We start from the raw sequence: 72,089 nt of genomic DNA, 5'->3' as shown, positions 1-72,089 counted from the left end.
CGAGTATAAAGCAGCCCTCAGCACTCTCGCTTCGACGGTGCGTCGAGCTGCGCCATCGCCTGGTAGGTGATTTAGCGGAGCCGTTCCCCCCGGGGGGACCAGCACTGTTAGTCATTGAACCAACCCCTGCGGGTTGATGAAGCAGATCGCAGCCCCCCCCGTGAGGTCCCTGGGTGCTTGGTTAGCATTTCAAACCATCACGGTGGCTGGGAGTGTGGTCCGTCTCGGCATTCGATCCAGTTCGCCAGACCTCCGCCGGACTTCGGGCATCCTCTTACCTCAGCAGAGGTAGGGATGTTCCCGTGCTCCAGGCCGGGGCTGCCACCCCTCTGGCGAAGGCGATCGAACCGTCCCCTCGGCCGAGATGTCCAGTGGCTTCTAAAGCCGCACTTCATCTTCCGCAAAACCAGGGGTCGCTGCATACCTTGAGCAGCACCTTGCAAGGGTGCCGTTCAGGAGGCGCAGAAGCGCGTCCTGGTGTCTGTCAGACGCCAGGAGTGGTTCATGACAACTGACCGCATACTCTTATGTACAGTTTCCCTCGGCACTGTCGAGGGGCTGGCATGTCAGCCGGGAAAAAGAGAGCAGCTCTCCCTGGCGCGGAGCTCCCCTTTTTCCTGGTAGAGAACTCAACACTGTCTCCATGACGGCGTGCTCGCTCACGAGCACGCACAGTCAGTGCTGAGCTGCTTGAACTTTCAGGCAGCAGCCAGCGGTCCCCTGAAATCAGTTTCAGAGGCTCCTGGGCATGGTGTCCTCGGGGGTGGCCTGTTCCCCTCGGGTTGACGCACATGGGACCGCGACAGCACTGACTACAGAGACGAGTTCCCTGGAGAGCGTGGCGCACTGGCAGTAGGCGTATCGTCATTACGCCTGCTGCCGTCGCATCCTAGCCCCGAGCAGGTCTTGAGGCCGGTCGTGGTAACGACAGACGCCTCCCTACGGGGTGCGGTGTGCAGCGGGCGCGCAGTGTCGGGTCGCTGGACGCGCCCCCGCCTGCATTGGCAGATCACTGCCTTCAAGTTGCTAGTTGTCCTGCTTGCACTGATGAGGCTCCGGCCTCTCGTGCAGAGCCAGCATACTGGCCCGGACAGCACGACCGGCGTAGCGTACTAAACCTCAGGGTGGTATTCGCTCGCTGCAGTCACCGCAACTCGCCCAAACGCCTCCTCCCGTGGAGACAGCAGGTGGCAAAGCCCCTGCAGGTCACATGCCCACCGGGTGTACTGAACCAGACAGCCAAGCGCTCTCTCGTCAGTTGACGCCTCGTGGGAAGTGACGACTCCACCCCTGGTGGAGACAGCAGGTGGCAAAGCCCCTGCAGGTCACACGCCCACTGGGTGCCCTGAACCAGACAGCCAAGCGCTTTCTCGTCAGTTGACACCTCGTGGGAAGTGACGACTCCACCACTGCGGGCCGGCTTGGGTGTGGTTTGGGCGGGCACAGGTAGACCTGTTGCCTCCCTGAACACCACCCAGTGCCGCTGGGCACTCCCTGGTCGAGGCCCCCCCTCGACACGGAGGCCCTAGCGCGCAGCTGGCCGCGGGACAAGGGGAACTACGCTTCCCCCCAGTGAGCTTCATTGCGCAGGTCCTGTGCAAGGTCTGGGAAGGGAGTATCAAGTGCTGCTAGTTGCGCCTTACGGGCCCAACTACACTTGGTCCTCGGAGCTAATACTACTGACGACAACTCCCCCTGGCCAAATCCCCTGGCGAAGGGCCTACTCGCAGGGGATGGACACGTTGTAGCATTCGAGCCGGACCTCTGGGTCTGGCTCCTGGATGGGACGAGGAGTTCCTGGATGATCTACCCCCCACAGTGGTGGAGACTGTCACTCAGGCAAGGGCCATGCCCACAAGGCTGGATGCCTTTAAGTGGCGCCCCTTCTCGTCCTGGTGCTCTTCGAGGAGAAGACCCGCGGAATTGCTCGCTCAGGAACGTGCTGTCCTATTGCAGGAGAGGCTGGGGAGTAATCTCCCCTTCCACATTGGAGCGTGGGTACCCGCTGTCGCGGTTATCACGTACAAGTTGCTGGTGAGCCTCTGGGGCGGCATGACCTGATTATTAGGTTCCTCTAGGGCGCGAGGGGCTAAGGCCTCGTCCGCACCCCGTACCCTCTTGGGACCTTAAGGTGGACCTTAGGGGTCCCCCTTTTTCGGGCACTGAGGAGAGCCCCCTTCCTCGTTCTGCGAGGGGGGTTGGCTCTCCTGCTGGGGCTCGAGTCCATCCAGAGGGTGAGGCACCTGCAAGCATTCCGTGTCCACCGATTGCCAAAATTCAGGCCCGGTGACTCTCACGTGATCCTGAGACTGCGGCCGACTTACGTGCCCAAAGTTCCGCCGCCCCCTTTGGGAACTAGGTGGTGAACTTGCAGGCGCTCCCACACCGGGAGAAAGACCCAACCTGTACGTGGGGTGTCCAGTAAGCGCATTGCGCCTCTACTCGAACCACACGGAGGGCTTCAAGGCCCTGAGCAGCTCTTGTCTGTTATGGAGGTCAGCAACGGGAGTGCTGTCTCCGAGGAGAGTTGTCGCGCTGGTTCGCACACGCCGTCACTACGGCGTGCGGATCCTAGCCCGTGCCCATTTGAGTGACGGTACACTCCGCTCGGGGTGTGGCCTCCTCGTGGGCATCGGCTCAGTGCGCCTCTCTGGCAGACATCTGTAGAGTTGCGGGTTGGGCTACGCTATACCTCGCAGAGGCTTGCAACCTCCGTGGGGAGTCGGCAGCTCGAGTCTTGCCAACAGGTGAGACCAGCAGTCGTAGGGCGTACGTCTGCGCATAGCGCCATTCCCCTTCTTAGGTGGATCAGTGCGCTATGGGCTGCCTCCCTTCTTTCCTCAAGGGTGAAGAATAGGCAGTCCGTCCATCCATCAATAAGCACTCAGGGCGGCGGGCTCGGCGGAGCAGCCCTGCCGCCTATGGCCGGGTACCAAGCTGAGTTATTACATATAGCTCTAACCGGACCTAGTGCCCCACACGTAGTAACCCCCCACTAGGGTGGTTCCGTCTGAGATGTCGTCATGAGATCCTCCCCCAGGTGGACATCCACCTTGCGGCATTCCGCACATACCTCCCATGAGTTCTCCCCTATTTGGTGAGACCATGTTGGTGTCTCCACTGTATTCCACCCTATGGTGGGAAGAGGTCTCCGTAGCGCACGTCCACATTGAGGGAATAGCGCTTACCCAGTAGCCCTACGATACCGGACGGCTTCTCGTTTAGAGAACAAGGCCTCCGTCTGTGGTGGCCGAGGGCAGGGGCTACTCATCTTTGCCAAAAGCCATGGGAGCCCCTGCCTGCCCACTGGAAGGTTACAATTTCGCAAGAGCGCTTACGTCTGACTCGCCTAGGCCGGTCAACGTCGCTTCGCTGGAGATTGTGACGCAGCTAGTGCCGTGGCGTTTTCAATAGGAACCCCATCTGTCGGCTTCGACACAACGTCGAGAGACCGACAGAAAGGGAACGTCTCAGTTACGTATGTAACCTCTGTTCCCTGATGGAGGGAACAAGACGTTGTGTCCTTCATGCCACGACAATAGCCGTCCGCTGCAGCAGTCACGAGATGCTCTCAGGCTCCTCAGCACAAAAGGTGAATGAATGAGCACGCTGGCTCCCCTTTTATACCCGGATATCCGGGGCGGAGCCCGGCATGCAAATTTCATTCGCCAATTTCATTGGCCTTTTCAAAATAGTCAGAGATGATTGGTTCTCAAGGGCGAACCACATCTGTCGCCTTCGACACACCGTCTTGTTCCCTCCATCAGGGAACAGAGGTTACATACGTAACCGAGACGTTTTGTTGATACACCGCCACTGTCAACTACATCAAATTTACACAAGAACAAGAGTGAAACAGCAAAACATAAACAGCAAAAATACTCGACAGTCACTTGTGATTATTAAAAAAAGTGAGTTTATAACAAAATGATAATTTGATCAGTAACTCACAGTAGTGTCTGTAGTTGACTGTGTGGATCCTTCAGTAGATCAGAGAGCAGCTTCACTCCTGAATCTTCTGGATTATTATATCTCAGATCCAGTTGTGTCAGATGTGAGGGGTTTGATCTCAGAGCTGAAGTCAGAGCAACACAACCTTCAGATCCAATACTGCAACCAGACAGACTGAAGAGAGAAGAAAATAAATGAAATAATGACAATAACATTTAGACAATAATTAATAGCAGAATTACTTAATATAGTTAATTATACTTTATTAAATATATTATTCATCAATGTAGCAAATGATGTCCCTTTTTACAAGATACAAGTAATAAATTAAATGATTGTAAATCACAATAATATCATGAATAGTTTAATATATTGAAGTTAGTTATTAAAATGATCTCAGTTTGGTGATATTTCTGTATGAATCTGAATCAACAGAGAGTCTGTAATGGAAATTTTCTAGTCTAGCTTCTTGATGTGTCTATCTTTATGTTTATGAAGTTTTTATCTATGTTTTCTTTTCTATGTTATCATGTTTTTCTCTATACGCGTGATACCACTCTGCCTTTGCCCTCGAGCAGAGGCCAAGATGTTCTGTTTGGAATAACGGGCATCACTTCTCGTAAACCGGCTCGGGATTCTGGCTAGGGGGCAAAGGGAGGGGGTTTCACGTTTTAATATATAAACTCTGGGTGTAGGAGGAAAGAGCGCCTTTGCTCTGCACCAGCTTATTGCTTATGATGCAGATTAAACGACAATAAAATACTTTGCAAACTACCTGATGTCTCTGTATGTTGCGTTTGTCAAAATTGACTCACCTTGATTAAGGGATAAGAAAATTCCACAACAAGTCATTGACTGACAGTCACTGTTGAGTCTCTTACATATAAAGATGATTCTGATAAACTTATGAAGACCTTCATTTACATAATACATACACATGTTTAACTTTATTGCTTTAAGGATTTTCTTACTGTAATGTCTTCAGTTTACAGTTTGTATTCTTCAGTCCATCAGAGAGCAGCTTCACTCCTGAATCCTTCAGTTTATTGAGACTCAGGTTCAGTTCTGTCAGACTTGAGGAGTTTGATGTGAGAACTGACGCCAGTGATGAACAACTTTTCTCTGTCAGATTACAGAAACTCAGACTGAAAGAGAAATAACAAAACAAAAGTGTGCTAAAGCTTTAGTAATAAACTCATAATCAAAACAAGTTGATCTCATTTCAATGAAAGCTTGACAACTTTTATGAGTGACAGTGAACTTCAGTAAAACATGATGTGTGTGTCCAGAAACACAAGAACAGTATGTCATGTTAACTTCATGTATAAGTAGAGAAACCTTCTGTATAATACAATTACATTTATTAATTGGGGAATTGTTTTTATCCAGAGAGATTTACACATGAGATTAATACAAGAAGAATGAGTTTATCCAAGAGAAAACATAATACAAGTAAAGTGACTACATCAAATTTACACAAGAACAAAGTGAAACAGCAAAAATAATCGACAGTCACTTGAATTAAACAAAACTATAATTTGATCAGCAACTCACAGTAGTTTCTGTAGTTGACAGTGTGGATCCTTCAGTAGATCAGAGAGCAGCTTCACTCCTGAATCTTCTGGATTATTTCTGCTCAGATCCAGTTGTGTCAGATGTGAGGGGTTTGATCTCAGAGCTGAAGTCAGAGCAACACAACCTTCAGATCCAATACTGCAGAACGACAGACTGAAGAGAGAAGAAAATAAATGAAATAATGACAATAACATTTAGACAATAATTAATAGCACAATTATTTAATATAGTTAATTATACTTTATTAAATATATTATTCATCAATGTATCAAATTATGTCCCTTTTTACAAGATACAAGTAATAAATTAAATGATTGTAAATCACAATAATATCATGAATAGTTTAATATATTGAAGTTAGTTATTAAAATGATCTCAGTTTGGTGATAATTCTGTATGAATCTGAATCAACAGAGAGTCATTGACTGACAGTCACTGTTGAGTCTCTTACATATAAAGATGATTCTGATAAACTTATGAAGACCTTCATTTACATAATACACACACATGTTTAACTTTATTGCTTTAAGGATTTTCTTACTTTAATGTCTTCAGTTTACAGTTTGTATTCTTCAGTCCATCAGAGAGCAGCTTCACTCCTGAATCCTGCAGATTATTGAGACTCAGGTTCAGTTCTGTCAGACTTGAGGAGTTTGATCTGAGAACTGACGCCAGTGATGAACAACTTTTCTCTGTCAGATTACAGTCACTCAGACTGAAAGAAAAATAACAAGATAACAGTGAAGATATAAACACATCAAGAGATAATGTTTAAACAATGAGAATCATCTGCACAAGACCTGAAGCAACATCTGCACCTGATAGAGAATCACTGCAAGAACTGAACCCTGACAGACGATTATAAATAAAAAACAAATGAATGAACATCAGAAAAAAGCCACAAGAGAGCAGCTCTCACTCTATAGATGCAGTGAACAATTCCATCATGTTTTATTGTGTCTCTGTAGGACATTAACTACAGTAATGTGGACTGTTAGATGTTCAGGTGAAACTGCAGGTAAATGACTCACTGAGCTGTTCTGGATGCTTTGATCACTGGCAGAAGCCTCAGAAGACCTTCATCTGATCGATCATATTTCCTCAGATTAAACTCATCCAGCTTCTCTTCTGAGTTCAGTAACACAAACACCAGAGCCGACCACTGAGCAGGAGAGAGACGGACTCCAGTAAGACTAGACTCATCTCCTCTGTTCACATATGTTTGTACTTCCTGCACTAGAGAATGATCATTGAGTTCATTCAGACAGTGAAACAGATTGATGGATTTCTGTGGAGAGAGATTCTCTCTGATCTTCATCTTAATGTACTCGACTATTTCCTGTTTACTGTCAGAGCTTCTTCCTGTCTGTGTCATCAGATCTCGTAAGATTGTCTGACTGGACTCCAGTGAGAGACCCAGAAGAAATCTGAGGTAAAGATCCAGGTGTCCGTTCTCACTCTGTAAGGCCTTGTCCACTTCACTCTTCAGTAAATCACTCATGTTTGATCTCAATCTGCTGAAGTTTTCTGATGTTTGCTGAAGAAATGACAGAAACTTGAATAAAGCAGCGAGAAACTCCTGAACGCTCAGATGCACAAAGCTGAACACCTTCCCCAGGTTCAGTCCAAACTCCTCTCTGAAGATCTGAGTACAAACTCCTGAGTACACTGACGCTTCTCTGACATCAATGTCACACTCTCTCAGATCCTCCTCATAGAAGATCAGGTTCCCTTTCTCCAGCTGTTGAAACGCCAGTTTTCCCAGAGACTCAAGACCCTTTCTAGCCTGCTGTAGATCTACCTCACATTTCCCATCATACTTCTGACTCTTCAGTTTGATCTGAAACATCAGGAAGTGTGTGAACATGTGAGTGAGAGTCTTGGGGATCTGTGCTGGACTCTCTGCTTCACTCAACATTCTCTGGAGAACAGTGGCTGAAATCCAGCAGAAGACTGGGATGTGACACATGATGTACAGACTTCTGGATGATTTCATGTGTGTGATGATTCTGTTGGCCAGACTCTCATCATTGATTCTCTTCCTGAAATACTCGTCCTTCTGAGGGTCATTGAATCCTCGTACATCTGTGATCAGATCAACACACTGAGGAGGAATCTGATTGGCTGCTGCTGGTCGAGAGGTGATCCAGATCAGAGCAGAAGGAAGCAGATTCCCCTTGATGAGGTTTGTCAGCAGCACATCCACTGATGCTGATTCGCTGACATCAAACAAACTCGGATTCTTTGAGAAATCTAGAGGAAGACGACACTCATCCAGACCATCAAAGATAAACACAACTTTATAATCATCAAAGTCTGTCGATCTCAGTTCTGTTGTATCTGTGAAGAACTGATGAAGAAGATCCATCAGACTGATATTTGTCTGTTTGATCAGATTCAGTTCTCTGAAAGGAAGTGGAAATATGAAGTGAAGATCTTGATTTGTTTTTTCTTCAGCCCAATCCAGAATGAACTTCTGCACAGAGACTGTTTTTCCAATTCCAGCGACTCCTTTAGTCAGCACACTTCTGATGGGTTTGTTTAGTTCAGGTGAGACTTTAAAGATGTCATTACATTTGATTTGTGTTTCTTGTGTCTCTGATCTTCTGGATGCCGTCTCAATCTGTCTCACCTCATGTTCATTATTGATGTCTTCACTCCCTCCCTCTGTGATGTACAGCTCTGTGTAGATCTCATTCACAAGTGTTGAGCTTCCTTGACTTGAGATTCCTTCATTCATTCTCTGGAATTTCTCTTTTAGTCTGGATTTGTGTTTCTTCATGTATAAAGGGGCCAATTCTGATATACACAGGGAATATAAATATAAATACATGTATACGGTTAGGAAAATCCTTAATTCTACAGTATGTACAATGTAAAAACAAACATGTTTATTTTTCTTATTTAATATCATTTTAATATAGTAAAGCTCTCTATGCTTATTAAACCAAATGAATATTTTTGGCTAATTTGTTCTTATATTTGACATGAAGAGTGTTTTAAGATATTGTTGATCATGACATTAGATGAACACAAAAAGCTTCATGGTTCTATTCTGTTGATGTATTAACTGTAAATGTATTTTCACTAATAATCATCAGTAAATACAGACACTGTGTCTGTTCGTCTGAAGGTAAAGTGATGTCATAGTCACATGACTGAGAGCTCTTACTGGTCTGTAGTTTGTTAGCGAGGTCTGTCTGCTTCATCTTCCTCAGGACGTTCAGTGTGATCTTCAGAAACATCTCTCTGACTCTGATCTGATCTTCATCATCCTCCTCTTCTCTCTCAGAGCATGATGGGTAATCTGGACTCAGTAGACTCTTATAGATCTTCAGCTCTTTCTTCATCAGAGAGATGAGTTTGTGCTCAAGCTCCTGAAAACATTGTTCAAACACAGAGAGATTTATTCAGATAGATTCACAGTGACCTGAGATCAATCTAAATGAGACCTCAAGCTCATAGTTAAACTGTTCTCTCTACATTACTAAGACCCATTTCATTAAAACAATAAATAGTCAAAACAATTAAAAACACAGATGATCATTCATTACACACTTAAAATGATAACTGCTACCTTTACACTCTCAGTATAGAAATTATATAATCTTTGCAAAATACAGAAATGGTTCACACACAGTTGGGTTTTCATGTTTTATGGGGATTTAGCATGAACAAGATTACACCAGACGGGTGTTAAAAGTGACACTGAATCAGTGTTAATTCGATACATAAGTGATTGAGTAATGATTGTTTGATTATTGAAGACAACTGATGATAACAAACAGAATCAGTAAACGAATAAGAACTACAACTGACATAAATGAAGCCTTATTGCAAAAGCGAAGGAAGCAAAAAAGTATCCTACCTGAAAAATAGAGTCCTTTGATCCATCGGTTGTGTGTCTGTAATTTAACAACTTGTATTTACATTCAAACATATACAGTAATACAGTAAAACTTAAACATGTGTAAACATCAGTACTTTGACAGACTCGCCCATTTCAGAGAATAAAGACTGATGAAGAGATTTACTCGTCTAAACCATCAGACTGTTCTCACCTCACATCTGGATCATCACAGTCTCCTGAACTGAAGTTAGGTGGATCACCCATTGATGCTTCACTCTTCATGGACACACAGCTGGGTTTAGGAGATTCTCCACCAGTCAAACTAAAACAACATTACACTGTTAGACATTTCTGTAATTTTTACAGTTATTTACTTTATATCACCCAGTATAATACAGCAGTTTATCTATACAGTAAATAACTGTAATTGCTATTGCATTGTGGGATTTTTGTATGACAAATACAGTGATTTACTGTATTTTTTAAATTGATGTACTGTATTTCCCCTAACGGTTTTTAAACGCAACGTAATTATTTTGCTCATTTCTGAGGGACAGCATAGGCTTAGCTCTCTACGTTTTGAAAACGGAGAAGGTTTTACCGGGGAAGTCTATTTGAGTTGCACAGTTCTTGAAAACACCTGATGCTGAAATTGTAACGGTGTGTTTTCAGCGGAGCTGAGAGAGACTGTGACTTTTAAATAAATATTTTATAGCTAAGAAAACCGCACGTTTCCGACGGAGCTGAGAGAACTTTCCCGACGGAGCCGAAAGAACCGTACATTTACGACGGAGCCGAAAGAACCGTACATTTACGATGGAGCCGAAAGAACCGTACATTTACGATGGAGCCGAAAGAACCGTACATTTACGACCGAGCCGAAAGAACCGTACATTTACGATGGAGCCGAAAGTGTCGCACATTTTCGACGGTGCTGAGAGAAACTTATATTTTCAACGAAGATTGTTTTCCCAAGAGAGAAAAACGCAAGGTGAAGTATTATTGCTACTTTTTTGTAAGAAACCCATTAAAAGACTGCTAGCAATATGTATTTCGGTTTGCAACCACCATACTGCCAGTTTTAAAACTTTTTTTGCCAATGCAAAAAGTAATAGAAACCTAGCTAATTACATATTTTCATGTGGCTTTGACAATAAATATTTTCCTATAGTTTACACCCCCCCTGTCATCTTAGCTGTGTATGTCAGCCAAACAGAGTGTAAGTGATTGTTTACATGAAAAAGAAAGTTCTGTCATCATTTACTCACCCTCTTAACAGTGCAAACCTGCATGACTTCGTTTCTTCCACAGAAAACAATATTTTGAAGAATGTTGGTTGCTGGTTTCCATTCATTGCATTGGTTTTGTGTTCATACAATAGAAGGGTAATGGGTGCCGCTGCTGTTCAGTTACCAACATTCTTCAAAATATCCTCTTTCGGATTTTCGGATTTTGGTGATAATATTCCTGTAGGACTCTTATGGCCAGGAATCCAGAGGAGACCTACGGGATTTCGTTAGGAATCTAATGTATCATGTACTATGGGTTTTTTATGCTATTCTACAGGATTTCCCAATTATTTTATTTATTAGGGTTCGAGCCCGTAGGGCGCTTTGAACCCACGGAGCGTCCCCGCTGTCGGGCGATGGGGCGCGCCTACGGGTACCCGCCGGGGGCGGCGGGGGCCGGGGGAGGCCGGTGGGGACGCGGTGTCGGCCGATCGTCCCGCGCCGGACCCCCCGGCCCCGCGCCGAGGTACAGGTCGCGAGGGCGGGTCGGGAGGTGGCCGGGCGGGACGCGGCGTCGGCCGATCGTCCCGCCCGGGCTGCCCGGCCCGCCTTGTGCGCCGCCGCGAGCCTCCGGACCGGCGTACCGGCAGGGGCAGGCGGGCGGGCGCGAGGTTTGGGACGGCGCTCGAATGCGTCGCCGTCCGGAGTGGAGGGGCCCGGGGGCCCCAGGGGTTGGAGGCGCGACGGGGGCCGTGGTCCCCGCCGACGCCGCCGCTCCGAGGGTGTCTGGCGCGCCGCCGCGCCAACGTCAATGATCCTTCCGCAGGTTCACCTACGGAAACCTTGTTACGACTTTTACTTCCTCTAGATGATCAAGTTCGATCGTCTTCTCGGCGCTCAGCCAGGGCCCGCGAGGAGCCCCGGCGAGGCCGATCCGAGGACCTCGCTAAACCATCCGATCGGTAGTAGCGACGGGCGGTGTGTACAAAGGGCAGGGACTTAATCGACGCGGGCTCGTGACCCGCGCCTACTGGGAATTCCTCGTTCGTGGGAAACAGTTGCAATCCCCGGTCCCGATCACGAGCGGGGTTCAGCGGGTTACCCGCGCCTCTCGGCGCACGGGTAGGCACACGCTGATCCGCCCATTGTGGCGCGCGTGCAGCCCCGGACATCTAAGGGCATCACAGACCTGTTATCGCTCCGTCTCGTGTGGCTGAACGCCACTTGTCCCTCTAAGAAGTTGAACGCCGACCGCGGAGGGCCGCGTAACTATTTAGCAGGAGGGAATCTCGTTCGTTATCGGAATCAACCAGACAAATCGCTCCACCAACTAAGAACGGCCATGCACCACCACCCACGGTATCGAGAAAGAGCTATCGATCTGTCAATCCTTTCCGTGTCCGGGCCGGGTGAGGTTCCCCGTGTTGAGTCAAATTAAGCCGCAGGCTCCACTCCTGGTGGTGCCCTTCCGTCAATTCCTTTAAGTTTCAGCTTTGCAACCATACTCCCCCCGTTACCCAAAGACTCGTGGTTTCCCCCACGCTGCCCGGCGGGTCATGGGAATAACGCCGCCGGATCGCGGTTCGGCATCGTTTACGGTCGGAACTACGACGGTATCTGATCGTCTTCGAACCTCCGACTTTCGTTCTTGATTAATGAAAACGTTCTTGGCAAATGCTTTCGCTCTCGCCCATAGGTGGCGCTACAGCGATGAAAAGCGCCTTTACGCTTACTCCTAAACCGTTTGTCGCACACCCAAGTGTTTTATAACATTGTAATCATTGGCTCAAAACTTAAAAAACGTATATCTCCGATTTCATTTCCGGTATGCAAATTTTTCCGCTAATTTGCATTTTATGCAAAAATAAAAAATTGAACTAGTCTCTGGATTTTTTCCCAATTGGAACCAGACCAATGCCGATGAATTCTGTGGAGTGTAAATGTAAATAATTATCGAAAAAAAGTGGAAATTTCGATTTACGGTGGCCGGGGGGCGCCAAAACGTCGGAACCGGAAGGAGCTAATTTTACTAAAATGGTTATAACTCATGAACCGTTTGAGCTATCTGCACGGGGCTTGGACCATATGTTTATACTCTCAGTCCGAGCTCACAGTATAAAAAAGTCGGCGTTTGGCCTCTAGGTGGCGCTATAATATACATTTTTTCGAAAAGGGCAATAACTACCCAACAGTTTGCCCTATCGACTAATTTCTTGGTATGGTGTGTCTTTGTGTCATGTACCATGATTCTAGAAAAGGACATTGGCGTATCTAAAAAAACATGGCCGCCATTGGCCAATGAAATTTGAGCACTCCTTAGACCGACTTAACGGAGGCCGATCGAAACGACACTCGCTGGGCTTGTTCGACTCATGGTCAAGAAGGTATGTAAGAAATATGAAGTCATTCGGCCACTGGGGGTGAAATAACGTTTTTGGAGTGCATAAACAATTGTGTATCACGTGACATTTGACATATACTCAAACTATTTACATCATATGATAGCTCTCCTCATTCTGAACAACTTTGCCTCTGGAACCAGTTCTGTCGATCAAACGGTTCGTGAGTTATCGCTGATGATGTCAAAAACCTACTTTCGCGAACTCGTCCTAGGTTTTTCGATTAATCGGAACCAAACTGATTAAGATGACTTCTGTGGAGTGTGAATATCAATAATTATCGAAAAAAAGTTGAAATTTCCTTTCAAGGTCGCTTAGGGGCACCAAAATAAAAAAATGGGCGGGGCCTACTACATTTAAATGGCCATAACTCAATAACTATTAGAGATATGATCATGGGGCTTGAAACACATGTGAAGACCATCACTCAGAGTTCACAAGCGTAAGGGCGCGGCGTTTGGACACTAGGTGGCGCTATAACAGTAAAAATGGCTAATTTTAAGTGTTTTTGGTTGCAAAAACAATTGTGTTTCACGTGACATTTGACATATACTCAAACTATTTACATCAAATGATAGCTCTTCTCATTCTAAACAACTTTGCCTCTGGAACCACTTCTGTCAAACAAACGGTTCGTGAGTTATATCGCCGATGATGTCAAAAACCTACTTTCGCGAACTAGTCCTTGGTTTTTTGACCGATCGGAACCAAACCAATGCAGACGACTTCTGTGGAGTGTGAATGTCAATAACTATCGAAAAAAAGTTGCAATTTCCTTTCAAGGTCGATAAGGGACGCACGCCAAAAGTTCTAATTATGCGGAGCCTTTTACAATAAAATGGCCATAACTCAAGAACTAGCTCCGAGGTCACCTACTAAAGGCAGCGCCTTTTGGCCGCTAGTTCTCTTCATTCTGAACAATCTTGACGCTTTAGACTAATCGAACCCGGGAATCGCTGCCTGCAGCTATATTTTTATATGAATTTTCTTTACATTTGATGCTGTAAAGTGCTGTTTGATGCAGTTAATGGTGAATTCCATTTCAAATCAGTTCTGTTTTATTCACTTAATGCAAAATATGCAAAATTAACCACCGGGAGACTGCTGACACTAGACATTATTTACTAGGTGTTCATATAACAAGTTAAACTATTCATGTACTGTGTTTTATCTTTTTTCCCCTGTAAAGCTGCTTTGGAACAATGCAAATTGTGAAAAGCGCTATATAAATAAAATTGAATTGAATTCCAGATACAATTCTTTAAAATAATAAATTTTCTTAAGATTTCATATTTAATTGTGAATTCCATTTTAAATCCGTTCTGTATGAAGTCCAAGTAAAATGTACACAATATTTTACTTTACATTTGATACAATGGTTTGAATGACAGAAGGGTTCATGCATTGCTGCAAATAACATTAATTGTTTTAAATGTATTTTTGTGTTTTAAGCATTTGTAATGTTTAAATTAATTTAAATAAAGAACAGTTTTTCAATATTGTATTGGGAGTTATTATCGTGTATGTATTGGATAAAAGTACATTTTAAATAAATATTATAAAACCTAATTTATATTTCCTAAAATATAAACCATTGAATAGGATTTATGCATTATTCAATAAAGCACTTGTATTAATGAGATATTTCACCCAATAATAATACTTTATATAAATGATAAAAACATATTTTAATATAAATCATAAAAATATAATTAGTAAATGTGTATAAAAGTAATTTTTTTCTAAATGTCTCTACATTTTAATGATTATAAAACCACAAATAATAAATGAAACTAAACTGAAACTATTTAAACTAAAGTAAGTTATTAAATACAAACTCTTACATCTGTCAGATCAAAACACATCTAACTATAGACAATAACACATTTAAGTTGATTAAAATCTTTCATTTCTCACCTTTTGGTCTCTTTGGAGAGATTCATGATGAACACACAGTGTCAGAATATAAAGAGTTAATCTCAAACCTGTAAATAAAATACTGATGTGTTATGTGTCATCTCAGAAATACACACTTCTTTCCCATCAGTCCGTCCACAACATTGAGCTTCACATTTGCTCTTAACAGTGAAACTAAGTTTTCAAAACGTCACTTTTAATGTTTTGAGTTTATAAACACACTTCCTGATTCCAGAAACAACACAATATTCAAGACAGTTCTTCAACCAATAAACTTAATGTGATGTTCAGATCAAGACGATATTAAATCTACTGAATAAACATGAGGCTGTTTATACTTACTGTGTTTTTAGCTTCTTTATGGTTTATTTTCTTGAACGAGGCTTTGCTGTAAATGGCTCAGGCACGACAGGCTTGTTCAACAGTCAGATGATATCAAAGTTCATTCAGACTGAAGTCCACTAGTTAGTGACCCCTGCGCTAAAGGTTCTTCCTCATGTAGGCAGTAGTGTGACGTCTCTCCAGGAACCTGCTGAGTGAAACTCTTCACAATATGAATACTTATGAAGTTTATTCTCCAGTGACGCTCTTTCTCCAGTATGGATTATGTGATGCTGCTTAACTGGCTCTAATACTCACACCACACTCAAACACTTCACTTCTCTTCATTATGGATTTATTAGCAATTCTTACCATCGTCATTCAATAAAAAACATATTCCACAAAAAGGCTTTACATTGTTTTCTCTGTTTATTTAAAATACATGTTTAATCACTCATAACAGATAAACGGTGTTTCTCCAGAATGTGAGCACATATTGAAGGTCTGGGAACCATGATGGCTTTGAATGAACGGCCCATGGGTGAGACGTCTGAGGCTAACTGGGTGATCTTCCTCCACTGAAGATGTGTTTGGGCTCTCCAGTGAATTCTCTTGTGGACAGTAAGTGCACTATTGTGTCTGAAACTCTTTCCACACTGAACACATGAGTACAGACGCTCTTCAATGTGAGTTCTTATGAGCTTTGCCAGTCGGTCTTTGTATGAGACTGTTTTCCACACTGAGTGCAGGTGAACATCTTTTCTCCAGTGTGGATTCTCATGTGCATGTGAGAGAACCAACGTCAAGGTAAGTGATCCACAAGCTCAACTCATAGACGCTTGATCATTTATTTCTTCCTCCAGACGACAAGACATAAAACAAAGAGAAACAACATCAAACTAACAGAAATGACTTGACAGGACTTATAAGAGAAACAGATTCAACCAGACCATCTGCCCCTTTCCTTATAAAGGTGTTAGACGAGACCATTTAACACAACAGGGGACAATTAGACAATTCTCAACATTAACAACTTTAACATGGGTTTTGTAAAATAAGCATATCCAAAATTATCGATAAACTCAAGCAATAATTTATACTGGATTTATCGGCTTAAAAACCAATCGCTTGAGAAACTGTTGTTGAATTCTCCCCCCAGCTCATCGGTAGATGGCTCGTCCCGGCGGAACCAAGATCGCATAAGTTTCTTGCTCCTGTCCGGACTCAGATCTTTGTCACCCCGGAACTTTCTCCAGCAGCCTCCTTCAAGGACTCCAACGCATCATACCGGTAAACTCAACAAGAAATATGTGTTCAGAAACAGTAGAAGACAAATATATTGTAAACTATTTGCGGGCCTACAAATCAGTGTCCATGTGAACTAGTTTAACAAATGAATAAAGCAAAACTTCACTAACATTGTCTCGTGTGGTTCTTACAACTAATATTCTCCCGTGTTACACATATAAAGGAAAACAAATATTTAATATCATTTATGTGTGTGTCTGGATCTGTGAGTGACGTGTGTTTGTGATGTTTCATGCTCTATAAAGGTCTTTTCTGTCATCTGTCATTGTTTGTTTAAGAGAAATATCCATATTGATGTCGAGCTTCAAACAAGAAACACTTTTACCAGTTACAGAAAGTTTATGTGAGGGACATTTCCCTTTACAATCCTGCCCTTGCACACTTCACCTATGAACGCTTACAGATAGTAAATAAACTTACAGGTTTATATTTCTCAAAGCAAAGTTTGTTCGCGATCTAAATCTCAACACTGCGCAAACTTCAATACTGAAAATGGCCACAAGGTGGCGCACATACACATGACAATCTGAACACATGAAACTAAAGGTTGTCGGTGTTTTAACACGAGGCTCAATATTATGGATGTGAATTATTTTCTTATTGTGACAAATCTTATATTGTCAGAAAGGTCTAAGACTCTAAAATAAATATTTCATCACTGTTTTATCAAATCATTTATGTAAGAAGAGTAATTGATTCATAAATGACAAGAGTGTGAATAATAAACTTTATGTGCTGCTCAATGTCTGGCGGTACATTTACTTCAATATTTAGTTTAAATTATTAATATATCATAAACTATATATTGTCAGAAAGGTCTATGACACTAGAATGCATATATGATCAGTACTTTATGAAATTCTTAAATGACAAGATTGTGTGTGTGTGTATAAAAGTGTTTAGAGTGTTCTGGGGCGTCATTTATAAAACTGCGCCTTACTAAAAGTGTACGTACGCACAAAGCCAAAAATGGCGTACGAAAAAAAGAAATCAGATTTATAAAACCGTGCGTAAGCACACCTGCACGCAATTTTCACTTTATAAATCACAGCCTACCTGATAATTTGCGCACGCAAAAAAAAATAATTTACCGCCCTTTCTCCGCCCACATTTAACCATATATAGACAATGCAAATTGCCTCATGAATGGCTTCTATAATTGGAGAAACCAGTGTGTGCGGTATTATGCCTGACACGGAGGGAGACACGGACATGGTGGAAACGGGTAAATAATTTTATTGCATTAGCACAATAAAATAAAATATAGCACAATAAGTAATTGTGGTATTGTTTTTCCAGAGGATATGGGAGCACACGGTGGCGAGGAGACTCCCAGCGCTGAGTCTGCAGCAACTATGGAGTGTCCGGACTCGGAGGTCCCCAGCAGGAGCGCGTCCAGACCCCATGGCACGGTTGGAAGTGGCCGGGTGTTAACGGAGGCTGTACTCCAGACACACGAGGCTGAATCCAGCTTCTTATTCGCAGTTTCTTATTGACGCTATCCGTTCCACCTTAAAAACGCGAAGCATCCGCTTTTCCAGTTTCTTATTCACGCGTAGCTTAGGGATCATCTCGCGTTTCTCTTCTTTTACGTTTTTAAAATAAGTGCGTGTGAGAGTGCGTGTGAGAGTGCGTGTGAGAGTGCGTGTGAGAGTGCGTGTGAGAGTGCGTGTGAGAGTGCGTGTGAGAGTGCGTGTGAGAGTGCGTGTGAGAGTGCGTGTGAGAGTGCGTGTGAGAGTGCGTGTGAGAGTGCGTGTGAGAGTGCGTGTGTGAGTGCGTGTGAGTGCACAGATGATGGGATGCTGCTTGCTGTCTAAGTCATGACATGCTGAATCCCCCTTGAGATGAACGTGAACTTCACGTGGAACCTCCATCACCAACTCCCCTTACCATTCTCTATATTAGGCCTACTTTGATAGAACAGTTTTTTAGGCAGGATATCTCCACAAAGAATATTAATCATATCCAAAAGTACCTACAAGTTTGAAAGTGCAATATTCTAGTGAAGAGCATGCAATACGGTTTATGCATAATTAAGTAAATGATGTGTATATTTGTAAAAAGCATAGTATACACCGTTTTGTTATACTTTGCATATCAATAATTAACTGTCCCTCTTACCTCTTATGTAAATTAATTATTTTCATCATTGATGTATTTTATTTTTATTTTATATATTTATTTTTTCCATTTCCTGTGTTTGTCTATACTGTATTTTTTCATTCTGAGCTCCTGAAACCACAACACGTTGCATGTCTGTGTGTGCACAATTGGAAAATAAAGCTTATTCAAAAAATTTTCTGATCCACTGCTCTTATAGAATTTATTATACTCTTGTTGGTCTAAGCCATTGCGTATATTACTGCTATGCAGTTACATGTATATAGATTTATGTAAACTTGTTTGACAATGTGTTTTTGTACAAGCATGTCTTTGATGGTGCGTTAAAAGTTCCACAGCTAGGTTATACCTTGTCTTGATGTCAAAACAGACAGTTTTACTCTAGCATTATGGGGTTATTGGGACATTATGAGGTGCTAAATCTCGAGAACCTTTAAGGATGCGTTAAAAGTTCCACATAAGGGCTATACCCAGTATCCTTGACTACCACCTAGCCAAAAAGCAGACAGTTTTACTGTAGCATTTTGAAGTTATGGACCCATGAATTCTGCATATCTTACAGTACTCTTCATTGCACCTATGGGACATTTTGAGGTACTACATCTCGAGAACCTTTAAGGATGCGTTAAATGTCCTACATATAGGTTATACCCAGTATCCTTGACTACCACCTGGCCAAAAAGCAGACAATTTTACTGTAGCATTTTGAAGTTATGGCCCCATGAATTCTGCATATTTCACAGTACTCTTCAATGGGCCGTTGCACCTATGGGATATTTTGAGGTGCTACATCTCGAGAACCTTTAAGGATGCGTTAAAAGTTCTACATAAGGGTTATGCCCAGTATCCTTGACTACCCCCTGGCCAAAAAGCAGACAATTTTACTGTAGCATTTTGAAGTTATTGACCCCTGAAGTTGGCATATTTCACAGTACTCTTAAATCGGCAAATGCACCTATGGGACATTTTGAGGTACTACATCTCGAGAACCTTTAAGGATGCGTTAAAAGTTCCACATAAGGGTTATACCCAGTATCCTTGACTACCACCTGGCCAAAAAACAGACATTTTTACTGTAGCATTTTGGAGTTATTGACCCCTGAAGTTGGCATATCTCACAGTACTCTTCAATGGGCCGTTGCACCTATGGGACATTTTGAGGTGCTACATCTCGAGAACCTTTAAGGATGCGTTAAAAGTTCCACATAAGGGTTATACCCAGTATCCTTGACTACCCCCTGGCCAAAAAGCAGACAATTTTACTGTAGCATTTTGAAGTTATTGACCCCTGAAGTTGGCATATTTCACAGTACTCTTAAATCGGCAAATGCACCTATGGGACATTTTGAGGTACTACATCTCGAGAACCTTTAAGGATGCTTTAAAAGTTCTACATATAGGTTATACCCAGTATCCTTGACTACCCCCTGGCCAAAAAGCAGACAATTTTACTGTAGCATTTTGAAGTTATGGACCCATGAATTCTGAATAATTAACAGTAGTCTTCAATGGGCCGTTGCACCTATGGGACATTTTGAGGTACTACATCTCGAGAACCTTTAAGGATGCGTTAAAAGTTCCACATAAGGGTTATACCCAGTATCCTTGACTACCACCTGGCCAGACAACAGACAATTTTACTGAAGCATTTTTTAGTTATTGAACCCTGAAGTTGGCATATTTCACAGTACTCTTCAATGGGCCGTTGCACTTATGGGACTTTTGAGGTGCTACATCTCGAGAACCTTTAAGGATGCGTTAAAAGTTCTACATATAGGTTATACCCAGTATTCTTGACTACCACCTGGACAAATAACAGACATTTTTACTGTAGCATTTTGGAGTTATAGACCCCTGAAGTTGGCATATTTCACCATACTCTTCAATGGGCCGTTGCACTAATGGGACATTTTAGGTGCTACATCTCAAAAACCTTTAAGGGTGCGTCAACAGTTCCATATAGGGGTTATACCCAGTATCCTTGACTACCACTTGGCCAAAAAGCAGACAATTTTACTGTAGCATTTTTGAGTTATTGACCCCTGAAGTTGGCATATTTCACAGTACTCTTCAATGGGCCGTTGCACTTATGGGACATTTTGAGGTGCTACATCTCGAAAACCTTTAAGGGTGCGTTAAAAGTTCTACATATAGGTTATACCCAGTATCCTTGACTACCACCTGGCCAAAAAACAGACATTTTTACTGTAATCAGTGTCCAGAAAGGGGCGCACAAGCGGTCTCTTGCACGAGTAGTATGTTTAAGAAGGTGTTATGCGCATATATCTATATATATGCATGTGCGCGGATTACTTTTCTCACGCATTACAAAGATTTTACGGCACTAACACAACATCCGTTTTTTCTGTAATCATTGTCAAGCGCTACATTATACAAGGTTAATTGTAGCTCAGTGGTAAGATCATCGCGTTAACAACGCAAGGTTGTGGGTTGGAATTAAATTAATACAAAGAGTTATGAAAATAGGAAGCACATTAGACCTGCTTAGGGCGGCGTTGTTAAACCTACTGTTAAGTCACTAATGTTAATATAAAAAAGGGAATCAATGTGATTTAGATGTTTAAAGAGTGTTCTACCACCTTTTTATATATTTAGAAATAAAGACTGTAAAGTGTTTAAGAACTTTATTGTGACCCTGGACAACAAAGCCAGTCTTATGGGTAAATGTCTTGTTTTACAAATTACGCGTTGAATTAATGTATGGTTGTTAGGATAGGACAATATCTGGCTGAGAAACTTTATTTGTGAATAATCATATTACCAGAATAAATGTAATTGATATTGCATTTTTAAGGCATTCTAATTCTTAAAAGCCATTTCAGCACCTTGTGCCTTGATAGAAATCACCATATCCCCTGCACATTGAACACTAAAACTAAAAGTCTGCTTTCTGGCATGTTTGTACACAAAGAGACATGGTATAACACAGCTCTGGAACATTTATCATTTATCCTTAAAGACAGTTGAGATATGGCACCCCAAAATGTGCTAAAAGAGCAACCGCCATTGTACCGTTTTGTGAGATATGCCAACTTCAGGGGTCAATAACTTCAAAATGCTATTGTAAAATTGTCTGCTTTTTGGCTAGGTGGTAGTCAAGGATACTGGGTATAACCCTTATGTGGAACTTTTAACGCATCCTTAAAGGTTCTCGAGATGTAGCACCTCAAAATGTCCCAATAACCCCATAATGCTAGAGTAAAACTGTCTGTTTTGACATCAAGACAAGGTATAACCTAGCTGTGGAACTTTTAACGCACCATCAAAGACATGCTTGTACAAAAACACATTTTCAAACAAGTTTACATAAATCTATATACATGTAACTGCATAGCAGTAATATACGCAATGGCTTAGACCAACAAGAGTATAATAAATTGTATAAGAGCAGTGGATCAGAAAAAAATTTGAATAAGCTTTATTTTCTAATTGTGCACACACAGACATGCAACGTGTTGTGGTTTCAGGAGCTCAGAATGAAAAAATACAGTATAGACAAACACAGGAAATGGAAAAAATAAATATATAAAATAAAAATAAAATACATCAATGATGAAAATAATTAATTTACATAAGAGGTAAGAGGGACAGTTAATTATTGATATGCAAAGTATAACAAAACGGTGTATACTATGCTTTTTACAAATATACACATCATTTACTTAATTATGCATAAACCGTATTGCATGCTCTTCACTAGAATATTGCACTTTCAAACTTGTAGGTACTTTTGGATATGATTAATATTCTTTGTGGAGATATCCTGCCTAAAAAACTGTTCTATCAAAGTAGGCCTAATATAGAGAATGGTAAGGGGAGTTGGTGATGGAGGTTCCACGTGAAGTTCACGTTCATCTCAAGGGGGATTCAGCATGTCATGACTTAGACAGCAAGCAGCATCCCATCATCTGTGCACTCACACACACACACTCTCACACACACTCACACTCTCACACACACTCTCACACACACTCTCACACACGCACACGCACACGCGCGCGCACGCGCACACGCACACACACAACACCCGCGCGTGCACACACACACGTTTTTATTTTAAAAACGTAAAAGAAGAGAAACGCGAGATGATCCCTAAGCTACGCGTGAATAAGAAACTGGAAAAGCGGATGCTTCGCGTTTTTAAGGTGGAACGGATAGCGTCAATAAGAAACTGCGAATAAGAAGCTGGATTCAGCCTCGTTTCAGACACAGAGGGACACTATTGACGCAATTAAGGTTATAGCAGATGAGCTAAAACAAATAAGGGTTGTTTTGGGCGACATTGCGTCTACATTAAAAGATCTTGTTAAAAAATGAACCTTTGTGTTGTTCCTTCAAAAATGCTGCATTATTTCCTCGCGGATCCTTGCTCCCTGATGATGCCGTTCATGTTGGGGAGGGTGGTGTGGGTCAGGCTCCTCGTGCTGGAGGTAAGGGAGGTCGGGGGGAGAGCAACACCATTCTTCTGTGCCATGTTGTGTAGAATGGCGCATGCCATGATGATCTGGCAGACTTTTTTTGGTTGATATAAAAGTCTACCACCCGAAACATCAAGGCAATGCCATCTACACTTGAGGAGGCCAATGGCTCTCTCAACTACAGAGCGCGCACGAGCATGGGCATCATTGTAACGCATTTGCTCGGCACTCTGAGGGTTTGGAAATGGGGTGAGGAGCCAACGTCTCAGGGGGTAACCACTGTCACCTACCAGTATAACAGATTAATTTTACATTAGGCTTTAACTGTTAGAAAACAGATCATTATTTAGTTTTCACTTACCCATCGCGCACAGCACCTGCTTCAAGTCTATTCCCTACACTGCTGTGCAGTACAATAAACGAGTCATGTGTTGAACCAGGCCATCACGCCACAAACGTTTGTAAAAATCATGTTGGCCTCACAAACAACTTGCACATTTATGGAATGCACATGTTTTCGATTCACATAAATGTACTCGTTCTCATGTGGAGCCCTTATAGCAATATGAGTGCAGTCAACTGCGCCGATTACATTTGGGAATCCGGACATTGCTGCAAATTGCCTTTTGATATTGGCCTGTTCCCCAATAGTGTAAGGAAACTTTATGTATCGATTTGTCATTTTAATAATCCCTTTCAAAACAGCAGGCATTAAGGAGCTCAGTGACGGCTGTGAAATCCCAGACCTATGTCAAATTAACAGAATTATAAGTTTCCACATCAAGCTTTGCGCAGGAATTTTTTTTTATCATATTGTTAACTTGCCTGTCGGCTAACTCCCGCTGGTAACTCCCGGTTGCCAAAAATCCTAAAACTGACAGGACTTGGGATGGTACCGGGATGGCGCGGTTTCGTGTAGTTTGCCTTTGTAATGTTGGCCCCAATTCAGCACACAGATCCAAAAGCATGGCTCTAGGGAATCTAAATCGGCTTATTAGCCAGTCATCATCGTGGGCTAGGAAATCTTTGCGGTCTCTAAACACTCTTTCCCTCCTAAATCTGCCATTGGCATAGTCCTCCAGCAATGCCAGCGCATCCATCATGTCGTAGATGGGGTTTCATCGTAGTATTTATGTTTACAGCGATCACATTCAAGCCTTTACACCTGTCATACCAATCAGACAATGAGTGCAGTGGCGGCTGGTGAAAAATATTCTCGGTGGGGCTGTGCCATACTTTTTTGTTTCCGTAACCATCGCAATAAAATTTAACACAAACTGCAGGACAGCAGTGCTCAGTGAAATAGTCAGTAATTATTTAATGCCAATATTAAAAAGTTGAGGCATTCGTACACAAAAACATAAACATCATGATGCACAAACACAAGCCTTTTATTTGCATTTAAACTGAACTTGTAAACAATTGACTATTTCTACATATAAGTAACATCTTTTGGAAAGGCTGTTGGTGCCATTGGTAGTAAATAGGCAACACAATATGCATGCTGTCAGAACAGAGTGGAAAGCAAAATAAAGCATTAGCATGGGTGCACCCAGCTAGCCAAGCCTTCCTGGTGTACCAGCTACGGGAGAAGCCGCGCATATACTGATTCCCTTTTTCGCTAGCCTGCTGTTTGATTGAGAGGTCAGGTTGATCTGGGCCCAGCTCTTTCACCCGAACTTTCTCCGACAAAGTTCTCCTCTCAAACGGATCTTGGAGGAGAGATTTCACCGAGTTAGGGTTGGGTCTTGGAGGAGTAACGTCCGCACTCGCCATTGTCGTTTAGTAAAAATGGCGCCCCTAGAGCCCAGTCCTTATTTTATCAGGGCTTGGGGCGATAAAATGATCGCCCTTCTTGGATTCTATTTAAGAACGCTGATTGGCTAAATTTTATTTCATACAATCATATCTTAAATTAGCAATTGGCTTAACTGCTACATAGACCCGCCTCCTTGGGGCGCTTTCTCTATCGCCCCAGAGCTGATGAAGCGGTCAGACAGGCAGAGGAAAGGTTGCAAATATGATTTTGTATCATATTTTACATGTATTACTGGGTGCATTCCATATTTAAAACACACAAATATTGACATACTGATGTTTTTCTCATTATTATTACTATTTTTGTTTTAATTGTTTTAATTTTTTTTTTGTGGCTTAAGGGGGGCGGCGCCCTAGCGCCCTCTATTGGCCGGCCGCCACTGAATGAGTGGTAACCCCATACGCCCACCCTTAGATCATTAGCAAATGACAGTAAAATTAATTAAATTGATCCACTTTTATTTGATAAATTATTACCATTTATTTATATATATTGGTATTGTGGACATGCATGTTTTATGATTAGGACGCATAATGAGGGTTGAAAGTGATTTGTATGTTAATGGTTATATGGATAGGTCTATATGCGCAACTTTTCAAGTTCAATGTGTTTAATTTCATTAATCTATCGTCAATCCCTCAGCTCACCATCGGTTGTCGCCAAAACTGCTCCGTCTCCAAAATGTTCGTACACATGGGTCACAGTTTGCGTGCAGGTACGCAAATATTCCCGTCAAGTTTGTTTTTATAAATCACAATTTATGCGTGTGAAGTGGCGTACGCCTGTTTCTGTGCCTTTTTTGTGTGTACGCAACGGTTATAAATGAGACCCCTGGTCTTGAAAAGCCTCCTCACAACATTATATCCAGTAATGAAAAGGCAAGACAGTCCGCTATGAATCGGTGATGAGAGATTGACATCAGGGTTCTAGGAACAGGCTTTAGGCTGAATCATTTTTACACCAGACCATCACTGTTCCAGGATCTCCATCAAAAAAGCTTCTGGACCTGCGATGGATCCAGAAAGTGCTATCGATCTCTATTTGACCCTTTTGTGGATATCACAGTGGTCAATGCCTTCATACTGCACCAGCAGCTGACTGAACACCAGAACCGAAGGCAGATGACACAGAAAGATTCTGGGAGGCTCTGGATCTGGAGCTTACAGACTGGAGGCCTCAGAATCAAAGCTGCTCCACTTCTGCTCCTTCCGCCTCCTCTTCTGTTACAACTATTACAACTTCTAAAACCCATTTCATATCCATTTTTGTTTTTTATTATTTTGTGTCCATTTGTCAAAGTAAAAAGAGAAAAAAAGCATCTCAATGTGTTTCTTTAATGTTAAATGTCATACCAAGTAACTAAGTTTGAAGATGTCAATGTTTCTGTTTTCCAGCATTCCAGTGACATTTGAGAAGAATTTGAGTCTCATTGTATGTTTTAACACCTGATTACTGTCATGTTGTGCAGTCAAGGTGTGAAACTTTAGATTTTCTTTGGTCAAACTGATTTGGTTAAATTCAAAGGGAGACTTTCACAGTGTTGTTCAGTTTCATTTATTGCTTATTCATAATCTCTCTGAAGAGTGTATGCAGTGATTCCTGTACCCTAAAATAAAAAGGGAAACAAAGGAGTTAGTGACAGTCATCCTGATCAATAACAGCTGGTTTATTGTTTATACCTGATATTCCTTTTATTGGATTTAAGTGAAGAGAACAACTTGTTTTTTCAATATAAACTTCTATGTTAAATCAAACCGTGTCAGTCATTCACCCACTTGCTGGTTGTTCTCTTCCTCCAGTAGAGTTCTTGTTTCTTGTAGTGGATAGAAATCTCTCTATAACTCCCCTGGTGGAGAACTGGCATTATCTGCCCAGTAGATTTAGCGGCGTCAGGTAACCGGCTGGTGAATCACTATGATGGAGCTCTAAATAAAAGACAGTTTTCAAATGGCGGGGTTTGATTTACTCTTTGAGTCCTGGTTGCCTTTTCCAGCGGAGTCGTGTAGTTCGGGGCATTTATTCTGTTCATTGGTTAATCAGGTTTGAGTGAGATGTGGAATGTGATTTTCTTATATTAGTGAATAATGTAAAGTTTGTGTCCTGCGGTCATTACACCCTTCAAGTGCAGCTGAACCTGTACAGTCGTGTCAGACTGATCGTGAACTTGCATCATTTGTATTTGTAGACGGAAGTTCACTGAAGAACCAGTAACTGTTGATTTATACAGTTTTCTTTGTTTGTGGTTAATTGTAATTATTGTAAGTGTTCGGGTCTCCTGTGTTCAATAGTAGAAAGGGTACTTTACACACCTCTCTTTAGGGGTGCAGTGTTTAACACTGAGTGAGTTTCTCATTCTCTTTTGTTTAGGGAGCAACACCAGTGTGTGTGTTTGTAGTGTTTGAGGTGGGGCAGTATTCTCTTTCCTTGTTCGTGCCTTTTATGATCCAAGGCTGCCCGTAGTGTTTACATGTTTGTTTTTCTTTATTTCTGTGTTGTAACTGAATTTGAAGGTACGTTTTAATGACTGTCATAGGAATTATACTTTAATAAAATAAACATTTGTTCTATTTGGCAGAACTGTCTCAGTCCTCTCTGGAAAGACCGAACCTGGGGTTTAGATTTTCTCTGAGTACTAGTATATCCGGGTGAAAGTCCCTAGTTGACTACAGTTAAGACTTTCAGTATCTTAATGTGATAAGGTCCACATTCACCCTAATTACCCATCAAGGCAATAAGCCCGCTCAAGTTGCAAAGGAATGAACACTTCAGTGTGTGTGTTGGTACACGGCTTCAATTAGTTTATTTAGCCAAACATGTAACACAAGATCAAGACACTTAACAGATAGGCTGTAGCCAGCACATCGCGTCGAACGGACAAGGTTCTGAGGCAGATCTAAAACAACCCCTTGGTCATGATTAGTACAAGCCAAGAAATCAAATCACAGCACACATGTAATATCAACAGCACCAATACATCCACTTTGTGTCTTCACTGCAATACACCACCCTTTAGTGGCCAAGGGGACCATTAACCTAGAAATGGCGGCTACAGCCAACGAACAAAACAAACAAAAGGAAAACAAAGTATAACCAATGACCCAAACAAATACTTCAAGACACAATTAACAAAGTTCAAACACTAGAAAACGAAATTTCACAACATTCAAGTAATGGGAAAAACAGTGGTCAACAAAACAAACTCAGATGACACTGTTAAAACACAGTACACAATTAAAACCTAACACTGTAACAATACACTCATTCCAATCATAAATATATATTTATAATAAAACCAATTACCTTTACAGTTCTTCCATCCAAGAGCTACCTTTACAATTCTTCCTTTCAAGAGATGCCATGTCACCAAGCAGAAACTGCAGAACAATATGCTTTACCCGTTATGGGAAACCTCGTGGATTGAGGAGAATTACGAAGAATTGATACGAGATTTTAGTCACCTGCCAGATCACGGAGTCGCCGCAGCTGGTCTGCGGAATTTGCTACGGCACGATCATCGTCCTTACAGACCGGCAGTAAACGAGCAAACGAGTATCAAACACACATAACAAAAAACGAACTTAAACAAAAAGAAAAATGCCAAACTCAGTGAAGAGCTTCTCGCGAGTGTCGCGCTAGACAGCCATGTGTGCGCTCCTAACCACGCCCCCCCGTCTGCACTTACATCCGGTCTCAAGCGGAACCTGCGTAGGACGCACTTTGCCGTGATGTCATCCACTGAACCCACTACATCTGGAACGAAAAGAAAATTAATAAACTCCATACAAACCAAAACACATAACAAAATCACTTTAAACAGAACGAATTGAAACAAAATCAATTTAAACAAAACAAATTAAACAATCACTAAGCAAAACGAATTAACCCCAAATAACTTTGATACGAATTACTCGCGTATCATCCTCTAGTCCGGTAATCACCCCTCTCCTAGTCCTCCGAGAGAGAGAGTTCGATGTCGTGCCTATAGACACGCAAAACGCGTCACCGAAGCACGTCGACAGACACAAAATGGCGATTATGCACTAGATATATGCCAGCTAAATGGGAATAGTCCTCTGCACCAATCCGGGACAAAGACACAGGCACGCCAACAAGAGAAAGAGCGAAAGGGAAATCACGTGAATAAACACGTCTCTACGAACTGTCCATTTCGGTCCGGAACAATCAACTTCATGTATCCGCTACACCGTAAGATGGCAAAGAACGGTAAGTTGGGTGAATCAGTGCGAGCGGTAGTGACACTTGTCTATTTCGGAAACACTCCAGTTCAAGCGGTCATTATACATGCAGGTGCGATAGCGCTACTCCATAAGGGAGAATCACAACCCCAAATAGCGCCGGCATCAGCCTGCTGCAACACCTCCAACACCCGTCACTGCAGAAATATAACAAGCGAATGAATTTAGAGGGAAAATACATTCCCACAACCTCATACGTGAAAATTGAGTAACACACATGCAGCTAATGACCCGTAATGCACCACCACACACTTGACGCGGATTTATGGCTCACGAAAATACACAGCCATTCACAAATGCCCGCAGTACTCCTCAACCACACTGAAATGTAAATGCATCTCCATTTACCCTGTTCGACAATTACACTTGAACTGCCACTGGTAGATCTTACCCACCGGAAATAACGGTACTTCCCGAAGCCCTATAGGACACACCTGTGTGGCATGCCAGTCCTATCTACCTTTATGCCCCTGGACCGTACCATTTCCTCAAACATGGGTAGATCATGCGATCGCATCACCACATAAACATGGACCCAGCCAGAAATAGAGAAGTGGCTGAAAGAGGAAGAAGATGGCCAGGGATGGATCAGGCATGCCAGAAGATTCTTTCCTAGGTGTATTGTGCTAGATGACAGAAGATGTGATGTGGATGAGAACCTGTGGCCAAATGGTGAAGACCGATTAGATTAGCATTACTGTACTATTGTATCAGTATCAGTGGATGGTGAGTATACAAATTCTTGTATTTTGGAATTACTCCAAAATAAAAATAAATAAACAACATAAAATATTGAGGAATTCTCCATCATGTCTGATTCATTTCAGTAACATATATTGCAGTGAATTATAAACAGAGATGTGTCCTTGTTTTACACAAGAAAATATAGTATATTGCTGCATGTTGTTAGTGTTTTTTAGGTCATTGTTTTCTGGGTGACAAAGTGTGTTTGTCGGCCGTCGACCTTTGCTACTGTTCTGGAAGAATGAATTGATTTGAGACCTGAATAAAGTGTTTTAGTAGTTGTAGAGCATTTTGAATGTGAAATGAACTGCTTTGCAGAGTTGAAAGTTGGTTAGGAGAACTGTGTGAAGAGTTTCGCAAAAGTGACCTAAGTATTGAGAAATGTGTCCAAGCGTCTGTAAAAAAACTGTAAAGAACTTAATGAAAAACATGTATTTTCATTTATTTCTTTGTGTATCTTTAGCTGAATTTGTTATAAAATCAACAGAGAACACACTTTTAGTTTTTGATGTTAATATTGAATTTTAATAAATGCATTATTAGAATAAAATGCTGTGTTTCATTGTGTTTTCCATCATACAAGGTGAGAGTTACAGTAAATGAAAACATTACAGAAATTTTCTATTACAATATATAATATTTACACAGATATATATTACAGTAAGTTTGACTGTAAAATATATTTTTACAACAGGACCCAAAGGCCCCAACAGGAGGAAGAGAAGAAATATGACTTTGTATGAAGTCACTGAAATTGTTGAAACTGTAAAGATGAAAAGTTTGTATTTTCTGCATTGGTGTTTTTCTCTAACCAAACTTGATACACAAACTGAAAACAAACACTTCCCTCAAGGGGGCAAAAATAACCAAACAAGGACCTTGGAAATAAACCTACATGACCTTGTAACACTCCATACAGGGCAGGAAACATGTACAACGAACGAGCACAAGACAATAGACAAGAGGGCATTAAATAGGGAGACTAACAAAGGAGATAATGATGGGCATGTGTGGGTAATGAGACACAGGAGGAAAGCAATACTAGGAACGAGAGGGGCGGGGCCAAATGACGAGACTGGAGAGAACACATATTATGTCCTGATTGACTATAATATGTTTCTCTCCAAATAAAACACGTGAGTCTGTCACGATTCTGCCCCTAGACCAGAAAATCAAGACAAGAGAAGGCAGAATCATGACAACAATACTAAATATAACTTTGGTTAGAAAAGCAACCAAAAACAAAACAATACTATAGTTGAACAAGGAGAACCTTGTTTACAATGGTTAACGTTAGTAAAATACATGTTTTGTTATACAGCTTTATAAAATGTATAAACTTATTATATTTGAAACAAGCTCATGTGGTTTGGGTGAAGTTCCTGGCGACAGAAAGCAATATTAAATATTAAAAGTACAGCGAACAGACATGATTTCACAGCACAGATTTGCCGGTCCAAGAACAAAACAAACTTTGATGCCTGCTGTGATCTGCTTATTGGCCTTGAAGCAACATCACGGTGTGAAGACGATTGATACCTTCAACACTCAATACTGTAAAACATCAGAGAGATCAGATATTAAAATACACTCCTCACATTCATTATCTTAAGACATTTCACAATTATTTTATCCACAAGTATTGCTAGAAAATAGAGAGAGAAGAAAATAAATGAAATGACAATAACATTTAGACAATAATTAATAGTACAATTATTTAATAAAGTTAATTATACTTTATTAAATATATTATTCAATTATTATTCATGAATGTATCAAATGATGTCCCTTTTTACAAGATACAAGTAATAAATTAAATGATTGTAAATCACTGTCAGTTTATGTTAATATCATGAATAGTTTAATATATTGAAGTTAGTTATTAAAATGATCTCAGTTTGGTGATAATTCTGTATGAATCTGAATCAACAGAGAGTCATTGACTGACAGTCACTGTTGAGTCTCTTACATATAAAGATGATTCTGATAAACTTATGAAGACCTTCATTTACATAATACATACACATGTTTAACTTTATTGCTTTAAGGATTTTCTTACTTTAATGTCTTCAGTTTACAGTTTGTATTCTTCAGTCCATCAGAGAGCAGCTTCACTCCTGAATCCTTCAGTTTATTGAGTCTCAGGTTCAGTTCTGTCAGACTTGAGGAGTTTGATCTGAGAACTGACGCCAGTGATGAACAACTTTTCTCTGTCAGATTACAGCCACTCAGACTGAAAGAGAAATAACAACATGATAGTGTGTTAAAACTTTAGTAATAAACTTAAAATCAAAACAAGTTGATCTCATTTCAATGAAAGCTTGAAAACTTTTATGAGTGACAGTGAACTTCAGTAAAACATGATGTGTGTGTCCAGAAACACAAGAACAGTATGTCATGTTAACTTCATGTAAATGGAGAGAAAACTTCTGTATAATACAATTACATTTATTAATTGGGGAAATGTTTTTATCCAGAGAGACTTACACATGAGATTAATACAAGAAGAATGAGTTTATCCAAGAGAAAACATAATACAAGTAAAGTGACTACATGAAATTTACACAAGAACAAGAGTGAAACAGCAAAAATACTCGATAGTCAGTTGAATTAAACTAAATGATAATTTGATCAGTAACTCACAGTAGTGTCTGTAGTTTACACTGAGGATCCTTCAGTAGATCAGAGAGCAGCTTCACTCCTGAATCTTCTGGATTATTATCACTCAGATCCAGTTGTGTCAGATGTGAGGGGTTTGATCTCAGAGCTGAAGTCAGAGCAACACAACCTTCAGATCCAATACTGCAGAGAGACAGACTGAAGAGAGAAGAAAGTAAATGAAATAATGACAATAACATTTAGACAATAATTAATAGTACAATTATTTAATATAGTTAATTATACTTTATTAAATATAGTATTCAATTATTATTCATCAATGTATCAAATTATGTCCCTTTTTACAAGATAAAAGTAATAAATTAAATGATTGTAAATCACAATAATATCATGAATAGTTTAATATATTGAAGTTAGTTATTAAAATGATCTCAGTTTGGTGATAATTCTGTATGAATCTGAATCAACAGAGAGTCAATGACTGACAGTCACTGTTGAGTCTCTTACATATAAAGATGATTCTGATAAACTTATGAAGACCTTCATTTACATAATACATACACATGTTTAACTTTATTGCTTTAAGGATTTTCTTACTTTAATGTCTTCAGTTTACAGTTTGTATTCTTCAGTCCATCAGAGAGCAGCTTCACTCCTGAATCCTTCAGATTATTGAGACTCAGGTTCAGTTCTGTCAGACTTGAGGAGTTTGATCTGAGAACTGACGCCAGTGATGAACAACTTTTCTCTGTCAGATTACAGCGATTCAGACTGAAAGAGAAATAACAAGATAACAGTGAAGATATAAACACATGAAGAGATAATGTTTGAACAATGAGAATCATCTGCACAAGAGCTGAAGCAACATCTGCACCTGATAGAGAATCACTGCAAGAACTGAACCCTGACAGACGATTTTAAATAAAAAACAAATGAATGAAAATCAGAAAAAAGCCACAAGAGAGCAGCTCTCACTCTATAGATGCAGTGAACAATTCCATCATGTTTTATTGTGTCTCTGTAGGACATTAACTACAGTAATGTGGACTGTTAGATGTTCAGGTGAAACTGCAGTTAAATGACTCACTGAGCTGTTCTGGATGCTTTGATCACTGGCAGAAGCATCAGAAGACCTTCATCTGATGGATCATATTTCCTCAGATTAAACTCATCCAGCTTCTCTTCTGAGTTCAGTAACACAAACACCAGAGCCGACCACTGAGCAGGAGAGAGATGGACTCCAGTAAGACTAGACTCATCTCTTCTGTTCACATATGTTTGCACTTCCTGCACTAGAGAATGATCATTGAGTTCATTCAGACAGTGAAACAGATTGATGGATTTCTCTGGAGAGAGATTCTCTCTGATCTTCATCTTAATGTACTCGACTATTTCCTGTTTACTGTCAGAGCTTCTTCCTGTCTGTGTCATCAGATCTCGTAAGATTGTCTGACTGGACTCCAGTGAGAGACCCAGAAGAAATCTGAGGTAAAGATCCAGGTGTCCGTTCTCACTCTGTAAGGCCTTGTCCACTTCACTCTTCAATAAATCACTCATGTTTGATCTCAATCTGCTGAAGTTTTCTGATGTTTTCTGAAGAAATGACAGAAACTTGAATAAAGCAGCGAGAAACTCCTGAACGCTCAGATGCACAAAGCTGAACACCTTCCCCAGGTTCAGTCCAAACTCCTCTCTGAAGATCTGAGTACAAACTCCTGAGTACACTGACGCTTCTCTGACATCAATGTCACACTCTCTCAGATCCTCCTCATAGAAGATCAGGTTCCCTTTCTCCAGCTGTTGAAAAGCCAGTTTTCCCAGAGACTCAAGACTCTTTCTAGCCTGCTGAAGATCTACCTCACATTTCCCATCATACTTCTGACTCTTCAGTTTGATCTGAAACATCAGGAAGTGTGTGAACATGTGAGTGAGAGTCTTGGGGATCTGTGCTGGACTCTCTGCTTCACTCAACATTCTCTGGAGAACAGTGGCTGAAATCCAGCAGAAGACTGGGATGTGACACATGATGTACAGACTTCTGGATGATTTCATGTGTGTGATGATTCTGTTGGCCAGACTCTCATCATTGATTCTCTTCCTGAAATACTCGTCCTTCTGAGGGTCATTGAATCCTCGTACATCTGTGATCAGATCAACACACTCAGGAGGAATCTGATTGGCTGCTGCTGGTCGAGAGGTGATCCAGATCAGAGCAGAAGGAAGCAGATTCCCCTTGATGAGGTTTGTCAGCAGCACATCCACTGACGCTGATTCTCTGACATCAAACAAACTCGGATTCTCTGAGAAATCTAGAGGAAGACGACACTCATCCAGACCATCAAAGATAAACACAACTTTATAATCATCAAAGTCTGTCAATCTCCGTTCTGTTGTATCTGTGAAGAACTGATGAAGAAGATCCATCAGACTGATATTGGTCTGTTTGATCAGATTCAGTTCTCTGAAAGGAAGTGGAAATATGAAGTGAAGATCTTGATTTGTTTTTTCTTCAGCCCAATCCAGAATGAACTTCTGCACAGAGACTGTTTTTCCAATTCCAGCGACTCCTTTAGTCAGCACACTTCTGATGGGTTTGTTTAGTTCAGGTGAGACTTTAAAGATGTCATTACATTTGATTTGTGTTTCTTGTGTCTCTGATCTTCTGGATGCCGTCTCAATCTGTCTCACCTCATGTTCATTATTGATGTCTTCACTCCCTCCCTCTGTGATGTACAGCTCTGTGTAGATCTCATTCACAAGTGTTGAGCTTCCTTGACTTGAGATTCCTTCATTCATTCTCTGAAATTTCTCTTTTAGTCTGGATTTGTGTTTCTTCATGTATAAAGGGGCGAGTTCTGATAAACAAAGGCAAATAAAAATAAAAATACATGTATACGATTAGAAAAAATATTTATATTTGACCTTAAGAGTGTTTTAAGATTTTGCTGATCATGACATTAGATGAACACAAAAAGCTTCATGGTTCTATTGTGTTGATTTATTAACTGTAAATGTATTTTCACTAATAATCATCAGTAAATACAGACACTGTGTCTGTTCGTCTGAAGGTAAAGTGATGTCATAGTCACATGACTGAGAGCTCTTACTGGTCTGTAGTTTGTTAGCGAGGTCTGTCTGCTTCATCTTCCTCAGGACATTCAGTGTGATCTTCAGAAACATCTCTCTGACTCTGATCTGATCTTCATCATCCTCCTCTTCTCTCTCAGAGCATGATGGGTAATCTGGACTCAGTAGACTCTTGAAGATCTTCAGCTCTTTCTTCATCAGAGAGATGAGTTTGTGCTCAAGCTCCTGAAAAAATTGTTCAAACACACATGATTTTGTTTTCTTATGAGGAAAGAAAAAGGTTTTAATGCTCATTTTAGTGAACACAGTTTTATTCTAAATTGCTTGAACCTCATTTCATGAAACCTGTAACACATTTAAACACTATAAACACACATCAAAACTACAGAAACAAAATCATATTTTCTTTAATTCATATTTTGCCTTCAAATGATTCTCAAAGCATCAAATACACATCAGCATTGATAACACACTGAGATAAAATCAATATGATCGTGACTTCTTACTACAATGAATCAGTTTGAAACTAAACAGCTAAACATGTTTCAGAATCATCAGTAATAATAACAGTAATCTGTGTAAAGCTGCAGTACGACTGACAGTAAAAGAATCTCATGAAACGCCCCTTAAACATACAGCTGTGATTTTGGGTTTATAAACATATTTGGGGGTAAAAAAAAGAAAAACAGGCACAGACACACACACTGTTGTAAATTCCCTATTACTGTTTTATTTTATTGTGAAGGAATGATGCAGTGCTGAATTTAGTGTTTTTACATCAGGCACCTCGCTGGGCAGCTAAGGGGTCCTTGGAAACATTATGTTTTGCCTTTCGCGGATGCTTAGTTTATTTTCACATTGATGCCTGTTTGCGTTTGTGATAAAGGTGGGTTATAACGATCTGTTAATGATCGCATATTAGTTCTTTTGATGTGCAAATGAAGGGGCGATATTCGGCACATATTTAAGTTAACGCTATTTTGTAGCGATGTTTATATGATGTTAAGTTCAAGCTAAAATGTGCTCATTAAGTTAGCACACTTCCTTATATATATTATTTATGTTTGTTCATTACAGATCAATGTAAAGGCTCAAACAGTAAACATCGTGCTGTGTGTAATTTGGAGTGGTAATTCATTCATTAAAGCTACGTCAGCTGTTCTACTGTGTCCGGTCTCGCTCTCTAATCGGAGTGTCTGTGTGGATGAGGTGTTCCAGCGAATCCACCTAAAATAACATACAGTCCTAGATCTCCCGAATATTGGTCCTTCGAGCCAAATTACTTCACCCATATCAGCAAAATGGGCACAATGCGAGCATCAATTATTACAAGTGAAGCAAGAGGACGCCCACGGCAGTTACCAGCTTACCTTCAGGGCTATCAGGTCAGCCTTCCTCAGTCCCTCATGCCTTATACTGCTCCTCATCAGGATGACAACTTAAGTGCCAGTGCACAGCAGTTGCAGTCACTTAGCCTGCAGACTGGGTCTGCTACTCCAGGTGGCCAGCTACTCTCGGCACTCGAGCCCCCGCCCTGTCATTTCCCAGCAGCAGCAGTCGATAAGGTGCGCCAGTGGACCACAGCACCACAAGTTAGCGCATATCCAAGCTTACCAACGGTGTGTGGAAGGCCGCCATCTGCTGCCCTAAGTGAGTGCAGCTGGCAAAGCCACACCTTCACAGACTACTGCCTCAGTGAGCCAGGTTCTCCAGCCTCACCGCAATTAGTAGAGGCGAACCCAAGCTTAGTGCCAGATATTACAACCTGGGTAAGCACACCAGCAGTCAGCATGCGGCCAGCTGCATTTACTGCCAGCACCACAAGCCCAGTATTACTGTCCCAAGCTATAACCACTAGCCCCAGTCACAGCTATGGCAAAGAGGACATTCTAACCCAGTCCCTTCCAGCAACATTAACATCTATCTCACAGTTTGCAGCAGTCCAGCCAACAGCATCTACACTGTACCAACCAGCCTATCCAATAATGCATCCCATGACTACATCTATAAACGTCCAGCATAGGGACCCAGCTACACCTATGCCAGTCCAATACCTGCCCAGTTCTACAGCTCCAGCCTATCCAGTATACCAGCCCTCTCCAACTGTGATAACGCCAACATGCCAACCCCTGGCTACACCAGCACCGCACCTGGGGCGTCAACACGCAACTCCATCAGCTATCACTGCACACCAAAGCTACCAGCCAGATCCGCCATTACAACCTGTTCTACAGCCTCAGCCTCCCTTTGCAGTGCAGCCTGTCTACCAGACAGTGCCCATGATGCCAAGTCTGTCTCTCCAGGCATACAACACTCTCCCACCACAGAACACCATTCCGCAGTCTCCATACAGTTTCCAGCCGCTGAAGCAGCCTGTTCCGGTACCTGAACTGTCAAAGCTGGTCCATGACAGTGAGAGAGAATTCACCGACCTCAAGATGGCACTCGACCACCTGCTTGGCCCTCACACAGAGCTCTCAGAGTACTACAAGTACCGTGTACTTATGGAGCACCTAGTCCTGGATAAAGCTAAGCTAATCGCTCAGTCCTGCAGACATTATTCCCAACCCTACATGGCTGCAATGGAAGCATTACAGCGCCAGTATGGAAAACCACATCAGCTCGCACAAAGTGAGATTGCTGCAATCTTAAATGCTCCTGATGTTAAATCCGGAGACACCAAAGGCTTCCAGAGTTTTGCTCTCAGTGTCGACCTACTGGTAGGAATGCTCACTTCATTAGAGGGACCCAGTGGGATGGAAATAATGTCAACCGGTCATGTCGACAAACTGCGTAGCAAGCTGCCCAAGCACATGAGAGACAGTTTTGTAGAACATCTTCAAACACAAGGCCGTCTCAACACGAGTCGACTCAACCCCTACAGCCTTAGAGACCTCGCTAATTGGCTCAAAGTTAAGGCGGAAGCTCAAAGACTATCTGCAAAAATGGCACAATGCCACCGTCCTAATGAGCCCCATATCTCGAGGAGAGACAGACATGCTCCGGCTTCCAAGCCCCGAGGGCAGTCTGTGTCCGTTTATCATGGCTCTGACAAACCTAAAGCTGATGACAGTCATCCTGCGGAGGCAGCCCGCTATAATCCCAAGTACAAGAAGTTATGTCTCTTCTGTAAGAGCACAGAGCACTATCTGTCACAGTGCACAGAAATTGTACAGCGTTCAGCAAATGACGTCAGGAAATGGCTTGAACGTGGTAAGCGCTGTCGTAACTGTGGTCGGACCAGCCACCAACCCGAAGCCTGCACCTTAAAGAAACCATGCAGCGAGTGTCAAGAGATTCATCTGAGCGTTTTACACAACGTTGCAAAGTCAGACTCAAGTGTCTACCTCATCACTCCACGTGATCAAGTCACAGTCAGCAACTCCAAGCAAGGAAGAAAGGTGTATCTCAAGGTGGTGCCCATTATAATAAGTCACGGCCGCAAGTCACTGAAGACCTATGCCATTCTGGACGATGGGGCTGAACGAACAATACTACTACCAGCTGCTGGCCAACATCTAGGCCTCAAAGGTGAAGCAGAGACCCTCACTCTACGTACTATCCGTCAAGATGTCGCCCATCTTGCTGGTGAGTCTGTCTCTTTCTATGTAGCTTCTCAAGCACACCCGAGAGAGCGCCACCTCATAAAAGATGCCTATACAGCCGGCCAACTAGCTCTAGCCGAGCAATCCTACCCTATGCCTTCCTTACAGAGACTTTATGGGCATCTACAGGGCCTCCCACTCTCAGACTTCAGTGAAGTGCAACCATTGCTACTAATTGGCGCAGATTGCACACACTTGATCACAGCTAAACAGCCAGTGAGAATTGGTTCTAAAGGCAATCACACAAGCCTCGGCTGGGCACTTCAAGGTCCAGACAGTACGGTTTCTACTGCTGCTTCCTGCTACTTTACCTCCCTCACACCAGCACCAGATGAACTCTACCAACATGTCGAACGTCTATGGCAACTGGACATCCTTCCGTTCAGAAACGAGAAGCTGGCAGTCCGCTCCCGTCTGGACCAAGAAGCCATAAACACCCTTGAGACACACACCGAAAGAGTCAAGGTGGGTGACATACGGCGCTACGCCACCCCACTCTCCGTGTCAAAGGTGCACCACCACTCAAAGCCACACCTGAAGCAGTTATGCCCCTTCTTCGTGGCACAGAAAGGTGATTACGAAGAGATCCAGCTCTAGCTAAACAGTACGAGGCCGAGATCCAAAAGCTCATCAACGGAGGCTGTGTTGTCAAGCTCAGTGACGACGAGGCAAAGGCATCCAATGAGTAGTGGTTCATACCCCATCACCTCGTTCACCATAACGGCAAGCACCGTCTTGTATGGGACTGCTCCTTCACCTACAACGGGCTTGGACTTAATGAACAGCTCCTAGCAGGTCCCACCATCGGTCCATCTCTCATCGGTGTCCTCCTGCGCTTTCGTCAGTATGCAGTGGCCATAATTGGGGATATCCGAGCAATGTTCCACCAGGTTCGTCTCCTGCCTGATGACCAGCCTCTATAGAGATTCGTCTGGAGGAGCCTCAAACAGGAGCAGCAACCTGAGGTCTACCAGTGGTGCGTCCTGCCATTTGGGACAACTAGCAGCTCTGCTGCACCACATTCGCAAAAACACGCTAGGGACCATGTGGAAGGCAATGAGGACATCCTGCAGTCCATTGAGCAGTGTTTTTACGTGGACAACTGCCTGCAGAGCCTCTCAACACCTAGGTCGGCAAAGCTTCTTATCGACAAGTTGAGGCAGGTTCTCGCTTTAGGCGGGTTTGAGATTCGGCAATGGGCAAGCAACGTCCAAGCTGTCGTCGCCCATCTACCCTCTACTGCCCGCGCCGAGAGTGCAGAGCAATGGCTGGCAGAGAAAAGCCCCGACCCACAAGAGCCAGCACTGGGCTTACGGTGGTATTGTCCAACTGACCGACATGGCTTCCGAGTCAAGCCTCCCGAGAGTCAAACGATCACCATGCGCCATGTCTACAAGGTGCTAGCCCGGCAATATGACCCGCTGGGGATCATCATACCCTACACAACGAGAGCTAATATCCTCGTTCAGAAGCTGTGGGCAAAGAAGAGGAGCTGGGATGACCCGAACCTTCCTCCAGAGATCGTTGAGGCTTGGTCAAGCTAGGAGAGAGAGCTTCCTGAACTGGCAAGTGTGTGCATTCCCCGAACATACGCTCCATTGGAAGCTGCCACTGAAGCTACAGAGTACACTCTTCACGTCTTCTGTGACTCCTCGGAACGTCTTGCCACGACGGTCAACCAAGTTCAAGTAGTCCTTCGTCATGGCTAGGTCGAGATTAGCCCCTAAGCGCCAACAGTCAATTCCACGTTTACAGCTCTGCGCAGCTCTGACTGGAGCTCAACTGTCATCCCTCATCCAGCGAGAGCTCACTCTAAAAATCACTGAGACTTATCTTTGGACTGACTCAACTACAGTCCTGACCTGGCTGACATCTGAGTCCTGCAGGTTCAAGGTCTTTGTTGGGACCAGGGTCTCCGAGATCCAAGACCTGACTGCTTCACACATCTGGCAGTATGTGGATACAGAAAACAATCCGGCTGACAACTTAACAAGGGGTAAGACCCTAGCCGAACTGGCTGCCCCAAACCGATGGATCCAAGGTCCAGCCTTCCTCCGCTCTCCATCGCGCAGATGGCCTTCAGCTCCAGATTCTGTCAACTCAGCAGATCCCTCTGAGCTCAAGCAGACCATCTTCTGCGGCCTCACGCGAATATGCCCTCCAGACCCAATGCCTGACATTTCACTGTTCAACAACTGGGTGGATCTGGTTAAGGCTACGCACCATTTGCTTCACGGGCCGGCCGCAGACCCATCATCCCCTACTCCTGATTTCCATCGTGCCGAGGCTCACCTGCTGAAGTCCAGCCAAGCAGAGAGCTTTCCTGAAGAAGTCAAGTGCCTGAAGGCCGATAGGCCTGTCTCCCCTAGCAGCAGTTTAAGTTCACTCGCTCCAGAGATAGACCTAGAGTCTGGCCTTATCCGAGTTGGAGGTCGATTTAGGCGCATTGAATCCGGCCCTACTGACATCCACCCGGTCGTACTTGATCCCAGCCATGCTACCACAAGACTCCTCATCAGAGATGCGGACGCACGTCTGCTACACCCGGGCCCTGACAGAGTCTTTGCACCCGGGCCTTTTCAGAGTCAGAACTCAGGCGGCGGTATTGGATTATACCTGGGAGACAGGCTGTGAAAAAACATCAGAGAACCTGCCCTGAGTGCACCAAATGGAGAGGAAAGCCTTCGGTTCCCATGATGGCAGACCTTCCTCCGTCCAGTCTGCGACTCCTAAAGCCCCCATTCTACTCTACAGGAGTGGACTGTTTCGGTCCATATGTCATCAAGGTTGGACGCCGGAACGAGAAGCGATGGGGGGTGATCTTCAAGTGTCTCACGACACGCTGTGTCCACCTAGACCTGCTGGATGGTCTCGACACAGACACTTTCCTCCTGGCATTGAGAAGGTTCATAGTACGAAGAGGGACCCCCGCTCAGATACTCTCAGACCAAGGGACTAATTTTCGAGGGGCTGAGAGAGAGCTTAGAGAGGGGTTCGCAGCTATGGTCCCAGATCTACAAGAGAGACTTGCCAACCATCAAATTAAGTTCCAGTACAACCCACCAGCGGCGCCTCACTTCGGTGGGTTTTGGGAACGTGAAATACAGTCCGTCAAGAAAGCCCTCCAGGTGGTTATCGGCACGCAATCCCTCCATGAAGACGTCCTCCTCACCATATTGATCGAAGTTGAAAGCATCCTCAATGCTATGCCCTTGGGCTATGTTTCATCAGACATAGCTGATCCGGATCCTGTGACGCCTAACCTGCTGCTGATGGGACGGCGGGACGCCTCCTTACCCCAAGTCTCTTACGCTCCTGACACCCTCACAAGAAGACGCTGGCGCCACTGTCAGATGATGGTGGACCACTTCTGGGCTCAGTTCCTTAGGCATTACCTTCCTTCACTACAAGTCCGGCAGAAGTGGCGGCGGCCCACCAACGACCTTGTTCAGAGCACAGTCGCTATGATCGTCGATCCCCAGCTTCCGAGAGCGCAGTGGCCTATTGGGAGGATTGTCAAGGTGATAGAGAGTGCAGACGGTCATGTCCGGTCGGCCGAGGTTCAAGTCGGGGAGAAGACTTACTTGGTGGGTTATTACGATCCGTTAATGATCGCATATTAGTTCTTTTGATGTGCAAATGAAGGGGCGATATTCGGCGCATATTTAAGTTAACGCTATTTTGTAGCGATGTTTATATGATGTTAAGTTCAAGCTAATATGTGCTCATTAAGTTAGCACACTTCCTTATATATATTATTTATATTTGTTCATTGCATATACCAGTACAGATCAATGTAAAGGCTCAAACAGTAAACATCGTGCTGTGTGTAATTTGGAGTGGTAATTCATTCATTAAAGCCACGTCAACTGTTCTACTGTGTCCAGTCTCGCTCTCTAATCGGAGTGTCTGTGTGGATGAGGTGTTCCAGCGAATCCACCTAAAATAACATACAGTCCTAGATCTCCCCAATACACACAGACACACACACAGACACACACACAGACACACACTCACACACACACTCACACACACACACACACACACACACACACACACACACACACACACACACACACACACAGACACACACACACACAGACACACACACACACAGACACACACACACACACTCACCTGGAAAACAGACTCCATGTGCTTCCCTTTGAATGAGACATTTGTTGTGTTTCTGTAATTGAACAATAAATGAAATATTTTTCACTTGTCTATTGCACTGTAACTTCAATAACTGCATTAACTAATCTACTGCTCTGTAACCTATAAACTGCTTTAACTCATCTTCTGGACTGCAACCTATTAACTGCATTAACTCGTATACTCCACCGTAACTTTAATAACTGCATTAACTCATCCACTGCACTGTAACTTCAACAACTGCATTAACTCACCTATTGCACTGCAACTTTAATAGCCAATGTCAATAATTTATGCATACCTAAGTCACTTGCACTATTTTAGTCTAAATTATTATCTGTTCATATCCACCTGTACATTAATGTTCATAGTATATAGCCATCTGTATATATTGTTCATAGTATATACCTACTGTCATATTTTCATAGAACATTCCTACTGCAAAATATTTTTATAATCCATGCCCACTGTATTATATTTTCTCAATATTGTATTCTGTATTTATTCTAACTGTATATCCTACACTTGCTAACTGCACTTCTGGTTAGACCTAAACTACATTTCGTTACACTGTACTTGTATGTGTGTAATTAAAATAAAGTTGAATCTAATCTAATCTAAAAATATGTGTTTCATACAGTGAACACATGGATTAATGTGTGTATCTGTCAGTAAAGTGTTCAGTGAATATCTGCAGTGACATCAACAGCACAGACTCAGATCAGAGAATAAAGACTGATGAAGTGATTTACTCGTCTAAACCATCAGACTGTTCTCACCTCACATCTGGATCATCACAGTCTCCTGAACTGAAGTTATATGGAGGTTCCATTGATGCTTCACTCTTCATGGACACACAGCTGGGTTTAGGAGATTCTCCACCAGTCAAACTAAAACAACATTTTTGTAATGAGTTTATGCAATTTATCAGTAATGTGATAAATTTGTATAATATATTAGAATAAATATAGGATATATCAACAAAAAATATTCAAAAAATAAAGTTAAAAGTTATTTCTGCCAAGATACAAATATGTTGAACTATAATAGTTTAAGTACAACTATATTGCGTACATTAAATATTATATATTTTATGCATAAATTTGGCTAAATCTTGTGCATCCCTGTTTGAAGCAAGAAAACTAAATCTGTATGTAGTCCAACCTTTTAAAATCCCTCTTCAAGTGATACAGTAAGATTAATCACTGTAATTCAGTGCTATAGTGAGATATGAACTCTGCTTATCTAAAGAGAATTTAATAATACAAACAATAAAGAAAACCAAAGAAACCCCTCCCCACACAAACTAATATTAATTTGTAATGAATTAGTTTGCATGAAGTGAATCTTCACAAAGTAGTTTAAAGTATAAACTCTGACAGCTATCAGACAAACCAAACACATGTAACACGTTTCGCAATTACAGTTAAAAAGGACAAATTTGTATATTAAAATATTTTACTCATCTCACCTTTTAAACTCTCCGTAGAGACTCATTGTTCCTGCAATAAAAACACTGTGTTAGACACTTCTTTAAACCAGTCATCCACAGCTAAGCTGCACATTTCATCTTTTAAACAGCTTCAGCGTTTTAATTTGAACACATTTAATTTACCTCTAAATTGGATAAGCAAATTAGTGCTGTGGTTAAATCCTGTTTCTTTCACCTCCGTCTCTTAGCTAAGGTTAAGCCATTCTTGTCTGCTTAGCACTTTGAGATTGCCATGCATGCATTCGTAACATCCAGATTGGACTACTGTAATTCACTATACATTGGTGCTTCACAGAAATGCATCACCCGTCTACAATTAGTCCAAAATGCAGCTGCTCGCCTCCTCAAAGGGAACCGTAAATTTGACCACATCACACCAGTTCTGATCTCGCTCCATTGGTTACCGGTTAAATTTAGAATTGATTTTAAAGTTCAGTTTAAAGTCACTACAAAATCAGACTCCACAGTACTTATCTGAATTGCTTCACCCTGTATCTCAGTCAAGATCACTGAGATCGGGGCACTCAAATTCCCAAATTCCGTCCCAAGAACTCGACTAAAAAATAGGTGCGACCTTGCTTTCTCAGCCTATGGACCCAAGCTGTGGAATAGCTTACTGCTTTATATTAGATCAGCACAAACTCTGTCACTTTTTAAATCCTCTTTGAAAACGCCTTTTTTCATTAGTTTATCAGAAAATGTTTTTCTTTTTATGTACTATGTTGCTTATGTGCTTGTATTCTATATCTTTTGGCCTTGTTAAGCACTTTGGTCAATGCAAGTTGTTTTTAAATATGCTATATAAATAAAACTGTATTGTATTGTGTTGTATAATCTTCACGGAAACATGGCTACACGGCGGGATACCGGACAACGCTATTGAGTTAGCGGGCTACAACACACCGGATTTTAATCAATCAAACTTAAAGACAGTGCTCCCTAAATTTCACCAGCATGTTTCCTGCCACACAAGAGGAAACAAAACTTTGGACCATGTCTACACATACATGGCTGAAGCTTACGCTGCGACCCCCCACCTGGGTCAATCTGATCACCTTTCTTTGTTCCTCACCCCCAAGTACTCACCTCTCATTAATCGTGTGAAGCCATCAGTGAAGACCATCAAGGTGTGGCTTGCGGGGGCAGACTTTTCACTCCAGGAAAGGTTTCTACACACAGACTGGAGTCTGTTTGCTTCTCAGGCCACCAGTGGCTCTCACACGGACATCGACAGTTACACCTCCTCTGTATTGGACTACATCAATTCCACCATTGATAGTGTCACAACCCAGAAGCAGATCACCCCGTACTGAAGCTAGAGGAGCATTTTTCCAATTCTGACCCTCGACGCATGTGGCAGGGCATCCAGGCCATCAGTGATTACAAACCCAACCACTCCAGCCCCATAGCCACCGATGCCGTCTTTCTGAACGAACTTAACGACTTTTATTCTCACTTTGAGAGAGACAATAAGGAAACCGCTACCAAGCTCACACCCTCTGCTGACCACCCAATCATCACCCTTAACTCCACTGATGTTCACACTGCACTAAGCCGGATCAACGGGCGCAAGGCTGCTTGCCCAGATGGCATCACTGGTCGTGTACTCAGGGCATGTGCGAGCAGCTCGCTGGGGTCTTCACGGACATCTTCAACCTGTCCCTCGCCTTAGCAGTGGTTCCAGCATGTTTTAAATCCACCTCCATTGTGATCATTCCAAAACAACCTAACGTGCTTGAACGACTACCGCCCTGTAGCACTCACACCCATTGTTATGAAATGCTTTGAGCGGCTGGTTCTGGCACACCTAAAGGTCTCTCTACCACCCACACTGGACCCATACCAATTTGCCTATCGCAACAATAGGAGCACAGATGATGCAGTGTCCATGGCGCTGCACTCCGTGCTCACACATCTGGACAATAAGGACACTTATGCACTCATGTTGTTTGTAGACTTCACCTCTGCTTTCAATACCGTCATCCCTTCCAAGCTAATCGTCAAACGTGGAAACCTAGGCATCAACAACCCTACCTGCAACTGGATTATGGACTTCCTGACGAACAGGCCTCAGCTTGTTAGGTTAGGCTACATCTGCTCCACCACCACCACCCTCAACACAGGTGTACCACAGGGCTGCGTACTGAGCCCCTTTCTCTACTCCCTTTTCACACTCGACTGCAGGCCTGTGAACGGATCTAACTCCTTCATCAAGTTTGCAGACGATACAATGGTGATTGGTCTCATCAGCAACAATGATGAGACTGCATACAGGGTGCTCAGACATGGTGCTCAGACAACAAGCTGCTCCTTAACACCTCCAAGACAAAGGAGATCATCGTGGACTTCAGGAAGGCGAAAGGAGGCACACACGACCCCATCCACATTAATGGGATGGCTGTTGAAAGTGTTTCCAGTTTTAAGTTCATGGGTACTCATATTTCGGAGGACCTGTCCTGGACCACCAACACCTCATGCCTGGTCAAGAAGGCTCACAAGCGTCTCTTCTTTCTGAGGACACTGAAGAAGAACCAACTGTCTTCAACTATCCTGGTGAACTTCTATCGCTGCACGTTAGAGAGCTTTCTAATCAACTGTGTCACAGTCTGGTACGGGATCTGTTCTGTTGCTGAGCGCAAGGCACTGCAGCGGGTGGTGAAAACAGCCCAGCACATCACAGGGACTACACTTTCTCCCATTGAGGACATCCAGAAGAAACGCTGTCTGCGTCGAGCTCGCAGCATTCTCAAGGACTCCTCTCACCCCGCTCATAGACTGTTTACTCTCCTGCCTTCCGGTAGGCGCTTCCGGGGCCTCTGGACAAGAACCAGCAGACTAAGAAACAGCTTTTTTCCGAGAGCTGTTTCAATATTGAACTCTGCCCCCCACTGATTCCACTACATCTCTTACCTTTAACTCCAATGCTGCTATAACATCGTTTACATTGCACTACAGGGCTGCCATTCATGACTGAACTGTACACACCAGTACTTGTTATCTGCTCTAATGGACTGTTTACACACGCACAGCATCATTTGCACTCTATACTGCTCACTTGCACATCTGAAATATTTAACTGAATGCTCATTTGCACTAATGGACCACTTTCATAACTGCACTAACTTATCTATTGCACTGTAACTTCAATAACTGCTTTAACTCATCCACTGCATTGTTACATCAACAACTGCATTGGCTCACTTATTGCATTGCAACTTTAACAGCTAATGTCAATAATCTATGCACACTTAAGTCACTTGCACTATTGCTTAGTCTAAATTATTATCTGTTCATATCCACCTGTACATTAATGTTCATGGTGTTAATGTTCATAGTATATAGTCATCTGTATATATTGTTCATAGTACATACCTACTGTCATATTTTCATAGAACATACCTTCTGTAAATATGTTCATAATCCATGCCCACTGTATAATATTTTCTCAATATTGTATTCTGCATTTATTCTAACTGTATATCCTGCACTTGCTAATTGCACTTCTGGTTAGACCTAAACTACATTTCGTTACACTGTACTTGTATATGTGTAATGACAATAAAGTTGAATCTAATCTAATCCAACATGAACGTCAGCAAATTCGAGGCGCATTACGATCAGAAGCAGCACATCCACATTTCCCGAATTTAAGTTGATTAAACATGGACTTACCTGCAAGTGATTCACAGGCATCATCTCGCAGTTTCTTCTTTCTTTTCTCTGATCCTGACTCCTGCTTTCTTTTCGGGGCCATTTCCAAATAAATAGCCCAGACTACCGTCTGTCTGGGGGGGTGGGGGTGTCTGGGCCAGATTAACACTTCACTGTACCCTGGGCAACAATATTCAAGGGCCCCATCATCACAACCCCAGGATCACCATAATCTGGCAAAATACAGAATAAATTACAGTAATACAGTCAATATACTCAATATTTCAATAACTAACTTCCGTCAAGTGCATTTGATGTACAGATGTGCAAATGCTCATAGAACTACAAATGCACTCTTGTCAAGACCACTCAGTCATGACGTTATGAAAACAAAACACATCGGCATCAGTATTATCTGGCAAAATTGATCCACTACATAGTCACAAAAAATAAATAAGCAACGACTTTCAAAGCATCCAATATTTATTTAACAACACCTACTCCTAACACAAATGCATAGAATTGATAGAGCCATCACAGAGGAAGTTCACAGACAAGATATTTACATTTATTCATTTGGCAGACGCTTTTATCCAAAGCGACTTACAAGTAGTTTTTTTACAGTGACACATTACTGCAGAGCAATCAGGGGTAAGGTGCCTTGCTCAAGGGCACTTCAGTCATGACCTGCTGACACTGGGATTTGAACCAACAACCTTCTGATCACAAGCCCAACGCTCTAACCCCCAGTTTTGGTCCTCAGCTCATTTTAAACTTGTTTTAAAACCGAAAACAACATTTCACATCACAGTTCAAGAAGACAGGCAAGGGTTAAACATTTTAGTGCAATTTAAACATCTGGAAATCTGTCAATTTATCTAAATTAGACAAGACAAAAATAAATGCTAAATATTCTGGCAAAATACACAATTTGAATCCTAAATGAGAAAGAGCATATTTAAACTTTAAATGCTTGATTTCATTTGGCAAACACATCTCACACGAGCATTTTTCTGGACTTTGAATGTGAAACAGCGGCTGCTGTTCAATAGGTGCTAATACAAAAAACAACACACAACAATAAACGCGATGTTAATTAAGTAAAACTGGCGATTGAATCTACTGAATAAATGTGATACTCACAGTATTTTCTTCTTTAATAAAAATGGCGATTCTTCTCACTGTGAAATGTCTTTTGCTGTAACAGTTTCACTTTCACACGTTACACATGTGGTGCTCGCTGCAGAGCAAATGGGGGAGGAGGAGCTACAGATCCAGAGAGGAGGAGCTACAGTTCACATCCAGAGAGGAGGAGCTATAGTTCACATCCAGAGAGGAGGAGCTACAGTTCACATCCAGAGAGGAGGAGCTACAGTTCACATCCAGAAAGAAGGAGCTACAGTTCACATCCAGAGAGGAGGAGCTACAGTTCACATCCAGAAAGAAGGAGCTACAGTTCACATCCAGAGAGGAGGAGCTACAGTTCACATCCAGAGAGGAGGAGCTACAGTTCACATCCAGAAAGAAGGAGCTACAGTTCACATCCAGAGAGGAGGAGCTACAGTTCACATCCAGAAAGAAGGAGCTACAGTTCACATCCAGAGAGGAGGAGCTAGATGAAAGCTTCATCTCTGTTGATATCGAAGCGCCGCACATTTTCGTTCCTGAAAGCTCTACGTCAGATCTTACTTAAGCAATCCTTGATACACATTAGATTGCCTGACCTGTGAATTTATCTCAATCGTTTAAACGTGGAAACTGCGTTGTCCTTGCGTGTGTGATATAAAAAATAAACAAAATGAACCTATTAGCTTGTCTCATCCCGTTTCATCATTTTAAATGTACACAGGGTAGATGGGAATCTAATGTATAAGGAATATCATTTTGGATGGATTCATAACTAATTGATTAAGAAGACAATCACATGTGGATCGAGTCCAGTAGTCTGAAACCAGCCACATCACACTAAAGAAAAACAAGAAGTGTGCACTAAGACTCATTGCAGGAATATTTATTAGACAGGGATTGTTACTTCATTTACAATTTATTAGTCACATACATCACTGCCCTCAAATGTTACTGTATTTATTACCTTTCATAGCAAACTTCAGTTGAGATCTGGATAGAAACTTTCATTTAATTATTCTATTTCATTTATCTCATTCGTTACATTATTCATTTATCACATGTATTCATACATTTCTTTTATGGTTCACTTTTATTCATATTATTTGTTTCATTTCGTCCTTATTTTCAATATTGTTTTACCTCGTTAGGAATTGTATTGACTTGATATGAGTCTCCAATGGTCTCCATCTCAAGGTTCATAATAACATCAGGAGACAGTATTTTGATACTGTTATCTGGCATGGTTAACAACACCTATTGAATATGTTTCTAGTCTGACTAAGTTTGATAATCCTAGACTGAGCATTACAGCACAATGATTAATGATTCAATTAATTATTTTTCAGTTTATTTAAAGTCACTTCTTCTCCTGCCTGCTGTTCTTCCCTTCAGCTCTTTATCTCCCTGGTAGCTATGTTTAGGTATCGACTCACAACGGAGTTGATATTCCTGCATTTAATAAGTTCCTGAAGGAGAGAGATCTAGTGAAACCAGACTCTAATTTATAAGATCGGCAAGTCATATTCCGCAGTTGGATCTATCACTAGCAACAAATTGTAAAAAACAAAATTGAATATAAGTAAACAAAGATGCCAGAATTATTTCCCTACATAACTTGAATTGTTGAAAAACAAGATTCTTTTTAGCTAAAACTTCAACACAATAAAAAAAAACATTTATAAAATAATATTTACATCTATCAGTTAGCCTTTTTGTTTCAAAGGTCAGGGTTATGCAGGCACAGTTGGGATGACCTCCATGAATTATCCGGTTGGATCACTTGTTTGTTGACTGACATGTGACTTTATAAAAAGAGTGCAAAAACAGTACACTTTTTCCAGTGTGCACTATTTATGACAAATTACCTGCATACTGAGCAATGCTCATAATGCATATCTTCATTCAGAGTATAGTTATCAATATCATACCTTGCCAGAGGAAAAGCTTGTAATAACTGATGGCACCACCACCTCATGATCGCAGGCATATCAGACTAATAGATGGCAAGTGAAAATCTTAGTCATTAAATTCGAATCACTTTTGTAGTTCATTTTGGTGATCAAATAATATAAATATTCCACAGTCAGTCCCTCAAGCTGAAGTGGTGCGCCCTGTTAATTAAGAGTGGACATACAGTGGGCTATATAGTGTATTCTGAATGTATTAAAGGATGACATTTCACTGCTAATGATAATTATGGTTTAGATGCCAAGTTAAAAGCTGTAGCTCAAAGTCACTCAGGAAGTCCAAATGCAAAGTCCAAATGCAAAGTGAAATATGATTTGCTAAGTTTCTAAAACAAATCAGTACACGTAATTATTACAACGATAAATCTGGAGCAGTCACATGTAAGAAGACAAGTTTAACATGCTATATTATACCATGGTCAGTCTCAACACTGGATTCTTATTAGCTGGAAGGTGTTGTGCATTTAAACAGTTTACTGCACAAGTAATTCCAGTCTAGTTTGCATTGACACATCATATTTCCAAAATCAATGACAGTTTTCTCTATTAATTGTGGCATGGCCATTGATAATCCAAGCCTGTTTTCACATATGTGTGCTTCCTTTCGGGTCCTTTTTCATCTCCATGTTATGCTTTCAAATAATTCCCCACAGATTAACGTGACATGTAACGTTAGTTAGGTTCTTGGGTTTTTGACGCTAACGTTAAACTATGCAATCGAAACACATCAATAGCATCGTGAGGCGTTGGCGACCTCTACTGGAGACTTTACTCAACGACACGTCACTCGAGTCGAGCCGGTTCTGACAGGACTTGTTTCGCTTCAGTTTCGGTCTGTTACTCTGTGAACTGCAGCTAAACCCTTCACACAAATATACCAACTTAAACATTCTTACGTGTTAACACGCGACATTCACCTTTACACGACGATTATATAAGAAATCATTTCTGAGGTAAATATGAGAATTAGTTTTGTTGTTTCTGCAGAGACATGGATTGGTTTCACTGTAATAACTGTTTTCTGAGAAGAGGGAAACCATTTGTAGTGTCCAGCTGTGGTCATATATTCTGTCAGGACTGCATGAATACAAGTGAGTGCGGGATTTACTTTGGTATAATAACAGATTTTCACTTTTATTTAAGACCTTTTTAAGTCGGGTAACAAACATTTTGTCTTCCAGAGTTTAGTGGTCAGTGCAGAGTGTGTCAGGCCGACTGTAACTACCTGACAATATCTGACCAGGTGAGTCAAACTAAACCCAGAAACTGCGTCTACAGCAGAACAATGATCAGCCCCAGTTGTGATGCTAAATGCAGACAATGAACCAACAACACATTCATTGACAACGACTCTCATTCTATAGATAAAGCCACTGCTATATATGATATTATTGAGAGTTCATTGAGTTTATGTGTGCTGTATGGACAGAGTTCACCTGGTGCGGAAAGGATCCTGCTAGCACAGGTACATCTGCTAAAGATCTGGAAAACATCTGCTGTGTAAAAACATCTGCTTGATATCAGTTTTACATCCATTCTAAATGATAAATATATTACAGACGTCTGTGTGACATCTAACATCAGACGTATAGCAGATGAGCACACAATCTCTTCCAGATGTGAATGCAGACGTCTGTCAGGTGTAGTTTGCTATCAGGGGACAATCGTTTGCAAATTGGCAAAACAGTTGAAAGCCCAAGTGAAGGTTTTGTTTATTTATCAGCTTTTCTCGTCTCTTTTGTTTCCTGCATATTCCTTTCATTATTGTGAAGATGAAACCGCAGGAAAAGATGTATTTCACAGATCCAGTGAAACTCCTGCAGACTCGACTGGATCATATCGCACAGGTATCAGTCGTTTTATCAGACACTTATTACACGGCTCGTTGGAACGCTTGGTTCTGATTGGCCAGTCGGGACATTTGCAGGTCTGTTATTCACAGATAACAACCTCTCAAAACTAATAACACACGGTCACCCGGATGCAGCGAATCATTTTGCTAGGTTTTTTTTGACAATTAAATATGAATATATATATATACATTAGTTGTTATAAAATGCACTGTAACGCACTGCTTCGTGGGGCTTATTCCATTTCCATAGCACATGTTTCATAAAATTAAGTAAATAAAGTGAAATTTAGGGTCTGCCGTTACAATTCGGGTATTTTATTACGGCTTGGAACTCGGCTCAACCAATCATAATGAAGAACTGACCGTTTTATAATTACATACATTATATTCACAAATGATTAAACCAAACGCTTGTTTGTGACATTTGTGTAGTATCAGGTTAACTACTGGGGTAGGAACCTTCTGTAGGTTGTTGTTGAGGGGGGACAGTTAATAAAAGTAGTTCAACAAGTGTGCAGCTGTGGTCCTTGTGTTGAGCCTCCTATAAAGGTTACGGTGTACCTATCAAACACGCAACATGGTGTCAGAAGTGAAAATTTTATCTTAACGGACGTCTACATATAAGGGATAACACAGGACGGAGGCTAGTCGTTTATTTGTTTTTCTCCGCCGATTACCAAAAGTTTCGGGCTAATGCTAACGAGCTCACAGGCGGCAAAATGAATCAGTTTCCAGTTTCCCCACCAGAAAAGTTCACGTTCAAAGCCGAAGACTGGACTAAATGGATTAAACGCTTCGACAGATTTCGCATTGCATCGGGATTGGAGACACAAGCGGACGAAAATCAAGTGAATGCACTGATTTACACAATGGGAGAGGAGGCGGAGGATATACTGATTTCCCTGCACCTCAGCCCAGAGGAAACGAGTGAGTACGACACAGTTAAGACAAAGCTGGATGCTCACTTTGTAACACGCAGAAATGTGATCTTCGAGCGGGCAAAGTTTAACCAGAGGCAGCAAGAAATGGGCGAGTCGGCTGACAGCTTTCACACAGCGCTGCACTGCCTAGCGGAGCACTGCGGATACGGGGCTCTGCATGACGAAATGGTGAGAGATAGACTTGTTGTGGGTCTGAGAGATAAACGTTTGTCAGAACAGCTACAACTTGATCCCGAACTGACTTTAGAGAAAGCAATTAACAGAGCTCGACAAAGCGAGCAGGTGAAAAAGCAACAAGAAATGCTAAAAGCGAACTTCAAAGCAGACATTTCTAACGCTCAGCTAGACAGCATGCACGCGCGACAACGCAACGGCGCACGCGCAAAACAACTCATGCCACAACACAAGCAGACAGATAAAAAACGGAATGAAAGACAGGCACAATGCAGCAGATGTGGTGATTCAAGATGGCATAGCCAACAACAATGTCCAGCTAGAGAGGTAATATGCAATAACTGCAGAAAAAAGGGACATTACGCCAGAGTGTGCAAAACCAAAAGAATGTGTGAAATGCATGTAGCTACAGTGGTTGAGGACACTGGTGAGGAAGTTGCATTTCTGGGTTCACTGTCGGTGGACGCAAATGACAGCCCATGGATGACAGACATACATGTGGAGAATCTCAATGCACGCTTTAAAATTGACACTGGCGCCGACGTCACCGCCATATCTGAAATGCTGTATAACCAGGGCCAGTTCCGCAGGCTGGAGAAGTCAGGGAGGGTTCTGCTGGGGCCAGGAGGGACTCGTCTGAATGTGAAGGGCAAGTTCACAGCCAATCTCAGAAAGAACAGCATAAGTACTAAAGAGGAAATTTACGTTGTGGAGGGGCTGTGCACACCACTGCTGGGCGGGCTTGCTGCAGTGGCACTGCAGTTGGTCGCCAGAATAAATAACATCAGCCTGGACTCCAAAGAGACAGTTAAAAGGGAGTTTCCAAAGCTTTTCTGCGGACTAGGTAAAATGGAGGCCGAGTACAAAATAGTACTGGAACCGGGCGCTCAGCCTTTCTCCCTCTCAACTCCCAGGCGCATCTCCCTCCCACTCCTGCCAAAGGTTAGAGAGGAGCTGGACCGTATGGAACAGCAGGGAGTTATCTCAAAGGTGGAGGGGCCCACTGAATGGTGTGCGCCTATGGTGGTGGTGCCGAAACGCACGGGCAAGGTGAGAATATGCACCGATCTCACAGAGCTGAACAAATCAGTTATGAGAGAGAAGCACCCCCTCCCCTCAGTCGAACACACTTTAGGACAGCTCGCTGGGGCCAAGGTGTTTTCAAAGCTAGACGCCAACGCAGGCTTTTGGCAGATTCCACTCTCCAAGGACTCATCTCTGTTAACCACTTTCATAACTCCGTTCGGGCGGTATTGTTACAATCGCCTGTGTTTTGGAATCTCGTCAGCACCAGAACATTTCCAAAAGCGCATGTCTCGCATCTTGGAGGGCCTGGTGGGTGTTCTGTGTCAGATGGACGATGTGCTCATTTGGGGAGCCACACAGACGGAGCATGATGAGAGACTGTGGAAAGTACTGTCGCGACTGCAGGAGGCGGGAGTGACGCTCAACGACAAGTGTGAGTTTGCTAAGAACAGGATAAAGTTCCTGGGGCAGGTCATCGAGGCATCAGGCGTTAGTGCTGACCCTGACAAAGTGAGTGCTGTAAAAGCTATGCCAGCACCCAGTAACGTCAGCGAAGTGAGACGCTTCCTGGGGATGACAAACCACCTGGGGAAGTTCCTGCCTCACTTGGCTGAGAAAACACGACCACTCAGAGATCTGCTGAAAAAGTCCAGTATGTGGGCCTGGGGGCCGCAGCAACAACAGGCCTTCGAGAACATAAAAGAAGAACTGACGACACCCCCAGGGCTTGCATTGTATGACCCGAATGCTGAAACTCTTGTCTCCGCTGACTCTTCCTCGTACGGGATGGGCGCTGTTCTTCTCCAGCGCCACACAGACACAGCGTGGAAACCTGTGGCGTATGCCTCGAGAGCCCTCAGCAGCACTGAGCAGCGTTACGCCCAGATTGAGAAAGAGGCGCTAGCATCAACATGGGCCTGTGAGAGGTTTGCAGAGTTCCTCATTGGAAAGAAATTTCACATTGAAACCGACCACAAGCCCCTGATTCCCCTACTAGGCTCAAAGAGCTTAGATGAACTTCCTCCACGCATACAACGTCTGCGCATGCGACTAATGCGTTTTGCCTACACCATATCACACGTGGCTGGCAAAGACATTGCAACTGCAGATGTGCTGTCCCGAGCTCCCGTCAGTCACACGGCAGAAGGATTGCAGGAGGAGGAAATCAACCTCTATGTTGACTCTGTTGTAGCAAATCTCCCAGCTACAGAAAAGAGGTTAAGAGAAATTCAGAGACATCAGGACAACGATCACACACTCAAGCATTTGAAGAAATTCTGTGTCGAAGGATGGCCAGATAAATTCTCAATTAACAGAGTGTTCCAGCCATACCTGCAATTTTCAGGTGAGCTCACAATCCAAGATGGTCTACTGTTGTACGGCAGCAGGATAGTCATCCCAGCATCTCTCAGGGCGGACATCCTGTCAAAGCTGCACGAGGGCCACCTGGGAATAACAAAATGCAGAGAGCGAGCTAAACTTTCAGTGTGGTGGCCAGGGATCAGCAGAGAGCTGACAAACATGATAGAGAAGTGTGATGTATGTAGCCACGAAAGAGTAAATTTAAAAGAAAAGATGATGTCTACTGAGTTTCCGCCAAGACCATGGTCCACGGTAGGAGCGGATCTATTCCAGATAGACAACAAACAATACCTGGTCATTGTGGACTATTTCTCCAGATATTTTGAAGTAGCCAAACTGACATATACAACATCTGGAGCAGTGATTGATCACATCAAGTCTATATTTGCTCGCCATGGTATTCCTGAAGTGGTCCGCTCGGACAATGGCCCGCAGTTTGCATCTGAGATCTTCAGACAGTTCGCACAGGATTGGGGTTTTAGCCATGTGACTTCTAGTCCCCATTTCCCACAGAGCAACGGGGAGGCGGAGCGTGCTGTGAGGACGATCAAAAGTCTCCTCAAGAAATCCAGCGACCCTTATCTCGCCCTGATGGCCTATCGAGCTGCTCCCCTGGCAAATGGATACAGTCCCACTGAGCTTCTGATGGGACGGAAAATAAGAACGCCAGTTCCTGTCATTACATCCACGCTTAACCCAGGGTGCGCAGACATGGAGAACCTGAAAAGGACGGAACACAGGTACAGACAAAAACAGCGAAAGCATTATGACCAAAGACACAGAGCACGCGACATGCCGTGCCTTCAACCCGGTGATCATGTGTGGGTCAAAGATACAGAGGAAAGAGGCACAGTGGTGTCTACTGCCGGCACACCGAGGTCATACATCATTGAGACGCCCGGGGGCACTCTGCGAAGGAACAGATACCATCTTTCACCAACCCCTGTGGCTCCTGAAGAACCTGCTCACGCAACTGAGCCAGCACCCGAGAGCACAGTTCCTGATGACACACACACTCCTGTCACACCCGGAGCACAGTGTGTAGGGAGTCAGCGGTCTCCTGTGTGTGAAAGACGTTTCCCAGCCCGTATACGGAATCCTCCATCGTACTTGAAAGACTTTGTACGTTCTTAGGAATGGCACCTGAGTTATGGGGAGGGCAGGGAGTAGTTGATTGTTGCCAATTTATGCTGTTGATAAAGTGTTCAATTTATGCTGTTGAAATAGTGTTTTTAGAAGCACATGTTCATAGTATTTCATAAAATGTTGAGAACCATAAATGTGTGTTGTTATTGTTACTGATATTGATCATCATTTTAGTGATGGTATATGTTATATTTATATCCGGAAGAGCTGTCTGTTACAATTTAGGAATGCTCTTAATGTTGTATCTGCATCTGCACAAAGATTATCCTTTGCTTAGAAAGGGGGATGTAGTATCAGGTTAACTACTGGGGTAGGAACCTTCTGTAGGTTGTTGTTGAGGGGGGACAGTTAATAAAAGTAGTTCAACAAGTGTGCAGCTGTGGTCCTTGTGTTGAGCCTCCTATAAAGGTTACGGTGTACCTATCAAACACGCAACAATTTGAATGTCGTTTCTTACAGTAAACTTGGAAGGTCTGCATTCGGTAAAATTAGCTTATCAAATATTTCATCATGTTTCTCATAGGACAAGTGTAATAAGTGGGATAATGTACAAGCAGCCGGCTGTTCCTACCTGATACCTGATCATACTGTCAGGGCTTATTTCTGCCATAACAACCGGCTGCCTGTACATTATCCCTTACTTATTAAATGTACTTTATTACAATTCATTTATAATCGACATGATATTGAATATCATCTCTATTTTCTTTTACTTGACTACATGAAATGATCAAATGCCACACTGACATGAAGCCCTAAGCAAACACAATTCTACCTTTTGAAAGTTCAGACGTGTTTCAGGTCGCCGTTTTTCAGAAAAGGCAGAAGGAACGTGTCATAGCTTTCTATAGAAGCAAGTCTGCAGAGCTGGAGCGAAGGCTTAAAGATGTCAATGATCAGCTCTACAGGTCTTTTGTTGTTGAATATCTGAAATATTTCCGTCATACTTCAAAACTTTTAATTTTGATCTATTTGTGTTTTATTAAAGGCAAGTGTCTGAGCTGAAAAGAGAGAATGAAGAGCTCAAGAAACCTCTCTCTCAAAGGAGGGTGAGAAATATCAGTTTACATTAGTTGTATTCGCTCTTGACTCATTCTTTAATGTTAATGTGTTTTGCCCCACACAGACATCTCCTGGGAGGTTTCAGATTAATGGGTAAACACAGATTATTGTCTATGATCATATGTGTGGCCATAATATTGTTACAGTATGTTATAACACACATTCACAGAATTCACGTCTTTCCATATATAGAGGTACTCCAAGGATGACTCTTCCAGTGGCTGTGACATCACCAGGTACTAACGCTTCATAATTTGAGAAATAAACTGCACTTATTAAACTAAAAGACTAAACTTTATGTGTTGTGTTTTTACTTTCCACAGTCACACCGCGCTCTAGAGCTGTCAGGTAGATTGTATTGTATTATCTTAACCATGTTTACTGGTAGACCTGCTCTCCCCCAAACATTGACCGCTTTTCCACCATCGTGCTGAACCGTTCCCTGTGTTGGATATTTTATTTATGCAATGTAAATGATATAGACCTATTAAAACATATCAACTAAAATAAAGCAACAAAAAAGAAAATAAAGCACAGCTGGTTTTCTTCTTTAAACATTGTCATCAATTACAAGAGGTCAGTTTTTCACATTGCATTTCAATGTTAAATTCAGTACATTGCGATAAATCCATTTATTGGAGAAAAGTGAGATATACAGAAGGACAGTTTGTGGACACAGAAGTGAATCTCTTGACATTTACAAACTGTGATTCAGGTCAGAGAACATAACGCTGTGGTACTATATACGTAATTTTACCATCTGCTTTGTATCATTCAGTGTTTCTCGTCTCATTCTTGTGGTGCCATGCACGCAGTTGCTCTGCTTATCTTCAGATAAGAGTATGCCAAGCTTTTAAATGGTTCACCGAATATCTGTATCTTGTGACTGTCTACCTTACTATGAGACGATATGTTTTCAAATCAGACTAATGTGCAGCATTGCAGCATCAAACTGTTTCTCTGTTCCAGAAAAAATAACATTTATAATCTATAAGTGTCACGTTCAGGTTCTGTTTATTGTTCATATAGTCAATCGTTAGTTTCACCTGTGTCTGGTTTAGTTTTCCTGTATATTTAAATCTCATCATTCCCGGAGGACGGCGGCCCTCTTGTAGTCTTTGGGGACTAATCTTGCATACACTACACTATTATAATATAAATATTATGAAGGTTTAGGCTGCACTAGTCAGATCAACCGGAACCAGGAACACTTCCAATAACAACTGATGCATTTGTTGCTTCAAATAGTGCAGAACAGTCCTCTACTCTCAGCCAGTCTCATTGTTCCAAGGGTACCAGAGCGGGCAGGACGCAGTCCATACCCAGACCTGACAAAATCTGTGATGATAGAGCTGGACAAAGGACGTGACAACTACAACATTTTAGCCGCTATTAGATTATTAATGATAATCTATTTTGCCTTGTTGTGCAAGCACTGTTGAGCTTGTGCAGAGGCTGCAGCTTTTGCCAGAGGTGAACTGGGATCCGCTGGTTAGGCCTGGTTTCCCTCTGAGGGTTTGTTTCTCCTCCAATGGAGTTTTGGGTTCCTCGCCACCGTAAGCATACTAGCATTGCACTGTTTGCCTGGCTGCTAGAATTTTATAGTTTTATTTCATTAACACTGCATAGAGGAATTTATTTTTACAATGTTTACTTGTACAGCTGCTTTGTAATAATGAACATTGTAAAAAGCGCTATATAAATAAAGCTGACTTGACTTAAATTGACAATTATTGTGTTGTGTTACTCTAAATTGTTAAATTAGTGAAATATACCAGTTTGTGGTTGTGTTTACGAAGATCAATGCAAAATAATCTACCCAGAAGCATTGTTTGTTTTCAGGTTCTTGAAAGGTTTTCTGAAGTTTTTCCACTGTACACTAGCAGATGGCGGCGCTGTACCTCGGTGTTCTTCTGATGCTTCAGTGTGGACTGTTGCATGCAGCTGAACCTCAGAGTTCACAGAACCTGAACTGTCCTGCTCTTGCTGGAGTACCAGGAACACCTGGACACAATGGTGTGCCCGGAAGAGACGGTAGAGATGGAAAAGACGGGGCCATTGGGCCTAAAGGAGAGAAGGGAGAGCCAGGTTTGTGTGAGAGTTTAAGTGTGTTTTTCAGAGGGATAGATAAAGATTCAGGCATTTGCTTGCTTTATTGTGACAGGAATGGATGTGCAAGGACCGCCAGGTAAAGCAGGACCACCTGGACCCCAAGGAGTACGAGGTCATTATGGTTTAATTGGTTTGCCAGGTATCAAACATCATAAATTGTGGTCCAGAATATCAGCCTATAAATCAATAAAGCATCTTGATAAAATGTATTTTCAGGTCATCCTGGAAGTGACACAATGTCCCTCAAATCTGAGATCCAGCAGCTAACTGCCAAAATGACCATGATGGAGAAGGCTTCAGGATTTAATACTTTTAGAAGGGTTGGGCAGAAATATTACACTTATGATGGCCTATTGGACAGTTTTGATCAGGGGATTAAGTTCTGCAAAGCAGCTTGTGGAACGATCGTTTTGCCAAAAGATGATGCTGAAATCCAAGGTTTGTTAAGATTATCTGTTGCCAGTGGTTTGAGTGGTAAGAAGGTGTTCATTGGAGTCACAGACAGAAAAAGAGAAGGGCAGTTTATGGACCTTGATGGACAGCTCTTGACTTTTACCAAGTGGGGTTCAGGTCAGCCTGATGACTATAAAGGTGGACAAGACTGTGGTGCCCTCATGGTGGATTATGGGGAATGGGATGATGTTGGTTGTAATGATTCACATCATGTCATATGTGAAATAAAAATCTGATAGAACGTGTCACAATCTTCTGCACTATTGACATCCAACCACCAGGGGGAGCTCTCTCCAAAATACTAAAACCTTGCTATTCACTCAACATTTTATATATTTGTCTCATGTATACTGTATGTGACAATGCTTTCCATTGTCATGATATTGCCAGTTCACCTGTGTACCAAGCATTATATCATTATTCATTGCATGTCTTATGTGATGACAATAGTTTGGCTGTTCTTTTGGTTTATCCTTCACAATCATATATGTCTTGTTTGCTTGGTTGAACTGATCATTTGGATTGTAGACCTTCCCTGGTATTTTGACCGTCCCTTTCTGGACTGTTGTTTAATAAACTTCTGCATATGGTTTTTTAACCTGCCTACATGTCCAGTCCTTTACGCATAAATGATCAAATGTTGGATTATTTCCAAAAAGGGAGAAATGTTTCTTCATTGTTAGATATTGATATTCATATAGTGATTACGGTTGATTAAAACAGACACTTCATGCCTGAGGTATTTGTTCACATATTTATACTTTTCTCTTTAATTCATAAACTTATAATTTATTAAATCTGGCTCAGACCAGAAGACAATTTGGAGATTTGTATCAAAAATGCAAAAAATCTATTAAATTACATTTATTTTCTAATAACTACCTTTTCTATTGATTAATGATAAAATGTTGTTACCTTTTATTATTCTTGAATAAATAAGTTTATGTTTCATTTAAATGCAAATCTAATAACAACTTTAAAACTCCACAGTGTTTCCACAGTGAGCAGAAGATGGTGATGTTAAAGTCCTGCTGTCTCTGTGCTGCTCCAGCTGCAGTTGTGGCCGCATGTATGAGCTGCGACAGAGAAGAGTTGTGCAGCTTTCCTGCAGCTCAGTGGGAAGAGTTTGGTGGTAACAACATCAAGGTCTTGGCTCGATCCAGAGGATTGCACATAGAGACAAATGTATAGGATCATGCAAATGTAAGTCACTTTGGTGAAAAGCGTTTGCCAAATGCATAAATGTAAATGTTTATCCTGGAGTCCCCAGCATACCGGGACACAATGGCTCCCCTGCAGAGATGGTAAAGATGGGGCTGCTGGTCAAAAAGGTCAGAAAGGAGACACAGGTTTGTTCGTCTAGTTTATATTTTATTTGTGTTTATTACTGTCCATTGTGACATATACCTGTACATACAGTATTACATATCAGTCATTTGAGAATGATGTTGATGAGACATTAAATGGTTTAACAACGTTGTATTTTGGTTACAATTAGGTAATGTTGCAGAAAAACCTTTTAAAAACCTTTTATAAACCATCAAAAATATGCAACTAAAATAAAATGTTTTAAAACTTAAAAAAATAACAAAGTGCTTTATGTTTTTTATAATAGTGTAAAACATAAATATCATGTGTGTTTGCAATAAAAAAAATTCAGACCAAACGGTAACTTTTGTGACACGTTTTATTTAAGTGTTAAAATTGTTGAACTTTGTTACACTGTTGTTGCAGTTAGCGTTGTGTTCGGAAAAAAATAAACGACAGATAGATCATCTTTAGCCGCTCTTGGAATATTTATTTTTCGTTGCTGACACATCAGTCTCACGGTCAGACAGCCATCAGTAAGAATACCGTAAAACAACTTGAACAAACATAATAACTCAAACGCGTCGTCTGTGGCTTAAACTTTAGTGCCCCCTTGTGGCATACACACAGTACAGCATTACATAAATATAGAACTGAGGACATAATGAACATATTTTAACAAAAATGGTTTTATATTTATTAAAGAATCAATTTTATATTAACACATCATATGAACGCTTACAGATAGTAAATAAACTTACAGGTTTATATTTCTCAAAGCAAAGTTTGTTCAAGATCTAAATCTCAACACTGCGCAAACTTCAATACTGAAAATGGCCACAAGGTGGCGCACAAACACATGACATTCTGAACACATGAAACTAAAGGTTGTCGGTGTTTTAACACGAGGCTCAATATTATGCGTGTGAATTATTTTCTTATTGTGACAAATCTTATATTGTTGGAAAGGTCTAAGACTCTAAAATAAATATTTCATCACTGTTTTATCAAATCATTTATGTAAGAAGAGTAATTGATTCATAAATGACAAGAGTGTGAATAATAAACTTTATGTGCTGCTCAATGTCTGGCGGTTCACGTACATTTACTTCAATATTTAGTTTAAATTATTAACTTCACATAACAAACTATATATTGTCAGAAAGGTCTAGGACACTAGAATGCATATATGATCAGTACTTTATGAAATTCATAAATAACAAGAAATAACATTATATCCAGTAATGAAAAGGCAAGACAGTCCGCTATGAATCGGTGATGAGGGGGATTGACATCAGGGTTCTAGGAACAGGCTTTAGGCTGAATGTGGATCATTTTTACACCAGACCATCACTGTTCCAGGATCTCCTTCAAAAAGGCTTCTGGACCTGTGGGACTATTCGCTGCAAACACAAACGAGTTGGGGTCTGTTCCCAGCACTCGCACAGCTCAGCTCCTGCTATATCCCAGTCAGATCGGAAACATTTTTATTTAAACAGAAATTTCTTTGAAAATGTTGATAACCCATTTAGAAATATTTCATTTTATGTAAAAAATCGTCTTATTACTGTAACTGTACAGGTTTCAGTTTATTTTCTCTGACAGAATTTCTCCCAAAACTAAAATACAAAACAGCCACTTTCACTCATAAATGATCAAATCAAATACAGGCTCTGCCTTCTAAAGGGAAGGCATTTGTTTTTATACTTTTTATATATCAAATTTGGCGAATATCAATTATTTCTTTGAGATTAGAGTTGAATTATACTGCGACCGCCCACAGTTTATATGCACCAATCATTGCAACGCTTGTACTGTATATATCTGGTACATTACAATGAGTTTGATGATATGTCGAGTTTTATTATGTGGAAATGGGAATCCCTATTGTCCCTTACAGTTACCCGCTTATATTGCGTGATGCAATATACTTCATTTCTTATGCAGAACCCAGAAGAAGCTATTTTGAAGAACGTTGGAAACAAAAAAACCTTTGTACTATTGACTTGACATTGGTCTTGTCTATACAATAGATACCAATGTTTCGGTTTTTCAGCATTCTTCAAAATATCTTTTGTGTTCTGCAGCGTAAAGAAAGTCGTACAGACTTGAAATGACAAGAGAGCAAGTACAGAATTACAGAATTGTCACTTTTGGTGTCCTATAGTTTTAGTCAGAGACACTCGAGTTCCTCTGTAACAGACCTATAGTCAAAAACTGTGTTTTTATTAGCACACAGAGTTATCATGACCTTGAGCTACACTAACAAGTTTTACTGTTGTCTACACCATGCCTCTTAGTTTTTATATTTATTTTTTATAATCATACATTTTTATATTTGGTACATATAAATAAATAACAAAAAGTTTTACGGGGGCTCATTCTTCATATTCTTTCTACTCTTATGCTGGAATCAATCAATACAGTTTGCTGGCAATCAGGGTCAGAGTTATACACTCCAAAAACAGACTTTAACCCAAAGATTGGGTATCCAAATACAGCTGAAAGTGGAAGAAAAGGGACACTTTGCCTTCCCAAGGGTGCATTTGAACTCTTCCATACTATGGGATAGAGAAAAAAATGTTTCTCTTATTTGCAGACACTTGCTGGAATCAAGTAAAGCTATACGCTTGTTCCTGGAGGACACCGGGGCAGAGAAATAAACGAAGAAAACACAATTTTTGTGTGTGTTTCTCATAGGACTGACAACACTTACAATAATGTTTATCCCTTTCAACAATGTTTTATGACATCTGGAGGGGTTTCCTGGAATATGACTTCAAATGTTGTTATTTACATTTGTGTTTAAATTTGGGTATGAAACATTCAGGCTGAAATCCAAAAATAACCCATGAGTTTAACATAAAACACATAGAATGGACTGACCAAATATTGATTTTATTTTAGTTAATATAAACTAATTGATAAAGATAATCAATTTATTTTATATTTATTTATGTTTTTTAACAGCATCATCATTTTACAGCATTTTTACACAAGTGCCTAAAACTTAACAATACTGAAGCTTTGCAGGTGGTTTCTTAAAGCATCTTGGAGACGTTGCCACAGCTCTTCTGGATGTTTCCTTCTAACACACCATAGCAAAACATTTAAACAAATGACTAAAAAACATTTTTAGCTGTTCAAAATACTAATGTTCTAATCAATTATTCATCAACACTTATATACTTCACTTGGTCAATAGCAAAAAGGCTTGAAATGACTTAACAAAAAGCTTCTCAAAGCAATACCACAGAACCATTAAGGCACTACTCATTTCTTAGCAGTCTAAAGAACACTTTTCATGATGACTTCCATGTGTGACTGAACTATACTTTAAGTTCATTTAGACGCTATGCTCTCTCTCTTTCTCTCCCTCTCTCTAATTTAAGACATGGACAGGAAGAAAAAGAAGAGAGAGAGTATGACAGGGAATGGGTTACTTTCAAAAGACTTATTAAACAACAGAGAACTAAGGAAAATACACAGAACTGTGCAGAACTTTTATTGACCCACACAGAGAATGAAACTACTGACACAAATATGTGGGAAGCCATAGATAAACACAAGGAACATGAACCAATGGAGGATGTTGACATTGAAAACCTCTATCTTTGAAACAGAACACATTTCTGAAGATTCAGATTCTGCGCAAGAGTTTTCAGATCATGATTCTGACATTATTGATAGTTCAACTTCAAATATGGCCAGTGACATTACATCTGGGAGCCTGGGAAATGAAATTGTCCGTAATGCTGTAGATAGTCTTGTGAAACTGCTGAGGAAACATGGATCAACTGATCTTCCATCCTGTTCCCGAACCTTGTTTGACACTCCAAAAACTGTGAATATTCAGAAGAAACCAGGAATGGTGTATTTCTACTTTGGAGTAGAGAAAATGTTTAAAAAAACCACATGCAAATATTCAATGTAGAGATGACTGAAAGGGTGAATGTCTTGGAGTTAAGACTTAATGTTGATGGCCTCCCACTATTTAAAAGTTCAAAAACTTGCCTTTGGCCAGTTCTTTGTAGCACCAATCTGAAACTTACTGATGTATCCCAGTGGCAATAACATGTGGAAATTCAAAGCCCAGCAATTTTGACTTTTTATGTGACACAGTTGAGGAAATACAAAAATTGGAGAAAGAGGGTCTGTGATACAACGGAAAACACTTCCCAGTAAATATGAACTGCATCATCTGTGATGCACCTGCCAAGGCCTTCATCAAATCCATAAAATACTTCTCTGGGTATTGTGGATGTGACCGATGCATTCAGAAAGGTCAGTGGCTAGGGCGCATGACATTTCAGCAGGTGGAAACTCTACAGTTGCGTACCGACAGGTCTTTCAGACAGAGGCAGCAGGAGGAACACCATGATGGGAAACACGAAACTCCACTTTACCAGCTAAATATTGATATGGTGTCCTGCTTTCCGATTTCGCATTTGAAAACTTCAATCAGAAGCTTAAAAGAATGGTCCACACTGGAAGAAATCCACTGGCTAAGGTTACAAGAAGGATTCTTGAAGGGCAAAACATTCACAAGACAAAACTGGTGGAGGAGAAGATCAAGTGCACAAGACCCGACAATGTTTTTGGAGCTGAGCAGACTTTCTTTGAGGTTATTGAAGATGATGGGCTTGAAAAACAAGCAGTCCTATGTAGGGTCTACGATAAGACGGATCCCCTCTACACAGACCCCTGTGACTCTGGCATTGTTGGTTCATACGTTGGCAAAGCAAGAGAGACAACAATTCGGAGGGTATTCCAATCTGACCTAAAACACAAGCAATCCTGATTGACAGTGTGGAGGAGAACAAGATTATATTTCTCTACATATTACACACAGATCAAGGACAAAGCTCAATCCTGTGAAAATGATGAACGTGGACACCACAAGAAAATCATGCAACACCTCCGTCAATCAGTAAAATCTTAATCCTGTTTAGGATATTATGACTTTATTTAAGGAAATCTTGCAACTTTGTATCAAACATTTGTAAGTTAATCAATTTAAACTATTCCACATATGCCCTATAAGTTAGTTTTTAATAACCAAATTATATTTTCCAGATGATTACTTATGCTGTGGTTGAATTTGAAGAGGAGAAGACTGTTGCTGTTGTTTGCAGAAAATGGATTGTGGAAATGTAAATATTGTTATTTTTAGATTTTATGGTGAAAACAAAGAATATATACAGTATATATAGTGCAGAAGCCATTACACATTTTCAATGCCTTGTGGTACTTGTGTAAATGACCAAACAGATTTTAGGCTGCTTTTGACCCCATCTGAACCATCAAAGAAGGCAAAAAATGGAGAACTTCCAGATAAGACGACTTGGAAGCTCTTTAAGAGAAGAATTATTGAAAATTAATTTACAAGTAAGAGTTAAAGGCTCAGATTATATGTATGAGCAACACACAGAAAGTGATCAGCAAACAATTCAGTTTCTGATTTGAATTTCTGATGGCACACTGTGCACATGGCAAACTAGTCTATTAAGTATAAAGCATTTAAAAAAACATTTATTTAGCTTTCATGTACTCACCTTATTTGCAGTTAATTCCAGTATGATTCTTTATATTTTAATAAAGCTGCCAAGTAACACTCTTCTCCAAACCATTTAAATGAACCATACTGAAAGGAACTGGAAAAGGAAAACTTAGCTATTATTTGTAACCGTAAATGTGTTTCCTGTTATTATATTTCATGAAAGATTTTGTTAAAAGAAAAGACAAGATGTGAAAATACCTGTCCCTTCCAAATTGGTATATAACATCACAGCACAGGTACCATTTGTTTTTAGTACTTAGACTTTGATGTTCTTGCTCTGTTATTTAAAAAATAATAAAAATAATAATTATAAATATATCATATATATACAGTGCGGTATGAATATGAAGTGTGACAACAGCCAGTGCTCCACACAGAGATCTGGTCGTGTCTATTATTACATTAAGAAAGAGAAAAACTGAGACAGACTCAATCCAGAACAACGATGTCTCAAGACATTTGAAGAAACTTTCCTGCAAAGCCTGAAAAACTGTGTGCGTGTAAAATAGCTGCTTCAAACCAAATGAGTGTTTATACTAAATATTGATTTGATTTAGTTAATAAAGCTTAACATTCTTTTTGAAAGCTTCCCAACTTCACAAATGCCTAAATCTTTTCACAGTTCTTTAGGTTTGGGTATCGTTTTAATTTTAGCGATTCCGATTCTACATATCGAATCTGGTTCTTATCGATTCTCTGTTCAGTTTCCAACATTTTTAGGAAAGATCAAAAAATAGCATTGCCAGATGCAATACATGCAATACAAGTTTACTGCATTCATAGTACCGATGGTAATGAACTGCGCATGTGCGTGAGATAAGGTCCTTATTGCAGATGAAACTGTCGTTTCGCGAGTGACGGAAACAGTCAGGAATCGATCAAAAGAAACGAAATGCAGCCTTTCGGTTCCCCGTTTCTTTGAAATGTCCGGATCTCGATACCCAACCCAACTGTAACTTTGCAGGTAAGCATCTTAAACACACTGCCACATCTGATGGATTTAGTCTGTCTGTTTTTTCTCTTTTTATCACGTAGATGAAAGTGACCAGATCTCTGAGCATGTCGAGGCTATTGTCACACTTATGCAATAATGGATAATTATATATTTTTCATTGAGTGTGTGTCTCACTGCCTCAAAACATATATAGTCAGGCCCACCAGTATTGAGACAGAGGCACACTTTTGGTTATTTGAGCTATTTACCCAAATGTATTCACATTGGTTAAATAATGAATATGTCTCATCTTTATTTAGAGTGTTTTCACATCTGAAAAAGGGCTGAAGGGTTTAGGAATGACAGGTCTTTAATATGTAGCTCCCTCTCTTTGGAATGATCAAAAGTAATGTGACAGCTGAATCAAAAGCTGTTTTATGGACGGGTATGAGCTTCTTGTGAAATCATTTCTTCATAAATGAATCGTGTTAAAGGTCTGGAGTTTATTCTAGGTTTGGTGTTTGCATTTGGAAGCTGTTGCTGTGAAGCAAGTGATACAGAAGTTTCAAGAACAAATCAAATTCATGAGACAAATAGCAAAAACATCCAGAGTGGCCAAATGAACAATTTAGTACAACCTGAGAAAAGAATAATACACTGGCGGGTTCAAGAAAAATCTGGATCTCAATTTAACATGGTGGTTGATGGCATATTTCACCATAATGAGACAAGTGAAGATTTACTCAGGATGCTTCCGTCTTCAATTACAATGAGCAGAAAACACCAGAGACCCAGTGCCTTAGGAAGCCATGCATGGAAATGAAATCCCACTGCCTGAACACAATTGTTATTAAGATGTTGCCTGCTTATATCATGATGTATTCAAAGCCGTCTCCATAATTTGTATTCCCATTAGTCTTATGCAGTTTGATATAAGTATAAAAAAATATTTTTTAGTTTCACTTGCATGGAGATCTTCCTGAACCACATGATGTGGGCTCACAGCAACATTTTTCAAATGAAAATCTACACCTATTATAAATGTCAGGACATTTAACATGTTTAATTGATGAGGAAATGATGCAACAAAAATTCATCATTCCCATTATTTTTGGTCACTTGAAAAAATCACTCTAACTTGAATAGGCCATATAATACATATACATATAAAAACCTAAAATAACAAAAAATGGTCCAATATATATATGTGTGTGTGTGTGTGTGTATACACAGTATATACATATTTAAATGTTTAGTTCACCATTTAATTATATATATCACTAAGCCATGAAATACCTGAAGCGTGCTGAGGAGATCTGATGGAGACTCCCAGATTGACAAGTAAAGACCTCGCAAGAGACTAAGCCGCTTTGAAAGTGAAACAGAGGATTGTAAATAAATTAAATACATTGTTAATATCACCAATGTAATGGAATTTTTTCTAACCTTGCTTCATGACGTGTTGGTCTTTGTTTATGAAGTGTTTATCATGTTTTTGTGTATACGCGTCATTAGACTCTGCCTTTGTCCTCGAGCAAAGCACAAGTAAGATAAGGGGTCCTCACGTATTGTGTGGACCACAGAAGCATTCTTGCTCGAGGGGAAAGGTGGGGGGGGGTGTCACGTTTAAATCCTTTATAAACTCTGGGTGCAGAAGGAAATAGGGCCTTTTCTCTGCACCATGTCATTGCTGTGATGCAGATTAAACGACAATACAATACTTTGCAAAGTACCTCATGCCTCTCTGTGCGTTGCGTTTGTCTGGGCTGACTCACCTAGTTTAAGGAATAAGAAAATTCCACAACAATTTGACGACGAGGTATGGGATCACAAGGCTGACGGAGAACGGGCTGTGGTTGACTGATCATCCTGGACATAGCAAATCCAGCTCTGACCCCATACAGGGACGAGAGAACTCTACTCCGGACCCCAAGCTGACGTGATCCCAAAAGAACTCAGTGCAAGGCACAAAAGTGAAAAGCGGTGAGTCAAATAGATTTTTCTAAACAGTCGGAGGAGTAGGAGACTACTCAGAAATAAAAGCATATGGATAAACCAACGTACAGAGAAATGAGGAAAATATGGGACGGAAAGTTTAGCAAATTATTAATGGGGAAATTATTACTTTTTAATTAATTTTTACTTTACATAACTGCATAACCACAGTCAATGAATTATAAAGGTAAATTTAGTTGTAAGTATACTTCATGTATCAGTAAATCAGTAAGTACTTCAGTAAGATCAGTAAATGTATTTACAATTGTTAAAATGTTTATTCTGACATGAACATTTCTTACATTCTTTTACACTCTCTATTCAAGCTAATGCAAGGTAAGTTGGCAATACTTTATTACAGCACACTTCACAGATAGATAGCAATAAGTATGCATTCACATGTACATCATTTGTTTACTGTAGGTGCCAGAGCATGAGGTGGTTATGTAAAGACTACAGCTATTAAAACACTTAAGGCTCAAACATGGAAATGCAGGCCGTCAATCATCAATATCATGTCTTTATGCTGAT

General features: G+C 41.5%; 3 protein-coding genes across 3 annotated transcripts in view; 1 reads left to right on the top strand and 2 right to left on the bottom strand.

Annotated features, from left to right (window-relative positions):
* The window catches only part of LOC306891689 (NLR family CARD domain-containing protein 3-like), a 22,758-nt gene extending 7,378 nt beyond the window's left edge, over positions 1 to 15,380 (bottom strand). Inside the window, exons 1-10 of the mRNA XM_079452159.1 lie at positions 15,264 to 15,380; positions 14,922 to 14,989; positions 9,588 to 9,698; positions 9,395 to 9,431; positions 8,699 to 8,903; positions 6,558 to 8,325; positions 6,068 to 6,241; positions 5,506 to 5,679; positions 4,923 to 5,096; positions 3,952 to 4,125 (exon numbers count right to left, since the gene is read on the bottom strand). Coding sequence (XP_079308285.1) covers positions 3,952 to 4,125; positions 4,923 to 5,096; positions 5,506 to 5,679; positions 6,068 to 6,241; positions 6,558 to 8,325; positions 8,699 to 8,903; positions 9,395 to 9,431; positions 9,588 to 9,698; positions 14,922 to 14,947 — 2,843 coding nt within the window. The 5' untranslated portion in view covers positions 14,948 to 14,989; positions 15,264 to 15,380. The remainder of the gene's footprint in view (positions 1 to 3,951; positions 4,126 to 4,922; positions 5,097 to 5,505; positions 5,680 to 6,067; positions 6,242 to 6,557; positions 8,326 to 8,698; positions 8,904 to 9,394; positions 9,432 to 9,587; positions 9,699 to 14,921; positions 14,990 to 15,263) is intronic.
* A 15,056-nt stretch (positions 15,381 to 30,436) lies between these two features.
* LOC306891717 (NLR family CARD domain-containing protein 3-like) lies at positions 30,437 to 49,787 on the bottom strand. Its single transcript, XM_079452205.1, has 11 exons — positions 49,682 to 49,787; positions 48,560 to 48,771; positions 44,867 to 44,897; positions 44,175 to 44,285; positions 43,378 to 43,429; positions 35,656 to 35,860; positions 33,636 to 35,403; positions 33,146 to 33,319; positions 32,573 to 32,746; positions 31,989 to 32,162; positions 30,437 to 31,483 (listed from the first exon to the last, which is right to left on the bottom strand). The coding sequence occupies exons 2-11, from the start codon at positions 48,639 to 48,641 to the stop codon at positions 31,471 to 31,473; spliced, it is 2,784 nt and encodes a 927-aa protein (XP_079308331.1). The 5' UTR covers positions 48,642 to 48,771; positions 49,682 to 49,787; the 3' UTR covers positions 30,437 to 31,470.
* A 3,618-nt stretch (positions 49,788 to 53,405) lies between these two features.
* LOC306892473 (E3 ubiquitin-protein ligase RNF212B-like) lies at positions 53,406 to 59,548 on the top strand (the record flags this gene model as incomplete). The annotated part of the gene is made up of 6 exons (XM_079453600.1): positions 53,406 to 53,480; positions 58,936 to 59,042; positions 59,123 to 59,183; positions 59,261 to 59,289; positions 59,389 to 59,432; positions 59,520 to 59,548. 6 exons carry the CDS (start codon positions 53,406 to 53,408, stop codon positions 59,546 to 59,548), a joined length of 345 nt encoding a protein of 114 aa, XP_079309726.1.
* Between the last annotated feature and the right edge of the window lie 12,541 nt (positions 59,549 to 72,089).

The sequence above is a fragment of the Barbatula barbatula genome (genome assembly GCF_947034865.1).
Source record: "Barbatula barbatula genome assembly, chromosome: 3".
NCBI lineage: Eukaryota > Metazoa > Chordata > Actinopteri > Cypriniformes > Nemacheilidae > Barbatula > Barbatula barbatula.
Note: the sequence above shows the minus strand (reverse complement) of the source record. Positions and strands in the feature narration are given on the sequence as shown.

Excerpts from the sequence above, each read along its gene's own strand:
- LOC306891717 (XM_079452205.1), bottom strand. The coding sequence starts at position 48,641 with ATGGCCCCGAAAAGAAAGCAGGAGTCAGGATCAGAGAAAAGAAAGAAG. Across the intron at positions 32,747-33,145 it reads TGTAAACTGAAGACATTAAA|TCTGTCTCTCTGCAGTATTG; the intron begins GTAAGAAAATCC and ends TTCTCTCTTCAG. Across the intron at positions 32,163-32,572 it reads TGTAAACTACAGACACTACT|TCTGAGTGGCTGTAATCTGA; the intron begins GTGAGTTACTGA and ends TTTCTCTTTCAG.